Source organism: Phodopus roborovskii, unplaced genomic scaffold (genome assembly GCF_943737965.1).
Source record: "Phodopus roborovskii unplaced genomic scaffold, PHOROB, whole genome shotgun sequence".
In the NCBI taxonomy this organism is placed as follows: domain Eukaryota; kingdom Metazoa; phylum Chordata; class Mammalia; order Rodentia; family Cricetidae; genus Phodopus; species Phodopus roborovskii.
In genome coordinates this window covers 36029439-36101527 of record NW_026126433.1, presented here as the reverse complement: position 1 = coordinate 36101527, position 72089 = coordinate 36029439, and the positions used below count along the sequence as shown (strand labels likewise).

At 41.3% G+C, this 72089-nt stretch overlaps 1 protein-coding gene across 1 annotated transcript; it reads right to left on the bottom strand.

Moving 5' to 3' along the window:
- Positions 1-35687: 35687 nt before the first annotated feature.
- On the bottom strand, positions 35688-60812 carry Dpt (dermatopontin). Its single transcript, XM_051186155.1, has 4 exons — positions 60469-60812; positions 50763-50888; positions 39667-39774; positions 35688-35840 (listed from the first exon to the last, which is right to left on the bottom strand). The coding sequence occupies exons 1-4, from the start codon at positions 60771-60773 to the stop codon at positions 35774-35776; spliced, it is 606 nt and encodes a 201-aa protein (XP_051042112.1). The 5' UTR covers positions 60774-60812; the 3' UTR covers positions 35688-35773.
- Positions 60813-72089: the final 11277 nt, after the last annotated feature.

Below are 72089 nucleotides of genomic sequence, written 5' to 3'. Positions count from 1 at the left end.
GGTAAAATACCAGCTGTCCAAGCATGAGAACCCAAGTTCAAATCTCCAGCACAAGTATAAAAGTTCAGTATAGTGGTTTGTCTCAAACCTCAGCTCTGGGACAGTGGAAACAACAGAAGCTTTGCTGTCCAGCTAGTGGTGTAGTACAATGGTGAACTCCATGTTCAGTGAGAGATACTATCTTAAAAAATAAGCAGGGGAGCAACAGAGGAAAACACCCAATTTTGACCCCTGACCATCACATGTAAATACATGGGTATGTGTACCTGCACACACACACACACACACACACACACACACACACACATACACACACACACACACACACACACACACGAGCTGACAAGACACCCAGTGTCTGCTATTCTGTCATCTACTAGTCCATCTGTTGGTGAGGCTTTGCATGCAGCTTTCTGTTTGTTTGATTTATGAACTTTTAATGTCCAGTATTTCAGATTGATTTTGTTCCATTGCATATTTTGTATTTGTGGGAGAACACAATGTGTGCCATGGCATGTGGGGAGGTGTCAAAGGACAATCAATGTGGAATTCAGTTTTTCCCTCCAGCACGTGAGTCTTGGAGGTTGAAGCCAGGTCATCTGACTTGGCAGTAGGTGCCTTTCCCTACTGAGTCATTCTGCCAGCTCTCTGTAGAGAATCTCATTTTCATATCTTGTATTAATTTTCTTATTTCATTCAGCTGTTTGTTCATAATCTCTTTGAATCTATTCAGGAGTTTATGAGCATACTATGTTTTCTTTGAACAAATTTTAAAAAAATGGTGTGTATGTGTGAATGCAGTGTGTGTGTGTGTGTGTGTGTGTGTGTGTGTGTGTGTGTGTGTGTGTCCATCTGTGTGTATGTATTAGCAGGCCAAGGATGAACAGCAATTGTCTTCTTCTATTATTCACATTCTACCATATTTTTGAGGCAGGATGTCTTGTTGAGGCCAGAATACATCAATTTGTTATATCTGGGGATCTTCATGTCTCCACCCTAGAACTAGGGTCACAGTGGTACTTCCATGCTTGGCTTTTTACATAGGTGGCAGGTAGAAAAGCTCAGGTACTTTACTCAGCAGTGAATAAAATGCCTCCCCATCAGTTTGGCTCTCTGTCTCACTTAATTTTGTCATACAGTAGGGCTTAAGGAGATGAGTGGGATGGACATCACAGCCCCTGTCTTAAAAGGCACAGGATCTTATTTATGGGATTAAAAAATCAGATATTCCTATTTTTGTTTGTTTTTGAGTCAGGGTTTCTCTGTGTAGCTTTGGAGCCATCCCAGAACTCACTCTGTAGATCTGGCTGGCTTCAGACTCACAGAGCTCTGCCTACCTCTGCCTCCCAAGTGCTGGAATTAAGGTGTGTGCCACCACTGCCCAGTTAGAGATTTCTAATTACACTTGAAAATGGAAAGGGAAGTTAAAAGGGAATATACAGGCATGAAAATTATAGAAGTCAATTTTATATTCAGTTGTGTCTTTTATTTTCCCTTAAACTCCCATCTTGAGATGAAATTTTGTATATTTTCCTATTCTTTGCTTTTCTCCAAATGCTGCGATGTCACAGTCCTCTTTTTCCCCCTCTTGAACATTTTGATGCTATGTCTTTGGTTGTTAAAGTCATTTTATTAAACTAAAACGTTTGTTTAGTCACTCTGCAACTTCTGATTCTTAAATAATTTACCTGCCAGGGCATCATAAGTTAGGGTTTATGGTTATGAAATTTGGAGAAATGATTCAAGCGTTTTGAAGTGTCAGATAAATCATTTGTCCCTCCCATCCTCATGACCCCTTGTATGAAATGGAGATGACAAATTTCCTTCCATGCTAAGGATCTGGCAAGGGCACATTTCTGAGTTTATAATAAATAGTGAGTAACTGAAAGTCATTATCACCGTTAAATATTGCTTATAGGACCCGATTCTTTTCATGCACCATTTTTCGGGGAAATAGATTTCTTGCTGGCTAAGAGACAGTCTAGATGTTTTAAAAATTGCCTTATAATTTAAGATTTTCAAGATCTTTAGCCTTTCTGATCTTAAATTTGTAATGTAGTCATGAAATAGTAGTGTTCAAAGTGTAAATTATTGACAAAGGTTAAAATAATCCTTGACTAATCTTTCAAGGCCACAGTCTGGTAGCAGTAGAGAAGCTGTACCTTCTGCAAGCTGCAAAAGTTGGCTAGATGCCTGGCAGTGAGGTGTAAGACTTGGTGATTGATGGCAACTTTCCCAGGGCATTAAGCTCTGCAGCCCTGCATCCTGACTGACTGTTAATTCACTGAGTGTCTGAGTAATTCACCTCAAAGAAACTTTGCAAAGAAAAGCATGAAGCCGCAAGGTCATATTTGCTAGTGTAAGGTTTGGACATATCCTTATGCGTTTGAATAAAACCATTTGAAAATTACACACCGAAAGTACCTTCATCATATATCTGAATAATGGATTATCACTTTCTAAAAAGTTGAAATAACATTCCATGTGGTGCCGTTCTCCAAAAATGTTTACATTTTTTTTTTCTCCATTTGTGTAAGGAGCTGATTTTACACAAAAGGCTGGTAACCTGGTGGCTTCAAAATAGTCTTTGTTATGGATAGCTCCCTTCAAAGTGTCTTATTATTCATTTTCCTCTTTCAAAGAGAGACAGAAGAGAAAACGATGATGATGATTATTATAGACTTCTCTATCAGAAGAAAAGGACATGAAAACTTTGAATGCCCTTCCTTGAATATCTTTCATGTACAATAAATTCTCATTCACAAGAGGGTGGATTTTTAGTGTGATACACCTCCTTATTAGAGGGTGTGGATTGATGGTCACATTTGATGGCTAGAGGAAACAACTTGATTGATTTATAGGCCTCTATAAGCAAACCCAAACAACAAAAAAGTAAAACTAGATGAAAATAAAACACAGATTAAATGCATTCCCCAGCCCCTTCTTGATTCTTTTGATAAAATCTTACAGAAAATAAAACTGTTTTGAAATTAGCTATATTAACCAGATAAGAGTATTTATGGTAGTCTGTGGTATATATACAAAGTTAGGTCAGCTGAGGAAGGATTATTTCACTCGATAATCATAAATATTTATGACTCCACAGATGTATGTGGACAGAAGCCTCAGTGATGAGTTTGCCAAAAAACTTTGAAAAGGGGAAACAAAATTGTCATGAAGCATAATCTAAATCACACAGATAAAATAAGCAGTGTCATCTTTCTAGTTAAGATATAAATGATTTTATTGTAGTGAAAAACAAGCCCAAAGTCTCTGGTGCTTAGACATCATGTTTGGTTTTTGCTCATGACATGTGCATTTCATAGATTTGATGGATACCTGTGTTCCATATTGTTTATGCTTTTGGACCGAAAGCAACCACCATCTGAGACATGGTTCTGTTGTTTCAGTAGATAAAGACTAATAAGGGACTGATATTGTTAGATAACAACTGTTCCTGTCCAGAAATGGCATTTAGAACTTGAAATTATTGGGCAAAAGTACTCACAGGTCACACCTAACTCAAGTTGTTAAAAGGCAATTGAGTTATGTGCCCAGAAGAAATGAGTTAAAAGAAATGATTGGCTGATAGGCTGATGTAACTATTTACTTTAGTCTGATTGAAAAAGTTAACATATCTGAAGACCATGTCAGCTAGAGTACATGTGATGGTCACGTGACTGATGAACAACATAAATATACCCACAGGAGATGGCGTTGTGCTTTGTGAAAACCTCATTCTTTCTGTTTCTCTTCTTATTCCATGGTCACTAAATGTGTAATGTTTCACGATCAGAATTGAATGAGATTTCCCTGCACATGAACATGGTCAGAAGCATGCCATGGTATGGTTCTTCTACTGTAGTTTTATTTTGATAAATGGATACTCTAGTTTTGAAAATTGATTTGGTGTTAGCTTACTTAGCTCACACCAAATCTAGAACTATTTTAACTTAGGTTAAATTTAGAACACTGAAGAGGTAGCATCTCAGCTGAAGTCAACTCTAGAGTCTGGAGGATTCACTAAGGGCAGTACTTTTAGCTATGTTATCAAACGAAGTTAGCTATGTGATATATAGTCCTTTTTAATGCGACCATTTATATAATCTTTAACACTGCATATTTAAGTATATCCAGAAACTGTGTGTAGCCAATATAGTCTATGTTGGGTTGATAAGAAAATTAAAAATTAGATTTAGTAGGAAAATTCAAGTAAAACTACTTAAACAAAATTCCATATTAAATGTCATCTCAATTCTTTAAACCTTCCTCATGGAACTATAGAGAAAATTGTGATGATATGTTGTTTATGATAGAATAAAGCTTGCCTGGAGATCAGAATACAAAGCTAGCCACAGCCATAGAGGCTGGGCAGTGGTGGTACACACCTTTAATCCCAGCAGCCACACTAGTTAGCCACAGAAGCTTGGTGGTGGTGATACAAACCTTTAGTAACCGCGCTATAGAGGTATATAAGACAGGAGCATGGTTTCACAGCTGGCATTCAGTCTTAGGGAAAGCCAGATTGAGGACAGGATCTATCTAGTCTTGGTAGAGGTAAGAGCTTTCTGGGGGCTTGGCTGCTTTGCTTCTCTGATCTTCAGCTTGATCCACAATATCTGTTACTGGATTTTTATTATTCGTGCTATAAAAAATATCCTAGAACAACCAGCCAGTACAGTCAATGTCTCAGTCCTTTTAAGCACAGCTGTTGTGCTTTTGAATTTGAAGGAATGTTATAATATTCTAAGATACAATGTGAATGATATATCATTCTAGCTAGGGCACCAACTCAAGAGAATGAAGGGCAAAAATATGAGCCTATCCCGCACTCCAAGTTCTTTCAACTAATTATTGGCAGTTCAAAGAAGCAGTGAAAGGCAACAAGTAATAGATCTTTTTGATGTAATATATTATTTTATGAACAAAATCACAAAGTTTTCATTTCCATGCTTGATTATTTGTTTGTTTTCTATCAGTTGTGGTAGTTATGATGGCTTGGATGAGAAGGGTCTCCATAGGTTCATATGTTTGAATACTTGGTACCCAAATGATGGGACTACTTGGGAAGGATTAGGCTTGTTGTAGGGGGTATGTCCATAGTAGTATAGAAGGGGAAGCCTTTGAAGTTTCGTTTTGTGTCATTCTCAGTGTGCCTCTTTCTGCCTCCTGCTTGCAGATCAAGATGCAAGCTGTTCCTGTCACCATGAATTTGCTCTACCATCATGGACTGTAATCCTCTGAAACCCAATTAAGCAATTAAATATTGTCTTTTATGTATTTGCCTAGGTCATGGTGTTTTGTCACAGAAATAGAAAAGTACCTAAGACAGTAGTCAAGTGATTTTTGTGAGCCAATAATTTTATATTATTATACAAAGTTTCCAGCCAGAGAGAATGAATTAGTTCAATTTAAGTAAAAAATTATCCTCCATAATTTGCATTGAACCCATCCAATCAATAGAAAGGCCTTAAAAGAAAAATGAAATTTATCACAGAAGACATTTTGCCTGAAGACTAGAGAGTCAACTCCAATTCAAAGGTTTCCAGCACTTTGGCTGTCCCTACAATCAAATCAGAAAAGCCCTAAAACAAATTTCAATATCCCTTTGAAGTCATTCTGCTTCCCTTTGCAGAACTGACATGGAATATAGCAGGAAGCAAAGTGTTGCTATAATAGACATCAAAAAAATTAGAAGTGGCTTTGGAGTTAGGTAAATAAGTAGAGACCAGAATAATTTTAGAAGCATGATAGAAAAATCTGTTATTGAGTTTTCATAGTACTGGAAGGTGCTATTGAGTTACTGGGGGCACAGGGGTGTCGCCATCAGTTGTAGACAGCTGTGAACCCTGTGAGCTACAATAATGACTAGCCTAGCATGGGTAAAATAGTGGCATGAATATTGTGGGAGTAATCAACCACTTTCTAACTAAACTTGAGGCCCACTCTATAGCAAGAAACACATGCCTTGTACTATTTGTAGATCTAGCCAAGAATCCATGATTGGGGATCTCAAAGGCACCAGAAGTGAATCTACTACTATCATTCTGTTAAACATACATGATTTCACACTGCCTTTTAAATTTTAGATTTTAAATCTTTCTCCCCCCAGATTAGTGCAGCTTTCAGACCTTATCTGAGATGTTTCTTTGTGCAGTGGATGGTGGTCAACACAGAAACTCACAATTGGCTCTAGTGTATAGAATAAGTTTCAGTGGAATGCCAGATCACAAATGGAACATCCATGCATACTCTACCAAAGGCTAGGGGACCATTGTTGGAGAGGGGATAGAAAGACTGTAGGAGTCACATGTCATGGAAGACTGGAGCAAAGCAGTGTCTTCTGAACATGACATTGCACTCATGAATTCATGGAACCCATGGTTGTCTGTAGAATCCCCGTACAAGATCAAGCCAGTCAACATTCTAGCATGGAATGGGAAGGGGCTCCTGAGTCTCCAGCCACAACTGAGGAACAGTTGATCGTTTGGGGGGAGAAGAAAAATAAATTTTCCTTAGGAGTGTGGGTTGATCACATTCCAGTGGATGACCTCACACCTATGAGTCAGCACAAACTGAAGTCAATGGGTTAATCTTTTAAAAAGGGGACAAGAATTTGGGTAGCAATGTGGGGGTGGATCTGGATGGTTTAGGGTTAGAACGGTGATGATTATAGCCAAAACATACTGTATGAAATTCTCAAAGGATTAATCAAAACATTTTTAAAAGGCAAAGAAAAATCTAATATTGTCCAGAAGAGTTAGAACTATGAAGGAATCTTAGGTTAAATCTTAAGAGGAAATGGGGAAAATCATATTGGAAAGTGAAGAAAGAACATTTTTTTTTTGATAAAGTGGTAGAAAACATGGTTGAGATGTGTCTTATTAGGTAGAAACACTTAGAAGATTTTCAATCGAAATGTGGAAGGTTCAGTAATTCTGGTTTCTCTTTGCTTGGCATAGTAAACACAAGGGGCAGAGGAGAATAAAAAAGAGTGAAACAACAAGGACCAGCCTTTGATGATTTAAGAGATTTTCAATTTTATCCAGATTGTAAAGAAGCCCAAAAAAGAAGAAATGTACAGTTAAGCAAACTGTGCTCTGGAGAGAAGGCCAAGGGCACATGAGGATAATCTTGGAAGAGATTAGGCATTCAGCTCATGGTACACTTCCTCACGTTGAAAGAAGCCAGAAATAGTAAAGGGCTGCCCTAGAGAAATATATGTGAAAAACTATTGTCGATTTGAGTGACTCCCCTTGGTATACACAGATCATCATTTCTTGCAGGATTATTATACCTTAAAAACATTGGTGTTTTGTCTGAAATTGAACAGAGACTAGACAAAATAATTAAGTGTTTCCAAATTCTTCTATTTATATAGGCAGGAAATGAGATGATAAACTTTGCAGCTGCCCACATGTGCCAGCCTTCAGGAACAGGAGTGACTCATTGAGTAGATAAAGCAGCTCCTAAGGGCATAGGACTGGAGTTGTGGGTCCAGATGATGGACCTGGGAGCCAGAGAGGAGCCTCATGGGCACTGAAACCCAAAGGGACTTTTTTTTTTTTTTGCTTAGCTTTGAATGTGTATGGGACCACCGGCCTCTTAATTCTTTCTATTTTCTCCCTCTGGAATGAAACATTTATGTTTTACCCATGTGTTGTGGAATAATCTTTTTTTACACTGCGAAGACCTGTTGCTCTCATTGGTTTAATGAAGAGTTAAATAGCTAATAGCTAAGCAGGAAGTGTTTAGGTAGGGCTTGCAGACAGGGAAAAAGCTCTGGGATGGAGAAGGGTGGAGTTGCCAGGAGAGCAGAGGAGAAGAAAGAGGAACATGCCATAGTGAGGAAAGGTACCTAGCCACATGGTGAAACATAGATTTAAAAAATATGGTCTAATTTAAGTTGTAAGAGGTAGTTAGTAACAAGCCTAAGCTATTGGCTGAGCATTTATAATTAATAATAAGTCTCAGTGTAGTTGTTTGGGAGCTGGCTGGTAGGATAGACAATTAACACCTATACCTGTGTGTTTTAGAAGCAGCCAATTATTTTCTGGTTCACCAGTCCATCATGGCAGAATTGTCCCTCCGTTCAAGGTTAACCACACCCAGAGTCTCATCTTTTTGTGCTTTAGATGAGCTAGGTGGTTAGTGTGACAACTTCTTAGATGTTATTTAGAGAAAATTTTGGACTTAGACTTGTAACATATTAAAAAGTTGGGGTGTTGTGCTGGCTACTTCGATGTCAACTTGACACAAGTTAGAGACATCTGAAAGGAGGGAACCTCAATAGAAAAAAATACCTCAATACGGTCCATCTGTAGGGCATTTTTAAACTAGTGATTGAGTTGTTTGGGGAGGGCCCAGCCCATTATGGTTCAGACCATTGGTCCTGGGTTCTATAGGAAATCAGACTGAGCAAGCTATGATGGGCAAGCCAGTAAGCAGCACCCCTCCATGTCCACACATCAACTCCTGCCTCCAGAATCCTGCCCTGTTTGAGTTCCTGTTCTGCCTTCTTCCAGTGATGGACTATGATGTGGTAGTATATGCCATATAAAGCCTCTCCTCCCCAGTTTGCTTTTGATCATGGTGTCTCATGACAGCAATAGTAACCCTAACTAAGGTAGGAACAATGAGATAGAAAGAGCATAGTTTTCATAGGGAACAGGTATGAATTAAGGGTAAGAAGATAGAGAATAGTGGGTTGACTAGCGTCTGATAATATGCACATTTTCAGGTTGGGGTTATTGGCCTTAGAAACAATGGAAACTGTCTTTGCAAGGGACATAAAAGAAGAAAAGACATGGAAAAGTTGCTATGTGAAGACTAGAATTAAGGCTGCCACAAAAGTTTCTCCTCTCTTTTCTTCAAAAAAATATGGATCTAGCCAGGTGGTAGTGGGGCACACACCTTTAATTCCAGCACTCAGGAGACAGAGATAGACAGATTTCTGTGAGTTTGAGGTTAGCTTGGTGGACAAAGTGAGTTCCAGATCAGGCAGACGTGTTACATAGAGAAATCCTGTCTGGGAAAAACAAAATATGGTTCTCCTGACACTTTCAGCCTCCAGAACCATGTGTGAATAACTTCTGATGTTTGTAAGTCACTAGCCTTAAGGCAATTTGATAGGGTGGCCTTAAAAAATTAATACATAACCTCATAGTACACGTTTGTACTGGTTTATATTCAATTCTGTATCAATATAAACAACATTGATCATGCACCTGCTCTCTATGAAATGAATGGTCCTAGGTGCTAGGATGATGTGGACAAAACATATTCTAGGGCAACAAAATAGCTATTTGTGGGAGCCCACAGTGACTCTGTTCCATATTGACTTAAGGTCAGAGAGTTCAAACTTACTCTTGCTCCTCAAGGCCAAATAACAGGATGTTTGGCCAAAGGCATGGCTACTTGATGTCTTGCTCTTCAAGATCAAATAACAGGATGTTTGACTAGATATTTTGAGAATTAAGGAGGCAATTGTGGTTGTTTGTTCCCTGTATCGTGGTAAGGAAGTCTTTTGCCCTCCCCTTTTGTTTTGGGTAAAAAAAAGGGCTATGACAAATAAATTCAAGGCATCTACAGTATTCACTGAGAGCCCTCCCAACTCTTATCTTATGTCTTTGGTCTCTTTCTTTGCTCAATCCTCACTCAGGCATGTTCACCAGGGCAGCTGGTCCTGACAGTTGCTATACAGCATAAGCTCTCTGATAAGGATAGATCAAAGAAGATGTGGGTGTAGAGCAGAGCCACACCTTTCTGGGATGCTGAGAGAAGACGCCTTAGGATATTAGGAGTTAACTGGGAAAGGAAGGGGTAAAGAGGAGAGCAGGCACACACCTTAAAACCAGAACAATACAGAGGCTGTTCAAAGTTCTATCTATATGGCTGGAATGCTGTATATGATGGACAGAGGCAATAGAGAGAGAAGACAAAATGGGGCTAGCACTGTGGTTTTAGCTAGGCATGGTCAGAGTGGAACAGAATGATTTTTAGTCAGGCAAGGACAGAATGACAGAGAGAAACAACAGCAATAAGGGTTCAGACACTGAAACTGATGGAGCCCTTCCTACAATAAAGAGAAATATGAGAATTTAATTTTAATATTTTGAGTTTGAGATAGAGAGAAAACATCCCAGAGGAGATATATAAGGATCTGTTGGAGTTAAATTCGTGAAGATTAGGTAAGATTGTATCATTTTATTTAAACAGAGGTAGTATGCTATTTGTAAGTTGAAGTGGAGGCAACAAAAACAATTATTTTAAGAAGCTGCACTCAGAAGAGAAAGGGATGCAGCAGAGAAGTCACTAGAGTGTCATTTAAGGATGTGTTAATTGTAGGAAAGTTTCAGACAACCTTTCCACATTGTAACCATACAGAGAGAGGTGACAATGACCTCTATTGTCATCATAATAACTAATGAGCAGATGATGTCCATGAAAAAGCAGAAGGAGATGGTTTCAGAGCATTTGTGGATTTGGGCAGTTGACACATCTGTCCTGTCTGGCAAGAATGAGGAGAAAAGGAATGGACCGAAATACTAGTAACTGAGGAGATTGAGTGGCAGGAAGAGTTAGAGAAGGAAGCATATTTGTTATTTGACCCTGTGTAACACATTCCCTTAAACTTAGCAGCTCAAAGTGATGAATAGGAATACTTCAGTTTCCATGTTATTCCATGGAACACTCTGTAAGGAGTAGGGTTTTTCCTGCTGCCACTGGTCTGGTCCCGCCATCACGCCAACCCCAAATCCCCAAATAATGCACAGAGACTCTGTATTTGATATTATGCTGTTGGCCAGTTACTTGTTTCTTATTGGCTAGCTCTGTCTTAAGTATTAACCCATTTCTATGTATTTCCATGTGGTTCTTACCGAGAGTGGAGGAATGGCGGTTTTGTTTTCTCCAGACTCTCCATCTTGACTCCTCCTTCCTCCTTCCTCTTTCCTCCTTGTCTCCTAGTCCCGCCTATCTTGCTTTCCTATTGGCCAACAGTGCTTTATTCATTAACCAGTATGAGAAATATATACAGAATGACATCTCTCATCAACACTCCAGCCAGCCACCTCTGCTTCAGGGTGTCTCCCAGGCTAGTCATTTCAGCATTCACCCAAAAGAGTCTCTGTCATTGGATTTTTTTTTTTTATTCTTTGTTTTTTGCTCTTTTGGGGACCTACCACCCAGCTCCCAAATAAATACACTGAGACACTGAGACTTATTCTTTTTTATGAATGCCTGGTCTTATTTTGGCTTATTTCTACTCAGCTTTTCTGAACTTAAATTATCTACCTTTTGTCTTTGGGCTAGTATTACATTTTTCTATTCTATGTATTTCTTTACTTTTTACTCTGTAACTTGTTTTGTGGCTGGGTGACTGGCCACTAATATTTGCCTTTCCTTCTCCTTTCTCATTCTTTCTTCCTCTATTTATTTTCTCTGCATGAAAGCCCTGCCTATTTCTCTCTCCTGCCTAGCAATTGGTCATTCAGCTCTTTATTAGACCAATCAGTGTCTTAGACAGGCAAAGTAACACAGCTTCATGGAGTTAAACAAATGCAACATAAAGAATGCAACACATCTTTGCTTCATTAAAAAAATATTCCACAGCATAAAAGAATGTAATATGTCTTTAATTAAATACACCTCTTATGGAATCTCTAAGTGTGCACACAGGATTCAAGTGACCAAAAGTTACACATGTCTAATCTGCTAAACATGCAAATTGAGGAACAAAGTCCAATCTGCATGTGGATAAAATACTAAGAATTGATTATATTTTCTGTAATTCCATTATAATTCTTAACATAATTCAGGGCTAAAGTGATGTAAGAGAGCTTGATGCCAAGATTGATCACCTGAATCTGATCCCCAGAATACACATGGTGGGAGAAAAGAACTAATTTCTACAGCTGATCCTCTAAACTCCATGTGTGCATACACACCTGCACACACACACACACACACACACACACACACACACACACAGAGAGAGAGAGAGAGAGAGAGAGAGAGAGAGAGAGAGAAATATTAAAATATCCATAGAATATTAGATGATCTAAAATCAAAGCGTGGCCAATCTGAAGGCATTGTTGCTTGGTTCAACACACATCTTGATAAAGCCCAGAAGCCGTGACTATTTGTCAGCTTAGACAGGATCAGTTCAACACTGCAGATCAGTATGTCTATTATCAGAATTTACCCTTTAATTCTCTAATAGGTGTTATTGAATTTTTCTTTTTTACTCTTTGGGGGCCCCCACCCAGCTCCCTAATAAATACATAGAGACTTATTCTCTTAAGAATGCCTGGCCTTAACTTGGCTTATTTTACCCAGCTTTTCTTAACTTAAATTATCCCCATTTACCTTTTCCCTCTGGGTTTTTACATTTCTCTATTTGTTTTATAACTCTTTCATTTTTTTTTTCTCGTGGCTGGCCCCTGGCATTTCCCCCTCCACCTTTTCTTGCTCCTCCCTGTTCTCTCTCCCATTTATTCTTTCTGACTGGCAGCCCCACCTATCCCTCTCCCGCCTATTGGCTGTTCAGCTCTTTATTGGATCAATCAGGTGTTTTAGACAGGCAAAGTAACACAGCTTCACAGAGTTAAACAAATGCAATTTAAAAGATTGCAACATGGGTTGGGGAGATGATTTAGCTACTCTTCTAGAGGTCCTGAGCTAAATTCCTAACAACCACATGGTGTGGTTCACAACCATCTATAATGATATTTGATGCCGTGTTCCGGTGGAACACTGTGTACATAATAAATAAATAAATCTTAAAAAATAATGTAACCCATTTTTGCATCATTAAATAAACATTCCATAGCATAAATGAATGAAATACATTTTAAGCTAATATTCCACATGGATAGGAATTTAGCTGTATCCTCTGAGTTAGAAAGTATAAGGGTCTTGATTTCATGGGGCATTCAGAGTAGCAATGGTAGTGCACACTCCTCTATTTGGGATGCCCAGGTTAATTCAGTGGTCATTGTTTTCCTTTACCTCCTTGGCTTCTTTTCCCAACCAAGAAAACTTTGCCTGTATTCAATTGCTTGCCGGACTTGGGAGACTGCATCTCCTGGTCCCTGCTTCCATCATGATTGGTTTTCATCTTGTATATGTTCTTTTTTCACACTGTACAGTGCACTCTGTAGCTTACTTTCCTAATTCATTTGTAAGTATTTTCCTGTTTATCAATCAAAGGGCAGTCCCATGGCCTTCCCTTTTGGAGTTGTCCAGTCTGTGATGCTGATGCTACTGCTATTCTTATATTCATTGTCTGAACATCTAGAGAACATGATTATAATAGTAGGAATATTAAAAAAAACAAACTAGTATTATCTCAGTAAAACACTGTAGTTAAATTCAAAAACCATGTGAGAATTGGCTGCTAATGTTCATGAGGATGGCACATTTACATTGCGTGTTTACATCTTATTGTTTACAGGAACACATGGTGGATGATCTACTGCTGAGAAGGTCATTTAAAGGTTTTCAACATCAGTTGACAGTGTGTTGGGAGATAATTGAAGATGGGGTCCTCCCTCATAATCAGTAATTTGTAAAGTTAGAAACTAAAGCTGTGGGTCTTGGATTACACCAGTCAAGAGAATGGAATCTGGGTCCTACTTCTAGCCTAGGATGGGCACACAGCATTTTAAACAAAGATCATAAGATTAATATCTAGCAAGAGGATTTCTGTCAAAGGACAAAGACATACTACAGTGCCCTCCCATAAGACATAATCCAAATTGGGTGTCAATAGAAAAACACTCGCCCCCCCTCAAGCTATCTATTCTAGAAATTCTAAGAGACAGTGCCAAGGCTATATGTAGGTTGGCACAATGGTCTCTCCAGTCATTTTCTACTCTAATCCTTAGAGGGTTTTCTCCAAGTGGATTCTGTTCTTTTCTCTCTCTTGCCCTTGGGAGTTCATTAACCATTTCTGTAATGAACTCTGCCTACTCTATGTTATTCTCTATATGTCTTGTTTTGTGTCATCTGACAGAGGCTGCAGAGACCAGGGAACTGAGAGTGAATAGGAGTAAGATCTTGGTGGTAATAGAAATAACAAAAATGAGTGGCTATTACAGAGGACAGGGAACCTATGTCCACTCAGTGATCACTGAAAGTAATCTTGTTTTCTGTTTTATTTATTTATTTATTTATTTATTTTTATGCTGTAAGGGTGCTATACCCTTTCCTTTGCATACTTATTGTTATAAGGACTTTCTGAATCCCAGGGAAGAGTTTTGGAGAAGTGAAATTTTCAGTGTCCAAACTGGGGTTAGGGAACCCAAGTAAATTGAGATGATTGGTCTCTGGCATTAAAAAGAGGTCCTTGCACTTCAAAGGGGTTGATTCCATGCTTGGTGGATAGCTGTGCATTGAGAAACAGCCCTGAATTCTTAGTTAGAAACTTTGCATTACTATCCTTACTCATGAAGATTCTGCAATGGAATCCTAGGGGATCTTTCTCCGTCTGCTCTGTTCTTCCCTTTGCCTCACTACAGACTTCCCCCTCCACCTCACTGGGGCACAGGTGAGCCTGGCTTTTCATCCTGAGAGCAAAAGAAAAAAATGTTTGCTGGTCCCCAGCTTCACAGTACAGAGGCAGACTGGGGGTGTCATCTGAACAACCAAGGAGAAAAATGCCCATTGTCACTGTCAATTTAAATGTGGCAGAAACATATGTGGGTTGTGGATAATCAGCTCATCACCTCCTTCCACACATGAAGATACTTGTGCAAAGAGGTGATGACTTCATGAGCCACAGGACTCTGGTAAATGTACCAGTTGAGACCAACAAGGAAGACAGGACATTTCCTCAAATCCAGCTGTGTCCTTCTATCTAAAGTGTTTGAAGGTAAGAGGCCCTGGTAGATCTCTAAAAATCATCTTTATTTTCATTTTTGACTTTTTGAGGGATTTCTTATTTCTCAAAGGTTTCCTGAGGAGTGCTCATCTATGCTTAAAATTCCCTTTACTTTGTTAATGGTATCTTACAAAGCCTTTCCCTCCACGGGGCCAGAGTCAGAATGGATTGAGGGACTGAGCATGGTGCATGATTTGCCTATACTGCTATTACACATGTCTCACTGGCTTCTTCCATCTTCCTCTTGGTCTACATTTGCTTATTTTTACCTGCAGTAAAAGTCACTTTCCTCCACTTGTCCTTGTCTTGTCACAGGTGCACAATCAGTAGGTGACATTAGAGCATAACATCTCTCCACCCCATTGAGTGAGAGGTTAAATTTCCCCTAATGGGCTTATTTTCCTAGGGCCACTTCTACCTGACAGGCTTTGCCTATCAAAGCAGAAGTAAGAGGCCTAACTGAAGACTTTTGTGAATGCTAATTTTCTTTAGGATCTAGATTTTTTTTTTTTTGTTTATATCTCCACTAGTCCTCTCTCAGAGCAAAACAATTTTATTGTTCATGTGTAATTATATTCATCACCAAAACCAAAAAGGTTCTGCAAATTTCAAATACTACTACATCAGAAATCAAACCTACACAGCATACTCACATGTTCTTAAATTATACTGCAGTTACACTCCAATGCGCTACAACCTGTGGACACAGAAGTATTTGAAGGGATAAGAAGGAGTTTGGGTCAAGTAGAAAGAGAAGGCAATGTAGCTGGCTCATAAGTCATGACATCCTCTATTATATAGGCTGCACAGCTAATTCAGTCTGAACATAGCCTTCTGGAAGAGGAAGAGGCTGCTGCGGGAAGGCCTTGGAAGACTATCAGTATATTGATCAAAACAGAGGCAGGAATATCTTGATCTGCCAGCTGGAACTCTGGGAAAATTTTCAATTTTTTATTTACATTTAGGATTGTTAAAGCCACATTTTACTCAGATGTCTTTGATAGTGACAAGATCTTATAAAGCTAACCATCCTTTATTTGGTGGTGATTGGGATTCCAGCCCTTGGCATTGCCAAATGCTGGAGAAAGCCAGTAAGTTTAATGCCAGTAATGTTCTCTGAATCAGACAAGGATTCTTGCCTCTTCCTTACTTCATGTTTTTTGTTTGTTTGTTTGTTTGTTTAGCAGTGGTTTAAAAACCAAGTTCTACAAAGCAGTGTTCCATGCTCCAAAACTAGACTGTTTGGTGCTAACATGTTCCACCACTAAAATAGAATAATGAAAGTTGCATCCTAATTTGCAGAGAAAGCATGATTGCAAAGTGGTTAGTGATTCCAGATGCTTCTGTAAATGTTTTCAGTTCATCAGCATCCAAGTGAATGATTAGCTCATAAGAATAATAAAAACACAAAATATTAATTAAGATGATTGAAAATATTCCTTTTAGACTGGTAAAACTGCCACTTACTTGGGCAATTTAATCCATTGCTGTCTGCCTCTAGTTTTATCATTCATGAAATGTGCATATAAAAGTACTTAGACTAGAAGGTAGTGGTGCATGCCTTTAATCAGGAGCATAGACAAGTGGATCTATGAGTTCCAGGCCAGCCTGGTCTACAGTTCCAGACAATCCCAGACAGGGCTACACAGAGAAACCCTATCTTAAAAAAACCAAAGCAAAACAAAACCAGAACTTAGCACTGAAAAGTTTTATTAAAGAATATAATCTGTATAAATATTTTAGTAGTATTTTATACATGTTGCACACTCAAAAAAATCCATCATTTTAAAGAATTTGGATACTTCAGAGGCGTAAGACAAGAGAAAGAATAAGAGGGATCCAAACAGTAAAGAGTCAAATTATCTGTTTACAAACAAAAACAATCCTGTGCTTTAGGTTCTGAAGACTATCAAGACACTCTTAGATCTTACGAACACGTTTATGGAAATATCAAGATACAAAAATCAGCACATAAAAGTCAGCCATGGGTGGACAAGATAGCTTAGCATGTAAAAGTGCTTGCCACCAAGCCTAACTGCCTGAGCTTGATCGCTGTCCCCATAGAGAGGAAGGAAAGAATTAGCTCCTGTTAAGTTGTCCTCTGACCTTCATGACCCAACAAATAAATGAATGAGTGAATGAATGAATGAATGAATGGTAATGCTTAAAAGCAGGTAGCTTTTCTATATACCATTAGCAGATGTGCTGAGAAATGGATCATGGGGAAAGTCTCACACATGATAGCCACAAAGTAAAACAAGCAAGGAAACAAAAACCCTCGAAAAGAAATCTAATAAAGGAATGAAGGGTCTCTACCTAGAAAGACTTCCCCTGCTTATGAAGCAGCAGAATTGCCATTGTGAAATGACTATTCCCCACCAAAATTCAAATAGCATACTTCACAGAAATAGAAAAACAATCCTAAAGTTCACATGGGTGTACAAAAGACTCCAAAGAATAAGAGAAATCTTAAGCAAAAAACTTAATCAACTAACTAACCAACTGACCAACCAACAATCAAAATCAGTATTGGAGGTATTATACTATGTGATTTCAAATTGTACTGCTGGTCTGTATTAACAAAAGCACCAGGTATTGATAGAAAACAATGATGTGGTGATTTGAATGTTTGAATGTACTTGGCACTTATAAGCTCACAGAGAGTGGCACTGTTAGCAGGCATTACCTCGTTGAAGTAGGTATGATCTTGTTGGAGTATGTGTGACACTGTGGGGGAGAGCTTTGAGGTCTCCTATGTTCAATATATGCCTAATCCAGGCCACTTTCTGTTGCCTGCCAATTAAGATGCAGCACTCTGAGCTCCTTCTCCAGTACCCTGTCTGCCTGCCCATCACCAGCTTACACCATGACCAGTATGAACTAAACCTCTGAAAATGTAAGCCACTCCAATTAAATGTTTTTCTTTTATTAGAGTTGATGTGGTTATGGAGTCTCTTCATAGCAATAGAAGCCCTAACTAAACAATAGTCATTTAGCAATCTGATTTTCAACAAAAGGGGGAAAAAATCTGCACTGGAAAAAAAAAAAAAACCAAAAACCCAAAACCAAAACCAAAAACAAAAAAAACAAACAAACAAACAAAAAACCCAAAAACAAAACAAACAAAAAATAAAAAACAAAAAGAAAAAAACATAATCTTCCACAAATGGTACTGAGAAACTAGATTTCCACTTGTAGAAAAATAAAAGCAGATCCTGACTCTTATTCACACAAAATTGTACCAAAGACTTAATGCAAAGCCCAAAGCTTTGGGTTAAGAGACAATTGGGGGCAGCAATCCAATGCTGGGCATGCAGGAGGTGGAGCCTTTCTGTGGCTGCCTGGGCAAGTGACTCCTCACCAGGCAGTCTCAGAAATGAAGGTAACTAGGACCATTTATCTGTGTACCCCAATGAGCTGCTGAGCCTGAATGTGATAAAGGATGGTATCAGTGCCATATGCTGACTTGTTGGCATTAACTCCATGTTCTTACTTGGCGTTTTGATTTCTTCCGTGAAGCCCAAGTTCCTTCAGCTTTGATTGCTGAGGTGTTTGTAAGCAAGTGTTTGCTATGCATTGAGTGTGAGTCCTATACTTGGCCAGGAGCCTTGAAGTTTTGCTATACATAAGGAAAAAGTACATGCGATGGTTCTATCTTTAAAGACATCTTAATCTAGCCACACAGAAAGTGTCAGTGCAAAGTAATCAAATTTAGGGAAAATTCAGAACAATATAAATGATTTGGGGGCAGTCAGGGGAAACTATTGTCTGAATTCATATAGCTATAAAAGGACACAGACTGTGAACACACATTGTTGTTAATAGATGTTGAATCAAGGAAAAAACAAAACAAAAACAAAACAAAACAAAACAAAACAAAAAAAACCCCACTCATCCTTGGGCCACTACTGAGTTAAGGATGAAAAGGAATGATGAAATAAAAGAAAACAAATAAAACATTTGAATTTAAGTCAATAAAAAAATCATTTTCTTTGTATAAAATGGCAAAAATATTGACATATGTAAAAGGAAACACTGTAAATTTGACTACAAGATTAACTAAGAAAATTCCATGTGTTTTCAATGGATTGGTTAATAGAAGGACAGAATGGACTGACACTCAATGGACACTCATGCATGCAATTCTGTCACACAAATTAGGAAGAATTGAATAAATTAATGGATTTGTTTCTGCAGGTCAAAGTTTTCAATTGCAATAATTTCCTACAGTTCAAACTCAATTTAAAAAAATTCAAGTAGCTTACTTGCAGCTCTCTTTGAAAAGGAATGGGGGAGCAGTGAGTGGAGAGGGAGTTAGGAGAAAGAGAAGAGGAGAAAAGGAGAGGAGAACATGAGGGAGCAGAAAGATTGAGTCGGGGGAGGAATGTAGGAGAGCAAAAAAAAAAAAAGCCATTATAGGTCTGAAGAGAAATCTGGCACTAGGGAAATGTTCAGAGATCCACAAGGATGACCCAACTAACAATCTGAGCAATAGTGGAGAGGCTACCTTAAATGCCCATCCCTGATAATGAGATTGATCCTAGAGCCTTCATTCTACAGCCTTCATCCAGTAGCTGATGAAAACAGAAGCAGACACCCACGGCTAAACACTGAGCCGAACTCCTGGAATCCAGTTGCAGAGAGGGAGAAGTGATGAGCAAAGGGGTCAAGACCAGGCTGCAGAAACCCACAGAGACAGCTGACCTGAACAAGGGGGAGCTCATGGATCCCAGACTGATAGCTGGGAAAACAGCATAGGACTGACTCAGACCCCCTGGATGTGGGTCATAATTAGAAGATCTGGGCAGCCTATGGGACCTCTGACAGTGGAACCAGGATGTATCCCTGGTGCAGGAAAGGACTTCGGGAGCACATTCCCCATGGAGGGATATTCCCTTAGCCTAGAGACACAGGGGAGGGCCTAGGCCTTACCTCAAATGACTTGACAGATTTTGATGATCCCTTCTGGAAGACCTCACCCAATGGGATATGGGTGGGGTGGGTGTGGGGGCATGGGAGGATGGGAGGGAGAGGGAAGTGGAATTGATATGTGAAATAAGAAAATATATAAATTAAAATAAATAAAAAAGAAAGCACAGTAATTATAAAAAGGAAAGAACCTTTTCTTTTACAAAATACAATATTTTCCTGAAGGAGTGGCTTCATTTGTTCTTAAGGTCTTTGGAAACCACAGTGGAAACCATTATTACCATTGCTGAAATTTCACATATGCTGTGATGAAAAACATGTATATGATCCTGGCTACTTGTCAATCACTGGCTCCCTACACTTTGTACCTGTTTTGCAATGTGCATTTCAGTCTGGTTCTAGCATTCACTGAGACTCAAGGGCTACACATAGTAATAGTCAGCCTTTGTTTTCTGACATGCTCAGATGAACTACAGTGATTCTAGTGATGATTTCATGTCACTTCCAGGCATAAATATCCAAACATAATAGAGTACTGAAACAAATTGGAAGCAAAGAGAGAGACCACGAGAGAAGACCATTGTGACACTCTGAACTCATATTTGAACAACACTTTCCACTTCTTTATACTGCATATAGTAAAGCAGTTTCTTGTTAACTAATTGGAATTTTGACTGTAAGTCTTAGTATGTTTTAGGACAAATGTCCAGTGATAAATTCTTTAGTTAAATACGTCAGAGAGATGAATTGCTTAGTTTATAAGTTTTCTTTCTTTCCTGCTTTCTTTTTTGGTTTTCTTGAACTAATGACATTTATATGACTTATAATCCCAATAAGGGGTAAGCTGTTTGCATTTGAAAATACCAGTAATGTTGTTTTTCATAAGGGATTTTTTTGCATTGGATTATAGTAATTATATACCAAGACTTAGAAATCAGGTCAAGGTGGACAGCAACCAGCGGATACAGGTGAGCTTTGTGGTAACCACAACCCAGCAATGACCTAAGAACGAGGAACAAGATAGCATCTATGGGTTGCATTCTGGGCATCTCAGGAGGTCCCTCTTGCTGTGATACTTTAAAACTATTCTCATGGGCAATATTTTGAGAAACTAAGCTTTAGTCCTTGTATTCCTAAGGACAACACAGGAGGTGTAGAAGCTGGATGGAAATTGAAGCTTTGCCTCCAACAGCTTCAAGGGGCCTTTGAAAAAAAATCTCTTCATGGTGATTCAAATTAATAATCTGATACAATTAGTACTAGAAGAAAGTGGAGAACTCCCTGGATATTTAATGGGCATGGTGCTCAAATCATAACAAAAACACTACACTCTAATTCGATGTAATTGAGAAAAATATTGTGTATGAGTATGGTTGTATAAAGGAAGCTAGAAGAGACTCATGGATATTTTTGAGTTGTGTAAGTAAATTTAATTAGAACATCGTTGGGCAAAATGCAGTTTTAATGAGGACATAATGTTTACAATCAGGAATCCAGGATTTAAAATATGATAACACTAAGGATGAGGTAATGTAAGCTAAGCTAAGACTCCAGCTTTGTTTCATTCCTCACAGCTTTACTAATGTGTTTAAGTCCTCTGATTAAATAATTCAATTGCATCATCTTTATCCTTATTGTTCTGATGTGTGCCTTGATGGAATAAGTCAGTCATGGCTGATTGATGATGCCAGCAGAGACCAGAGAGGGTGGTGTCTTTTTCATATTAGAAGAGGTGTTTTATATTTTCTAGTCAGTGTGTCCAAACAAATGCACCTGAACCAAGGTTGTGTATAGAATTACTGATAGAGGGAATTTGGAGGGATTAATAATTTTAGGGGAAATGACATTGCTTATTTAAAGGTACTAGAGAGCTTAGGCTTTAGTTTCTGAAGACTTGAGTTCAAATCTTGCTCCTGTGTCATAAAGCTTTGTAAACTTGAGCACCAGAACTTCTGGGTATCTAATTTGTTTGTAAAGTAGATTGACAACTGACACCATGCAAGATGTGGAAGACATATATGATTGTTGTGTTTGGTTCATTAGTAACAACTATGTACAGGGCACTTTGCCCAGGGACCAAATTGGCTTTTGGATAAGGCGATGAGTTTCCATTTATTTATTTGACACTCAGACAACTCACAATTTATTTAGGTAGAACAATTTATTTATGTATTTGTATTTCATATATTTATTTATTTTTAAGATAGGGTTTTTCTGTGTGACAACCCTGGCTATCCTGGAACTCCCTCTGTAGATCAGACTGGCTTTTAATTCACAGAGATCCACCTGCTTCTGCCTCCTGAGTGCTGGGCTTAAAGGAGTGCCATACCGCTGCCTGACCAAACTCTCAATTTTAATGCATATTTGGTGAATGAATAAAGTCACACGTGAACAAAACATATGCTTTAATACAACTCGATAAATACATCTATTGCCAGCTATTTAAGTCCCACTTTCTTTCTCCATTTAACCTTCCTTTCATCAGGGCTGTCTACCCCCCGCCCCTCGCGTGTGTGTGTGTGTGTGTGTGTGTGTGTGCGTGCATTTGTGTGTGTGTGTGTGTGTGTGTATGTGATTTGTTTTTGAGTTTTGTGCTTAAGTATTATCTTTTATTGCCCTTGATTTTCTCTTTGCCTGCCTAAATAGACTGTGAGCTGTTTGAGTGTCAAAAATCTCATTTCATTATTTCACTATGGCAGCCAATACTGTAGTGTCCTTCCAAGGTCTGTTTAATAAATATTAGTGATCAGTTGCCATTCAATAGAGGCATTGCATGGAGTCTGAGGTAGAATGCAATGAGTGTGCTATATTGATAAATGCAATGATGGCAATGCTGTGTATCATTAGTTCAGGAAATATACACTGAAAAGTTGTTTTGTGAAGTTAGGTGCATTTATGAACTTTACATTTTTATTATATTTTATGATATCATGAGACCTTTGGATTGTACCAAATAGTACTAGAATATTGTCTTCAGTTAAGAACTTCTTTTTTTTTTTTAAATTCTTCTCTCAGACATTATATCCCAACCTCAACTTTTCCTTCTTCCACTCCTCCCTTTCCCCCAGATTCACTCCTCATCTGTCTCCCTTCAGAAAAGAGCAGAAAATAGCAACTGGACATGGCTTACCAAGTTACAATAGGCTACACACAAACCCTCGTATCAAGGCTGGATGGGGCCATTAGGTGGAAAAGGGTCCTAAAAGCAGGTGAAAAAGTCAGAGGACCCCCCCTCCACTTCCACTGTTAGGAGTGCCACAAGAACACCACCAAGCCATAGAACCATACCATATATGCAGAAGGCCTAGCTCAGACCCATGCAGGCACCATGATTGTCGTTTTTCAGTCTCTGTGACACTCTACGAGGCCTGCTTAGTTGATTCTGTGAGCCATGCTCTCCTAGTACCCTTGACTCCTCTGGCTCCTACAATCCTTCCTCTCTCTCTTCTCAGGGGTTCCCTGAGCTCCAGCTGATGTTTGGCCATGGGTCTCAGCTGTTGGATGACAATTGGGAACTTCTAATAAAAATGATAAGGGCCAATGAGATTGCTCAGCAAGTAAAGGCACTTGATGCCAAGCCTGATGGCCTGACTTTGATGCTTAGAACCTACATAGTGAGAGAAGAGAACCAACTCTGACAAGTTGTCCTCTGGTGTCTATAACACAACGTAGCATGTACTCTCTCTCTCTCTCTCTCTCTCTCTCTCTCTCTCTCTCTGTCTCTCTCTCCATACACACACACACACTCTTTCTTTCTCTCACGCTCTCTCTCACATATACACATTCTCTCACACACTCACACAGGCACACACACTGCTTTCCATTGCAACAGTTTGAAATTTTGTTTTTCAATCCTTCCCAGTATCACATTGTTAGACACTATTACTTCAGCGGGTATTGAGGAGTGCTTAATGGGAACTGTGTAGACTATCAGGGGTACAAAGGTGAGTCTGACATGACATTTCTCCACAGTAAATTGGTTATTACATTTGAGAGACATTAGCAAGAATGGAGATACAAGACTAGACAGAAAGCTGTTGCCATAGTCTGGGGCAAAGAATTGATGGGCTTTCCTTGTTATTTTCCATGATGCTGTAGATTCTCGTTGCTCATTCTTTAAATATTTGTTAGTTAATGAATACCCACAATATTCTGTGTACTTGGTACAAAGGGACAAAGAGAACATTTAATCCTTGTCCAAACAGGAAAATGAAGAGGTGTGACCAGAGTTGTGAAGCTGATATAACCAGGGGTTTGGCAGCACAGGCGAGGGACTGTTATTTGCCTCAGGAAGGAAATGTAGCCCCGAGAATCATGCAGAAAAGGTGTGAGTAGAGAGGCAGCCAGGCATGCAGAACGGTGCGTGGCTCTTTCTGTAGCGTACAGATAGATTTCTGGGGAATGAAAATGAAGGAGCCTGTGACGCAATGAAAAAGCAAAATACTCCAGTGAAGGGAGGAATTCCTTAGCAGGTGAAGATGGTAAAACTACTGACACCACGACACCAGAACATACACAGATGCATAGAGAATGCTCTCAAGAGGGCTCCAGGGCAAGGCAGGGGTCAGCTACAGTGAGGAGGTGAAAAAGACGGAAGATGAATGGCTACTTGCTTTCCTTAGAGCCCTGTGATAAGAGCTACAAGGGCACAGAAGTATAAATGCTTGGGAACATGGGGACAGAAACATTATGGTAAGGCTACAGATTGAAAGAATATAAAGAGTATGAGAAATAGTTGATTAGTACTGTGGTTATGCCCTAGAGTCTAATCAGCTAGGTGTTTCATTCCTCAATATGATTGTGTGTGTGTGTGTGTGTGTGTGTGTATGTGTGCGTGTGTTAATGTGCATGAGTATGTGTGTGTGTCAATGTGCATGAGTATGTATGTGTGAGTGCATGTGTGTGAGTGTGTGTGAGTTTGTCAATGTGTGTGTGTGTGTCAATGTGTGTGACTGTGTGTGTGAGTGTGTATGTGTGTGTGACTGTGTGTGTGAGTGTGTGAGTGTGTATGTGTGTGTGAGTGTGTATGTGTGTGTGAGTGTGTGTGTGTGTGTGTCCAGAGAAGAACTACTCACTCTCAAGTTTTAAGTGAGCTTTGAAGCTGAATTGATTTGATGTTCATATGGCTACACCAGAGGTGGGGAAATACACAGTAACCAAGCAGCCAATGACATGACCTAAAGAAGGCTGCAGGGTGCCACAGTCTGTACTGGAGTGTGAGGCCAGAGCAGGATGAACAAGAATCATCCAGGCCTGAGTCTGAATTCTGGTACAATGTGCAGGGTATATAATCTTGAGAAAGAAACTCCCACTCTTGGTTTTCTTCCTTATAAAATGGGGGTGATAGTAGCCATGTTCAAGGTCTGAGTACCCAGATGAGACTCATCTAAGTGCAAAATTAATTCATTATTTTCATCATTATTATTTGTCACAATTATCTAGTGCCACAGGAAATAAACCTGCTCTGAACTTACTAAGGCCAGTATGGGCAAAGCTGCCCATGAAGTCAGGGTAGCTTCTTCAGTTGACACAGAGAATGGCTCCATGAGAAAGGATCTCAAGGTTGCATTATTGTAAATTTCCTTACCTTTTCATATTTAGGAAGAGAATTGCTCACCGTGACCAATAGAACAGAAGTGTGCTATCTCCCTTCTTTTGATTAGGTGTCCAGGCTCTTCTGATGAAAATTAAAGGTAATAAAAATAACTTACAAGTCTAGAATCTGTTATGATACCAGATACAAGAGATCAATGTAGTTTATGATGTAGGTAACCTGCATGCTCAAGATAAGTTTGAGAACATATTGTGCAATGAGATGAGATGGAGCTTTGATGGTCAGAATAGCACATTTTTGCCAAGACACTGAGTGTCCTGGGGTCTCATCAGCTGAGAGGACAGTGGAGTCTACTGAATGTGCAGATGCTCTAGACAGAAAGCTTCACAGGGCACACCCTGCAAAGATAAACAAGGCCACACATGAGTCTGTGCAGAGGGCCCCAGAGTCAAGCAAAGGCAATCATTGTTTTGCCTGCCACAGTCATTCTGCTTGCTTGGGTTATTCCAAGTTTCTGAGAAATCCTTTTAGAAAGCAAACCATGAGAGCATTGCCACTGAAGATGCTAAATTGTTTGGGTGTTGTCGTGCTAGGCAAGGTCTGTGTGAATGTGAGGAAATGGGGTATCATGCCTATGACTTGCAGACCACCCAGCAGGCCTTCAGCAACGTTCTCCAGATGACCTCACCACACCTGCTCCTTTTGTCAGGGGCCACATTGACAATATTAGAATAAACATGTTCATCATTTCTTCCTTTTGTGTATCTGGCTATAGAATTAGGAAGCTGTTGAGACAGTACCTCTCTTTTTTCTCAGAGGTGAAACTCTCAACTCCAAGTTAGTGTAGCAGAAACAGCTGAGCTTTGGGAATGAGTAGGATTGAATTCAAGTCCACTCCAATAGTTGTATGAGCCAGGGCAGGTTACCTCCTGCTTCAAGGAGTTGAGTCCAATTTTAAAATGGCAGTATGCCTATCTGTCTGCAGAGGCTGGATTAAATGGAGAGGACTATTTCCCTTCTTTTGGTTAGGTTTACAAGTTCTTTAGCTAAAAATTTAAGGTAATAAAAACATCTTGCCTGTCTAGAATCTGTTATAACTACCAAATACAAGTAAAGGGTCACAAATGATGGGCAAAAGCACCTGCTATGCACAAGCTTTATCATACTCATCACTCACTGAACCACCAGAAAGGGACTTAACAAATTATGTTGTCATGCTCAGATCCTAGAACCATTTATTTATTTTTTTCATTCATTCATTCATGCATTCATTCATTCATTCATTCATTCATTCATGGGACAGCATTTAGGTATACAACCTATGCTGGCTTTAAACTTGTAATCCTTTTGTCTCGGCCTCCTGGGTGTGAGATTACAGATGTGTCTTGCATCTGTCACCATGTTTTTGACTAAGTCATTTCCCTCTCTTGCTCCCACCTGAGAGCTGGAGTCAGGAGTCGAGAGGTTCCCTTCATAACATGCAAGAGTACCCTCCCTTCCCTCGCTCACGCAACTCAGGCACTGGCATGGGCATTCAGACCTCCTTCCTTCGCCTGTTGTGTGTGCTGCCATTTATTCACCTGCCTGGAATGATCCACCCACCTCTGAAACAGTGCATGGTCTCCCGTGTTTCATTCCCGTGTGTTTGATGGCCTGCAGCCTTCTGCCATTCATTAACATTTCTGGGTTTTAGTTCTTATCTCCTTGGTTAGAATTAAAAAAAGAAATTCTCAGCAAGAAAAGAAATTGTGTATTCTCCTCCTCCTTTGGCTCGTCCTCTTCCTTTTCCTCCTCCTCCTCCTTTCCTTTTGGCTTCTTTCGGTTTGAGCCAGAAACATGGAAGTGATTGGTGACTTCTTGCTTTTTGCCATATGGGAAGGGCTTAGTTCACAGTTCCATTTGTCTACCTTTTCCACTTTTTGGACCCTTCTGAAGGGCCCTGCAAATTTTCTCAAGGCTTACCCCTTGTGCAGGGAGAATTAAGAAGCTGCCTACCCCCAGTGAGTTCCCATGAAGCATTTCTCCAGCACTGGCTGTGCTGTTTACACTGAGAGACATCAGTTCTTCCTCCTGGAAGCCTGTGAGCAGAACCAATCTGCATGACAGGTGTCATGTGGCAGGGAAGGGACAGGTATGACACAGGGCATGTTTGGCTTCCAAGAACATCTTTCCGTGGGGTACTGGCTAATGAGCTCACCCGTAAGTCTGCCAACAAAAGAGGCCCACAGACACAAAAATTAATGGCTTTGATTAATGTGGCTCTTATACCAGGATGAAATCTCCAGCCGTGAAGCACATCTCAGATGTGACATGCCTGGTAGAGGGATAACATGTGGTTTTGAGCCAGAGATCCCTCAGAGAAGCCAGATGCCTAGCCAAGCACTTACTTTGAAGAGTTTTGCTCTTTAGATGTGTGAAGTCAAGGCAATGTCTCCTTTGAGTTATCAGGATTAACTCCATTCATGTGGAGGGTGTACCTAACAGCTCTGGGCATACAGAATACACGGAGCAATGGTGCCTGTACGTTTTGATGGTTTTGATGGGACCTGTGAGTGGGAATCTTTTCCTTTTCCCTCTGTGTAAGAAGTTCCTCTATGCTAGTCAGGTGTTGGTTGCACCCCTGCAAGCCCAGCCATCACAAAGTGGGAGCAAGGAAATCACAAGCTCAAGGGCAGCTCCAGTGATGAATGAGCTCTGGTCTTGACAAATCACAGAAGTGAAACAAAACTCATTACAACAACATGCCCTGAACAAACAAAAAGATCCTGTTCCCTCCATGGGACCAGTCAGAACCAGCCAGGACCAGTGGACCTGTGGACCAGTGAACCAGCCTCTGCAAGAATCCTCGCCAGGTTCCTCGGTCTCTTCTTCTAGTCTCCTGATACACCTTGTAAATACTTCTGTGACGTTCCCCAACACCACACATGCATACACACACACACACACACACACACACACACACACACACACAGAGAGAGAGAGAGAGAGAGAGAGAGAGAGTTAACTTTGATGTCTTTTCATGTATGTCAACTATTTGTCAGCCTGAGCCCCTTTGTCTCCTGTCTGCAGTCTATTTGGGGATTACTCAGTGAGGTTTGATCTCATCTCCACCAAAGTTTGCTTAGATACTTATTTCAATATGGCTTTTAATTCATAAAAGAAAAATGGCATTCAGTAATCAAGGATGGTGACATATGCTTCCCAAGTCTGACAAACTGACTGTCGTGTTTTCCAACTCACCTATCGTTAATGAATAGCTTTTAAAGTGGGAAAATGAATGATTATCATTGCTTAATGACACTGGAAGAGTAAGAGGTGGGCATTGAACCCCCAGAATCAATGCCTTGCCTTTTAATAAGACCTCATAATTGCCAGACTGCTGCGACACCAATTTTCAACTCTGATAGGTCTCAGTAAACACTGAAAACAATCTTAACTTTAACTGTTACCAGTCACAGTGGTAACTAAGCTCCATCTAGGCTTGCTTTCCAGTGAAAGAGTAAGTCGGTCACACAATGGCAGAGTCAAGAGCTCAACAGGGCTCAGTGGCATCTCACAAGTGCAGTTTAAAGTTAAGCGTTTTAATTGGCTTTCCGTTTTTTGGGGGCTGTTTTGCTTTGTGAAAAGAGGTAGGCTCTGTGAAGGCTACTCTATGCTTGTGAGGTACAGGGGATGTCCCCAGCAAAGGGGAGGTGGCACAGCAGCCAAGGGCCTAGGGAGGGACTTCCGATTTGGAACAGTTAGAAAAGTGGCATAAGAGAGCCAAGTCTATGCTGGAGAATTGGGCTTGGGAGAAGCAGAGAAAAGATTTCTAGTTACTACCTTAAACCTTTGTTTCTCATTGGCCATGTGACGGGCTGAGCATGTGTGCTGCTCTCTCTGTGGATAGTGAAAAACACTGGAAAGAGCAGGTATTTCTACATATTAAATTACAGCCTACTAGGCAGCCAGTTAGGTAAAAGGGTCTGCTTTTTATAACCTCATTCTTTCCATGAAGTAAACATATGGTCACCTTTCAGCTGAAACACAGGCCCAGAGCTGAACTGCTTGGCAGTCAGAAACAACTTTTGTGGTAAACACACTGCTAAGTGTTTTAATGGGGGAAGGAAGAAAGCTATGAAGAAAAACAAGGCAATACAGTAATGTTATATTCCAAGGAATTCATAATTTATACTTTTGATATTTTTATGTATGGTGTATGTGTTGGGAACTAGCAGTCTTCTGACCTTGCCCCGGACGATGGGCAGGACGCTCATGGCCATGTCATCACTAGGTCAGGCTTTACCTGGCTGCTCAAGCTTTACCTGGCTGCACAGGGGACTCAGTTACGCATGTGCAAGTCCCCCTTTTAAAGCAAGCTCGCCAAGCAGGGCCCTCTCTCTGGCCCCCTCTCTCTGGCCCCCTCTCTCTTGCCCTATCTCTCTGGCCCCCTCTCTCTGGCTTTCTGTCTCTTGCCTTCTCTCTCTCTCTGCTCTTTCTGTCTTTCTCTTTCTTCTCTCTCTGTTCTTTCTGTCTTTCTCTTTCCTCTCTCTCTCTCTCTCTCTCTCTCTCTCTCTCTCTCTCTCTCCTGCTTTCGGTTGGTCACCAGCTACCCACCTTTCTCTCCCCTCTTTCAATAAACTCCACGTGGGTGCTGAGTCTTGTGTTTGTGTTTCTTAGGCAATAATTATAGCAAAAGAACAATAGTATGTACATGCATGTATGCACGTTTGCATGTGTGTAGGCTCTTGTGTGTGAAAGCCTTGAGTAGATGTTTTATGTCTTCCTCAGCAGTTCTCCACTGCATTGAGGCAGGGTCTCTTGCTGAATCTGGGTCGTGCCAGTGCCAGCTACTGTAGCCAGCTAGCTTGCTCCAGGAATCCCCTGTTTCTGCCATCCAAGCTCTGGGATTAAAGGCAGGCAGCCGTACCTGCCTAGCATTTACCGGGGTTCTAGGAATCTCAGCTCTTGTCCCCATACTCCTTGGATTTATCCACTGCATCATGCAGGCCTGCATTTTGTAAAGCTTCTTTTCAGCATTTGTCACTGATAGTCATTGACACATATGTGTAACTCACTGAGCTGAGAATGCAGATCTGTGCTCTGGAGAGGGAAGCAAGGAGGGCACTAAAAATCAATAGAGTTTCAGTTGGTTTTCAGCTTTAAAATTATTTAAAACTATTTCATGTGCATTGGTGTTTTGCCTGCATCTATGTCTGTGTGAGGGTGCCAGATCTTGGAGTTATAAGACAATTGCTAGCTCCCATGTGGGTGCTGGGAATTGAACCCAGGTCCTTTGGAAGAGTAGTCAGTGCTCTTAACCACTGAGCAATATCTCCAGCCCCAAGCTTTCAGTTTTTTAAGCTTGCAAGTGTTTTAAGTCTCATGACAATTTTGGCTGTGTGAATACATTCCTTACAATGACTTGAACTCAATCAGAGCTGAAGCCTGGAGGCAGGAGCTGATGCAAAGGCCATGGAGGTGTGCCGCTTTACTCCCTATGGCTTGCTCAGCCTGCTTTCTTATAGAATGTAGGGCCATCAGACCAGAGATTGTCTCTACCCACAATGGCTGGGCCCTCCCCCATCAATCACTAATTAAGAAAATGCCCTACAGGTATGCCTACAGCCTGATCTTGTGGAGACATTGTCTCAATTGAGGTTCCCCAGCTTGGGTCAAGTTGACATACACCTAGCAAGTACACATAGGTTCTGCAAATAGCTCCACTTGCCTCTCCTCGATGACTGTGGATTATTCCAGGAAGATACTTGGGTCCTTAACAGTGCAGTTTCAGTAAACAACTAAGCAGAACTAATTTAATTAAAACTCAGGGAGGCTTTACATGGAAGGTGAATGCAACCGATCATACGGCTCCTATTCTGTGGGCAACCATGACGTGAATAACTGCTTCAGGGTGGGCTTTACTGGACAGTATTTTGTCTGGTGAGTAGAAGAGACTCTGTAGGCATGGTGTTAGAGGGGACCCTGGGAGACAATAAAAATCCATGGACAAGAATTATGCAGAAAATGGACATGTCTAGAATCTTAAGTCTTTTTACTTTCTTTTATATTTGTGCATTCACTGATTCTTTTGTCAGAGTGCATTCTTCTGGAGGCACCAAGGAAATGTTGATACTCAATATTTGTTTCCGTTTTACTAGCAATTATTAATTGCACAAATAATTCTGTGCATGCATAGAGAACACTTTGACCACCTTCAATCCCCTATTAGTATATCCTGCTCCATGCCCCATGGCTCCCTCCCCTTCCTCTATCTCCAAGCCCTTCTACTTTTATTACTTCTATTGTTTTCTTCTTTTTTCTCTAATTGTTATTGTTCCTTTTATGCATCCACATAAATGTATAAATACAACCTGCTGAGCTGAATCCTCTTAGTGCTGCTCATGTAAACATGTTGTTAGGGCTGAATACTTGGTATTGGATAAATCATTAGGGGCTCACACTTGAGGAAGACAGATGATTCCCCCTCTCTCATCAGTCTTAGACATCTTTTCAAAATTTTACTTCAAGGTATTTGAGGTTAGCATACAATACAAGGGTCTCATTATGCCATTTTTATAAGTGCATGTCATGCTTTGTTCTAATTTCTCCATGGCCCATCGTCCTCCTTGCTTCTCTCTGTCAACTTTATGTCTGAGTTAAAGAAGTGGAGTCTAAAGAGAAAAATCTGTGGATGAAGAGGCAGGATGAAGAGAAAACACAGGAAAATTGTGCATATACAAGTGTGTGATGGTCCTTGAGAGTGTGTGTGTGTATGTATGTGTGTGTGTGTGTGTGTGTGTGTGTAATCCATATTTCCCTAGTTATCATGGGCCAGGGGTTCAGGAAAATATAGTAAATCTCAATAACTTGAACCATAACAGTATACCTTACAGTGTTGATGAGAGCTACCAGTCTTGCTTAGAGCATTATGGTTGCATGCTGAGGCTCCAAGACCCCTTAGGTGAGGCCCAATTCTTGGGAAATTCTGCTTAAGCTCTTAGACTGCTTTATATCCATCATCATGTTTCTTCCATTATCTGAAATGCCTCTTCCTCATCTTAAACCTTCATCACCCTCTATTGAAATGCCACTTGGCCCTTGACTTATGAAACTGTAATGTATTTGTTTTTCTGATTCTTAGAAGGTGGCTCTGCTAACAACTATACCACAAAGCTGTTTATCTCATTCTTTTAGTTCATGATTCTCTAAATTTTAAGGTTCACAATGTAGGAACTATTCCTTCTTCAGTGGCTGGTTTATAATAAGCATGGAATAATTTGACAATTTGTTGTTTCAGTAACTTAACAAATGAATGAGTGAATGAGTGAATTAGAGACAAACTTAAGTCCCACTTGCTTTTTCTGCCATTGGAGAAGTTAATACAAGTATTAAGACCTTGTGTTCTGAGACATTATATTTCTATGTATATGCACACCATTCCTTCCTTTTGCTGCATTTTTTGGGTTCTTACATGTCAATCGTGATGTGGTTGCATTTAATTTTTGTAATAAGTCCACGATGCAGGTATTATCATCCCTATGAGTAAAGAAATAGAATCAAGAAATGTGGGTAATTTGGCCAAGGTATGATGCTGGGAAGAGACAGAGCCTGGGGTGATGGCCGTAGTACACAGTGTTTCTACTCCTTCATTGAGGCCAGACATGTACTCAGTTTCCCCAGCTTCAATGTTCAGCTTCACGTACCTGCATTGCCTGTTATTTTCTTAGTACATGTAGGCCCTGCCAAATGGTTGTCACTTTTCTCTCCTTTTACCCACCTTGTTTTCAATGGCAGTATCTTGTGCTGTTCCTGGGAGAGAGCTTTTTTCTTCATTGGCCACAGGAAACCATGGCTTGGGGAATTTGTCTAATATTGTATAGGTCTTTTCTGCCAGATCCTGAGGTAGGACCTCTGTCTTCAACCACAGTGCCAGGCTGCTGACCCAGAAGAAAATGCCTCAGGAATCCCCTTATCAATCATTTGGAAGAGAGTGCAGAGGATTCTGGAATTGTAACAAATATATCTTAGATCAGTGGTTCTCAGCCTGTAGGTCTCTGTCCCCTTGGGGTCTAGTGACCCTTTCACAAATGTTACCATTAGAAAACACAGATGTTTATATTACAATCCATAACAGTAGCAAAATTACAGTTACTAAGTGGCAAGGAAAATCATTTTATGGTTGAGGGTCACCACAACATAAGGAACTGTTGCAAAGAATTGGAGCATTAGGAAGGCTGAGAACCACGCACCTAGATAAATGTTCTCATTTTAAACATTCAGCCTAGAAAAGGCAGGTTTCATGTCTAAGATATGTAGAGAAGGTTAGTAGAAAGAATGGAGCTATGAGACCAAAACCTCCTCATCAGATCTGGGACTTGTTCCTCACTCAGTTCTTTCTGATTGACAGATAATATAAAATGTAAATCATCTGTATCCGAACCAAGCTGATATCTTTCCTGTCTTGGTCCTTGGCTTGTATACAAAGGGTGGTTTTTCTCTTTGTAAAAAGTTCCTTTTGTTCCAGTTGGCACGGTCTCCTCTTAGTGGATCGCCTTCTGTTCTTTCCTTGGCTTGTGTGTTTCCCAATCTCCTGACAGTTCCTCACAGCCTTAGGCCTCTCCACCCCACATCCCACGCTCCCACCAGCTCTCTCGCCACCATGGATGTGGGTACCGAGTAAGTCAATCAGCGCTGTTTGTCCCTCTCCCTGCTGCGCTCCACACGTACCAACTAAGGCCATTTCCTGGTTGTCATCCTGCATCAGCACTGCAATTGCTAAAATATTAATGACACCCTCTGTGAAAAATAACACCAGGAAGCTTCTCATTATAAATTAAAACTGCAGAGAAGCAGCAGCAGTGAAATAGGGGAACTTAGCAAAAACATATTATTAAAAAGTTCTGAAGAGTTAAGACAGGCGGACAGCTTTAGTTCTGTCTTGCCCATCACAGAGCTGGGATCTTGCTGTGGGAAATAAATGCAGCCTCTATTGGCTGAGATTCACTATTTCCCCACCTAGCTGGGGTGTATAACAAAGCGTACCCCCTTGAGCTCCTTTCCTGGGATTACCCAGAGAGTCGTTGAGGGAAGTGTAGCAGAGGTTTAAAAAAAAAAAAAAAAAGAATATGGACAAAGGGAATATGATCTTCTTCTGGCTACAGTTTCATTGATATACTGGAGTATGGACAACTGGAAGACCCTGATAATAAAGCAGCTAGATTTAAAGTCAGAGAAAGATGGTTCCATCCTTAAGTGACATGAACACTTGGCACTTTGTGTCTTAATTATCTGATTCCTCCACTCACATCCCATCATTACCATCATTATATTCTTCAAACCACACACAAACCACAGTGTGAGGCTGTCTTTTGGGAATGAGTTAATGAGTGACCAAAAGGTAGAGGTGGGGGTAGAGAACACAAACTGATCTTTGATACTGGCAGCTCAGTGAATATTGATACTTTTTTATTGTGAGGATATCACTGGACAAAGAAAGACAGCGTCATCCCTGCAGAATTCACTTCCAAGCTACATGGGAAAGGGGTGGACCCGTCAGGACCAGTCCAGATAGGTGCCAGCAGCTCTCCCGTGGCTTGTGGAGATATGTCAGCCTTCCTAAGAATACTGAGCTTGTGTCAAGCTTCTGATGACCCAAGATCCCTTTTCTCCTGGTCACTCTTGTCTCCCCAAGTTCCTACTCTGACTCCCATTCTCTCATCTTTCATTGTTTCTATCTCGAGACTGATTCTCACAGGTTTCTCCTGGCCCTCATATTCATTTTCATTATTAGGTATGTTGACATAATGTCTTTGAATCAAGGAAGTTCTTTCAGCCTAACATCTCAGCTCGGTCCTCAAACTCTACCACCTCCCCTTTCGCCTCCAGGTACCCTCTCTTCTGGAGCACATGGATCTCCACTTGGATGTCTAAGATGTGTGGCTCCCATGGAAGGAGAGAGAGGGCACATTCCCTTAAGATGGAGAGTGCCTCCCCACCCCAGGTGAGGTCTCTGGGTGTCACTTAAACACTTAACTGTAGAGAATCTTTATCTCAACCCTTCCTTTCTCTCTGACCACATGTACTATGCTGAATTTGAAGCTCAGGTTATAGGGAGAATAGCAGCAAAGCTTTGGTAGGTGCTCTGGGCAACAGGCTGCAAGGATGCAAGCGCTGTATATGTGGTATACAAGGAAGCCATCATCAGCAACTGGAGATGGTTGTTATTGAAAGTGTTGAAAGTGAGAAACACTACTTAATTGTGGCTTTGTTTATGTGTGTAATCGTGAGAAAGGCCCAGGCAGCTGATGCTGTACCTCCCATCTTAGGGAACTGTAGATGTTCTAAGTAATATTAGTCTATATGGTATGAAACCCTCAGGACGCCTGGCCCCTTGCCCTTCACCCAAACTTCTGTAGGTGGCAAATCTAAACATTTGCAAACTCGCAGTCATAATCCGTCATCCGGCACATTATGAACTTCCATTGGCGATCCCTGTGGGAGGAGAGCCAGAAGATGAATGTCAGTGAAAACAGAAAGAGCCTCTGTGGGGAAAAGCAGTGAAGGGCTTTGGCAGGATTTCAGAGCTGCAGGGATTCCTCACTTTGTTCTCAGAAGACTGCAATAGTCTCCAAGAACCAGTGGGTCTGTAAGATTAGACATCTCCTTGCTGGCTCTAGGCCATATGGAGGCTTTTATTCATGGCTGGAGGTTAGTTCTCCATGGCTAAACCTCCGAGGAGCCTCCAGGATTTACAAGTTCATGGCTCAGAGTAAAAGCATTTATTAGCAACATCTCCATTTCATTGCGAAGAATCTTCCTTCTAAAAGGCCATCCATATTCCTGCCAACACTTCCTCTCTACCCAGCCAGTACTCTCCATGCACTGGGATCCAGAAGATGTACTGTGTCCCCTTTGAAACCACATGTAAGCTGAGTGGGGACAACTCAAGACACCTTCAAGCAAGAAAGGAAAAGCCTGCTCTTCTCACCTTCTGGAAATGGAATGGCCTATTTAAGGGATGGGATGGATTTGAAAGGACACAGAGCTGCTCAGTTTTGAAAAACACAGTGTGGATACATGTGTTCTTTTTTCAAGCAATTAATAGAAATTCAGGGAATATCTACACTGCATAGCATTCCTGTGGTCTGATACTATTTAACAATGACAGCAACCATTGCCATTGTGAAGCCCCTAGTGCTTCCAATGTGTCCAGCCTTGCACTAGATACGATACGACTAAGTGTTCTCTCAGTAATCTCCACAGTGACTCATTGTTTTGTGAAGAAATAGGTTCAGTGGAATAAGACTTGCTTTAAAGGATTACAAGTGATACGTGATGATATTGGATTTCAAGTGTGCTGGCCTCAAACTTTGGTCTTTCTCTTCTGCTACTCTGTGTCCCTTTGCCAGGTGCCTGTAATGCTACCAGAGGACACATATGCCATGCTTTTTGAATAATTCCAATAAAGCATGGAACTATTTTATCCATATTCAACCAAGCAATCTCTACCAAAGCCTTTTCTCCTTCTCCTCCATGCTTCTTTCTAATTCAGTGTATCCTAAACACTGACTGACAGTATCTGTATCCAGCTTCTTCAAGGGAAGTGTGTGGGGATGGCCATACTATTCTGGGTGGGGGATGTGGACAGTAAGCAAATAGCCCAAGGCCAGCTTCCTAATTCTGAGTCTGTTTTTCCAGTTTGTCTATGCAGAGCCATTGGGGATAACGTTTTCTAGCACACGTCTTTGAGGGCTTGGGGGAAATGAGCTGTGTGTTGATATTTGTTCTTGTAAAATCATCCACAGAGGACATGGCTTGCTTTTGATGATTAACAAGCTGGTGCTGTGTATGTTTTCTAAGTGAATTTAATATGCACAGTTAAGAAGTGCACATCTACGCATGGAGAAGATAAGAAAGATCTTGTGGCCAGGCATTAATGTTGTTCATTTAAGAGGCAGTTTATGGATGCTGAGAAAAATTTAGACTTGGTCCTAAAAGTATCAAGGGGTCCAACCAGGTTCTGTTTTCCCTCCCAGGGAGTACCTTTCAGCTAGGGGCTGAATGGCTCCCATGATATATTTCGCAATGACTGTAAAGTGTTTCGCTTCTCCCATTGAAGATGTGACACTTAGTGGGTAGACCTAGACTCACAAGACAGGTACCTGCAACAAAGAATTATCTCAGCGCAGGATGAGAAACTATTCCAGGAGGAACTTCTATGAGTGAGTTGTGCATGGAAGGGAAGCCCTTGCTCTAAAGCTGTTTGTTTAGTGGGGTTGGGGTGAGCACACTGTCTTCAATAGAAATGAAGAAACAAAACTGTGGATCTTCAAGTCACTGACTAATGGTGACTGCAGCAAAATGCTCATTTTATTTTATCTGGGAGGAGGAATTCATTTTAAAACAGACCAGAGACACTGTAGTTCAGTCTTCAGTGATTCTATACATTTTTCACAACTAATCATTTCCAAGCCAGTAAGAACTGGCCATTTCAACTGCCAAAAGATATTTATTTCATACCAATTTTGGGGTGATATTTATTTTTTATTGTTTTTAACCAGAAAACTCAAAACAAATTTCCTCTTTAACCTGGGGAATCTTTAGGAACAAGGACACTGGTACTATTTTGTTGCTTAATGATATTGAATTTTCATATTCTTTGAGTTCTTGGATCTTTCTCTTTCTTTTAATTATCATTGTTGTGTGGTACACCACTCAATTGTTTCTCCTCAGTGGGGTGAGTTTATCCTAAGTACTATTCCCCCTTTAAACTGTAGCCTTAGAAAACAGGTAACTAAGCTAAAACCCTATCTCAAATAAAAACCAGTTACATATGAAAACTGAGTCTGTGCTTGTGGAGCCCAGAGCATACAATGTGCTTTTCCAGAGATACTCTATATCTTTGAAAATTGTAATCCATATTAAATAAGTTAACAGCAGTTAAGTGAGATGCAACTTCAGTTGAAAGCATATACACAAGAGATAAATTGCACTTAAATTGCTCATAGTCTGTTACCTAATGAGATTTTGTTAGTTTTATTTGGTTTGCAAAGGCCGAGTGTGTAATCTTCCCAGAATTCACTTTTATGTGACATTGTTACCACTTAATTAAAAGCAGTCACATCGACTCTTGGCATCTGAATTTCTCCATAATTTTTCATGTTAATAGAGAACTAACCACAAGGTCCACATGAAGCTTGTGTCTACAGGAATTTTGGACCTTGTTTTCTTATTGTTTTGATGTATTTGGGAGAGGACCACAAAGGAATAATAGGAGAAGCGGGGGTGATGGTGGAGGAGGGGAGAAGTGGATAGGGTGTGGGTAGAGTGGGATGGGGGTGGGGTGGTGGTCCAGGTTAGTGCTGTTTTTTTCCTGAAGTTATGCAAATCTTCTCATTCAAGAAGGACTTTGACTTCATCTGGAATGACTGACTCCCTTTTCATTTCTGGATGTGATTAGTTAGATCACATGGTCTGCACGTTATTGTCTATCACAACTTCTGTGTGCTAGAAACTAATGTCCAATGTAGTCATAGTACTAAGTAATAGTAAGGGTAGTACTAAGTAATAGTAAGGGCCATGGGGACTGATTATGTCAAAAAGATGCTGCCCTTGTGAATAACATTAGCACCTTTGTGAGTAGGCTGCGTGCAGCTGTCTTGTCCATCAACTGTGTGGGGACATGGTGAAAGGTTCCATCTTTGAAGCAAGGAGTGTTCCTCACCACATCTCTGCTACTTCCTTGATCCTGAATTCCACAGCTGTCTCTGGGGCTGTGAGCAATAGATTTCTGATTTCTATCAATTGTCCAGTTTTAGATGTTGTATTCTAGTAGACTGAACATACTGAAAGAATGGATTTTGTGTGTTCTTTCTGTCCAATCCCCTCTTGTTCTTTTCTCGCTCCCTTCCTACGATTCTAAGTGGGGAACACACAGAGACACAGGACTAGAAAGGGTCCAATTTGATAGTGAATACTCTTTTCACCATTCAACCTGTTCTTGTCATGTCAAGTGCTTTCTGAAGTTGAGTGCAGGAATTGCTCAGAACATCAAGGGATAACAATGTCAAGTTCAGGACTCTGCTGTGGAGTAGGCTGGTATCTGCCCTCCTTGGCAAGGTCACACTGCCTTATGAGGCAGGTCTCTGAGGACTCTTCACTTCTCACTACCTAACCAAACCCATAGTTAATCCTTGACTAAGTAGGAAACTAGACTGTGGAAGTCAATGGGTAAAAATACCTACAGTCAGGATCCCAGCAAGGAGTGAATCTGCACAGCTTTAACCTGGAGCTCACTGGAAAGGGGTGACCTCCTCACCTTTCCACTGCAGAGAAAGTGGTCGTGGCTCCTCGGATGTAGTAGTCATAGTTATAGGAAATCATGTCCATTTCTTCCCCATAGTGGCCTGGATATTCAGTTGTCAGCCTGTGTGGAGAGAACAAAGGGTTGGAGTCAACAGAAGGCTCATGTGAAGGAGAGCAGGAAGAGCTTGGGCAATCTGAACTGGAGTTAGATGGTTTCCACCAAGCCCAAAAGAAAGACATCTTTCATTTTTCCCCTTCCTTTCCCTAGCCATTGAACTGTACACTAATCACATTCAGTTACAGCAGCTATAATGGAAACATATGCAGAGACTCCCAGTCTTTGAAGACATAGTGAATTATTTCCATTCTACTCAAGTCAGACTGTCCTGAATTGGACATAAAATCAACCAACTGATTATGACTGGCTTGTCCATAAGGGAATTTTCTAGATTGGGTTAATTGGTAGGAAGAGCCAACCTAAATGTAGATGGTTCCATCCCACAGGCTGGAGTCTTGAACTAAATAAAATAGTGAAAGCTAGATAACATCAGTATTTGTCATTCTTCGCTTCCTGACTGGATACAATCTGGAGCTGCCTCCACCTCCAGATGCTAAGACTTCTCTGCCATGATGGACTGTACTCTGGCACTGTGAGCAAATAAATAAATAAATAAATAAATAAATAAATCTTTTCCTTCCTTAAGCTGCTTTTGTCACATCATTTTGTCATAGCAATGAGAAACATAACTGATATACTGGTTTAAAAAAGAACACAACTAAACAGAAAGTATCAGGGCACATGGTGCTTTGCCTGCACTAGAGTTTGCATGTGCAAACTTTATTCAAATATATGTATGTACTTATTGTGTGCATATATTATGTGATAGTTTAACACACATTTCTTATTGTGACTAATAATAGTGATCATGTTTAAAATATCTGGCTAAAATGTGAGCTTTGCAAAGGTACAACTCTATACATCACCATTATTTTACTAGCAACTCAAATAGTTCTTGCTACTTGGCAAATATTTTCTGAATAAATAAATGGCTTTGGGAGAGTAATTTAATTGATTTCCTGATGTATTAAAAATGAAAGCTGTCTTATACATTTTCACTGCACCTAGTGAAAGTATGTGTGATATAATTATATAAGACAGGTGTGGAATCATTAAATAATATTCTCCTCCTCCACCAGCATCTGCACCTCTATTCCTTTTTCTTATTCTTCCTTTTTTATTCTCAAAGATCTAGTCAATCCTGGGACAAATTTAGACTTCCCTGGTTCTTATAAAGATTTGGCACTGGGATTCCTCAGGGCCATAGGTCCTTTTAGGATAAAAAGTGTCTTTACCAAGATGGGTCTTATGTTGCCTAGGCAGACTGAACTCATTATGTAGCTAGGATAACTTTTAAGTCTGGATATGTCCACTTTTACCTCTCAGGGGCTGAGATTACACATATGTATCACCATTCCTGGATTCCAGCTAGATCCCCAGGGCTGCTCAGGAAACAGCTAATTTGTGAATGTTTGTAATCTAATTTGATTTGGGTTTGCCAGGCCAGTGTGTATTGAAGATAGGAAGATCTTTGTGCAGTCTAAAGACCTTTCTCTTAAGCCTGCAAGGATTTCACAAAGGGCTGATGGAAAGTTCTACAAGGAGTGCATAGGTGCAGCAGGACCAAGATCAGCCCAAGGTAAGTGAGACTCAGAAATCTAAAATCTCTCTTTGGGCTTTTCTTAGTTATGCCTTTGTCTGCATGGCTCACTCTCTTCTATGCATTGTCTTTTTTGAAGATATCACTAGACCATCTTAGATACCAAGCCTGTGCCAGCATAACTGTGTGCATTTCTACTTGATGTGTTCATGAAGGGGAAATTTTACATCTCTTTTATGCTTGTAAAGAGATCCTGAAACAACACTTCTTTTGTCTAATGATAGCCACAAAAATATCTAGCTAAGTGCTTCCTAAAAGGACCTAATCAGGCCTCATTTGGATTCTACTGGCTTGTGGTCTAAGGATTCAGTGACAGCATTAGAACATGTCGCCCAGAGACAGAGGGGGCTGTCAAGAACATGCATAATATAAGCAGGATTTTGAGAGTGTTTTCTTTATTTCATAAAACATATTAGAATTTTAAATGGTAGCATTTGGACACAATGCACAATGCTTAGTTACCAAGCATTTTTCTTTCCGCTATAGCAATATTGCACTAGGCTACACCCCGTTGCCCAAACTGGTTGACGACAGTTTCTATTGACCTCTGTCCTCAGATCACTTGGATGGTTAAAATATTTGGGATAAAGTGGGAAATAAACACTTGCATTTAAGATAAACACTGGTAATTCTTAGGCTCCAAAGGGACAAACATTTTTTAATGCTTTTTCTGATGACGATTCATTATTCACTTTGTAGTGAACAGATGGGTTCTTCTGTTCACCTGGGCAGGTTTTACTCAGACGCCTCTCTATGGTGGCAGTCAGCTGTCTGGTGAATTTCTAGAATTTTCCAGAGAAGACAAAGTGTGTGCCCCTGGTATATTTTCATCTTGGTTCCAGTTAAGTTTAGTTTTGATTTTTTAATTGTGTTTTGTTTTGCTTTCATAGTAAAACCAGGAGGTCATTCTACTTTCTTCCAGAACCTTGGATTAGGGGAACTGTGAAGGAGACTGGAAACTTAAAGTATGGCAGTAGAAAAGGACCCAATCACTGGTAGAATGAGCATGTGTGTATGCTCATTTTCCCTACCACTTTTAGGTAGTATCTACTGGGGTACAGTTTCTCACTTCTTGTCCCAAAGCTTGGAGAACTTGGTATCTTAAGCCTTGTACAACTTCTTGTGTAAGATAGAGAAGAACAAGATGGAAGGAAATTAAATGATGTCTTAATTATGAGCAGCCAAAAATTAGTTTGAACTGAAGGAAGATTGACATGGGACTTTCTCATCAATGATACTTGAACGACTGGAATTATTAACAGGTGCAACTGGACTCAATGAACATTTGCTGACTGCATCGTAGGATGACTGGCATAGAGATCTCTTTGAAGCATCACTGGTACATGGCACCATGCACATCTTTTATGAGCTAGTGTTCACGGGGATAGTAGAGACACTCAACAAGTATAGATGTGGTATGTCAGGATTGACTTACATTTTACATTTAGATCAAAGAAGAGCTGGGAATGTTCTTAAATATCCCAGTCTATTCATGATCAAGCTGCTTGTATAACACCTTTCTAGGCACTCAGTAAAGAATGAGGATACTCCAGGTTAGATGACTTTGTTAGTACCTTACCACGGTTAATACATGCTATGTTAGAACTTGTTTGAACTATTTTTTGCAAAGACAGAATGATAAAACCCAAATTGACTTATGTGAAAAAATAAAAATAAAAAGACACTCTCAAAGAAGCCATGTCCTCTACAGACGTGTAAGTGCCCTTCTTTGTGTAGACAGACTGGATTCTGGGGACTTGGGCTGTGACAAGGAACGTCAAGTGTTCATGTCTATCATCTGTGGCATTTGAGGTTTATGTTTCAAACACTTCAGCTATGCATCAACACACAGGAGAAGCATAGTTCCCAGGATGTCTGTGACTTAAATTAGAGGAGGAAAGTCCCTGAACTTTTTCAAATTGCTGTTTTGGAAGTGAGCCTTCAACTCTTACTTCAAGGCCAGGGCTAGTCGGCAGTCACATTTGTTTTGATTACTGTTGACTGTCATCAGCCATATCATCTCCTGGCTACCCTGGCCTACACATCAGCAAGGACAGCTTCACCTTCAACTTCTCCCTCCCACTAAACAAGCCCCTCCCCCTCACCATTAGTTGTCTGTTGTATCTCTGCCTAGTGCTTGATCTGTGTTATTTTCTTCCTGGGTTGAAGTATGTAGCTGTGTATTAGGCAAATAACATGAGATGTGGAGGTAGCTAGACCACTTTGGCTCAAGCTCACTCCTTCGAAGAAAGTTAAAACTTCTGTACCTCAGTTTCTCCATGAGCATAGAGAAGATATCAATAAATAAAGGAATAGAATCATTCACTGTTAGGAACCTATCCCAAATCTGTGAATTGTAGTTATTTTATATCCATTCACCTTCAGTAACTCACTGGTTAAATGAATGAAGAAATGAGTGCTGTGTATAGAAGTAGACTTATCTGTATTTGAGAGGTTTGCTTTGTTCTAAGTAGATAGTGGCTTGGGTGAACTGATACTTAGATAATCAGCCACATCTCTGAAATTTCTTTTTGAAGTCCAAACACAAGGGAGGCATCTCTGTTACACACCAGCAAACAGACATCAACATTATAAATAGGGGTCAGTAACTGTGAAAGACACTGCAGCTGATGAAAGGGACAATTGATTTTTCTCAGGCTCAGAGGAGCTGTGGTCTGCCAGACTGAGTGTGTACAGTGCATGGAGCTGGTTGTTAGTGAAGTAAAGGAACATCCAAGCTCATCTAAAAGGTAACATCCAGGTTAGTTTTCTTGAGATATGGGGTACCTCCATCTCTGCAATTATAGCTCCTAGCCTGCTCAGGGCAACCAGTATAGCATTTTCCACTTTCATGGAGCCTCTGGGAAAGGTGTCACAGGACACTATCAAACCAGGGTGGGGTGACAGACTCCCAGTTGGAAGGTCTAAGAGCTCACTCCTGACTTGAACACAGCATCACAGAAATGGCCTTGCCAACAAACCTCGTCTTGTGTTACTAACTGAACAACAGTCCGCGAGTTAAGTGTTCTCTTTGACTGGATCATTCACAGTGGAAGTGAGGAGACACATGTTTTCCTTAACTGAATCTGGCTGTTGTGAATTAGAAATGTCCAGGAATTCATCAAAGCTATTCTCTGACTTATGACCTGGACATAAAGACGTGAGGGATAGTGGTGGAGAACTCTGTCTGATAGTCATGGCAAGCCAGGCTGAAACAGGTGACCTTGTGCAGATACATCATCCAACAAACCTACTGAGCAGCCATAGAACCACAGAAGGATTATTTAGAGAAAAGAATAGTTGCTCAATTCAAAACCCTCCATTCCCAGGATGCACAGTCCCCACCCAGCTGGCAGACTGACTGGGACATGACCTGCAGCAGCTGGAGCTGCTTGAGGCCAGGGCATGAGTGCAGAAGGTCTCTGAAGGCCTGTAGCTCCTTTGATGACATGTGTTTGTTGTTTGCAGATCACTGAACTATGAATTTGCATTCTTCTATCTAAACAAATATGTGTTACATTTATATATTCAACTAGTCCAGTGGGAACGGATTAGTAACGGTGTGTCTGCATCTAACAGGAATTTAGTTTCTTGCCAGGTTTGAGCAATGGTGTAATATCTAAGGAAACAGTGCTAAGGCTGAAGTCAGAACAGTATCTTGGTTCCCACCAAACAAATAAATCCCACACTCATCTGGGAATTAGTGATGATTTGGTTTTCTGGTTTTTGTTTTGTTTTGTTTTCTAGTTCAGAATGATGATATTTCTGAGTCTCTAAATGTTTGGAAGCATGGAGATGCCAGACATTCAGACATTCACTTGACAAGCTTCACATGTGTACTGCAGAGAACTTTTCAAAGTAGAAGAGGAGCTGGCTGTAGTGGAACAGCATGCCTGCAATACCAGAACTCGTGGGACATTGAGGCAGAAAACGTTTGCTGAATGTTTGAGGAAGTCTTGACCTACAAAGTAAGTTCCCCCGCAGCCAGGGAGACAGAGCTTGTGCCAAACAAGCACACAGGGACTGGATAGATTTCTCAGTGATTGAGATCACCCACTGTTCTTTTTCTTTTTTAATTTTTTCTTATTTTACCTATCAATCCCAGTTCCCTCTACCTCCCTCCCTCTCACTTTTTCTCCCTCCCTCCCCTGTCCCTGGTCCCCCCTCCCATCCCATCCCCACCCCCACCCTACAGGGAGGGTGATGCCTTCTAGGAGGGATCATCAAAATCTGTCAAGTCATTTGGAGAAGGGACTAGGCCCTCCCTCCTGCCTCTAGGTTAAGGGAGTATCCCTCTGGGGAATGTGCTCTCAAAATCCTTTTGTTCACCAGGGATACATCCTGGTTCCACTGTCAGAGGTTCCTTAGACTGCCCAGGCCTTCTAACTGAGACCCATATTCAGGGTGTCTGAGTCAGTCTAATGCTGGTTTCCCAGCTATCAGGCTGGGGATTCATGAGCTACCCCTTGTTCAGGTCAGAAAAGAGATACCATAATGGAGGGAGCCACTATAGGTTTGAAGAGAAAACTGACTCTAGAGAAATGTCCAGAGACCTACAAGACTGACCCCAACTAACAATCTGAGCAACAGTGAAAAGGCAACCTTAAATGCCCTTCCCTGATAATGAGATTGATGACTAATGTATCCACCATCATAGAGCCCTCATCTAGTAGCTGATGGAAACAGAAGCAAACACCCACAACTAAACACTGAGCTGAACTCTTGGAATCCAGGTGCAGAGAGGGAGGAATGATAAGAAAAGGCCAGGCTACAGGCACCCACTGTTCTTCAAGAGGACCAAAGTTCAATTCCAAGAGCCTACTACTAGGATGACTTACAATCTGCTATAATTCCACATCTAAGGATGTGCCTACTTACATGTATGTGTGTATGGGGATACACACACACACACACACACACACACACACACACACACACACACACACTTAAAATGAAATATTTAAAACAACCACGAAGACAAAGTAGGATGAAAGGACCATCCCTCTGTGTGTCTAGTTCTAACACTTAATTCAAGTCAGAGTGATGTAAGAGAAGGTTGCAATGTGGGCCTCACCAGCACTTCACTGTGGGTGGTAGAACATAGTTGTCAGTTCACTGTGTGTGGCTGTTAAAAGGATCAAGCAGAATAATGAATGCAAAGAAAGGGATTTTTATAAATCAACTATTAAAAGTCATTGTGTCAATGTCAGTTTCACTGTGATTACTGTTCTTAAGGGCTTGCAGTGTGCAGTTAGTCTTTTGACAGCTTTTATATTAAGGGCCAAGCAGTATGCTGAGATCCTGAAGAAGTGAGAATTTATGACCTTGGTGCTTCATTCAATTTAGAAGGGTAAAATATAACACCATGAGTCAGGCAATTTAAAGAGCCCACTGAAGTGTCTAGACACCCTTGGAGCAGTGAGTCATACCCTGTGTTCTATAGTGTTTAGTGCACGCTCATTCTGCCACTTCTCCGAGGTCTCCTTGGAAAAAGTACCACTTCCCTAGGCCACTGCATGAATTCTCTGTTCTGACACTGTGCTGTCTGAGGCAGATCCAATCACGTTGAAGCTGTCACTTGTGGAGTCTGCTTCATAACTGACTTGTGATGCTCTTCCCCCTACCCTGTGGTTCTGACCAATGGTGATATATCTGGACCTGAGGGAGAATGAGGAGATGGGGGTTAGGAATGCAGGCTGCAAGATCACTGAAGACCAAGGCTTGGGGTAAATGTTATGGAACCTGAATGTTTCTGTCAATTCAAGAACAGATAATCATCTCATTTTGACAGTTGTTGATTAACCAAGGCTCTCTGTTCCTATACTACCTTTGCATAGTCATTAAATTCTTAGGGTTCTGAGTGATGTGCTTATCTAAGGAGAGTTGGAGGAGTCATTTCTAAAGAGAGAAAGGGCATGTAATATTTGTGGGGAAACAAGCCAGATGACAGCTGTAGCCTGGGGTATCATTAGATCAATAGTAGAATTTGGTACCCAAAGATTTATCTTTATCAGGCTTTGGCACCCAAGTAAACAGGATAGGCTTCAAGCATCAATGCCAAAGTGCTGACACACAATACAGAAATCCTGAGGAGACAGGGATTAGAGGAGATTTCTATGCTTTCTCCTTTGTTCCAGCCTTCTTTCCATCCATTCTCAACCTCTGTTGTCAGCCAAATTTTCTAAAGGCAGTGAGCCCCAGGCATTTATCTGCCTGATGGCTGAAAGCCTTGGGCCCTAAGCCCAAGCCCCGTTGTTCTGTTTGTCCAGGACCCCAGGCAGCAGCCATGACTGTCTGGCTGCAGACACTGCAGGCTCTCTTATTTGTCCTGGCAGAGACCCTAGGCTCTCACTGTGAGGGAAAATGTGGCTGTCCCAGATCACTCTTCATCTTCCTGGGTAAGAATGACTCAATGCATCCCTTTCCTCTGCATACCCAACTCCTTTCACAAGTTCTGTTTCCTGCAGGGCACACTGGACCTTCCTGGGTGTCTCTACATAGGGTCTGCCCTTGAAAGGCCCCTTAGATGGTCTCTCCTGCAGCTGGGAAAGTGGAGGGTACTCTGCTTCAAAACAGGCCATTTTTGTGTCAATATAGTCAGTGGCAATGACAAGTTCCTGTCATTTCATTTAACCCTCTCACTATAAGACTAGAAAGGCTAAAGCCTTCATTAATTGAACAAAGGTTAATGCCTGCTGTATGTTTGATGTCATTCAAAAGCATTGGGACCAGGGAAAAGAAATCAGTAGTAAAGAAGTTACTGCAGGAACATGAGGATCTGCATTTGCTCTCCAGCACCCACGGCAAAATCTGAGCATAGTGGCCCACACTAGGGATCCCAACTCTGGGGATTCCAAGTTAGGAGGATACTGGAGGCCCATTGGTCAGCCAGTCTAGACTAAACACACCAAGATCCATGTCCCAAGGAGAGACTCTCTCTGAAAACAAGGTGATATCTCCTTAGGAGCTGCATCTCAAGGAGCTATTTTGCATCTACACATGTGCATCTGAATACATGTTTATCCATAAACAGTAAAACACACGCAGAAAAATACATAAAAATTCTTTCAAAGGGCTTTGCATGCATTATTACAAAGATCTCCAAGGGCACAGAGCTTATAAGGCAGAAGTGAGAGGGTAGGGATGGAGAATAAAGAAAAATCTAGTTGAAAACAACAATCTATTTTCTGAAAAACATTACCTTCTTCTGCATGTCCTCCAGAATCACTTAACTGCACACCACTTGACAGATATTAAGAAACCACTTATGACCGGGAATTCGGCACCACCCTGGAATACTTGCCTAGAATGCTGGATCCCCAGCACTGCAAGAAAACAAGAAACTTGTGCCTCTCTCTCTCTCTCTCTCTCTCTCTCTCTCTCTCTCTCTCACACACACACACACACACACACACACACACACGAGGGGGAGTGACTAAGATTCAAGCACTGTGCTAGATAGACATTGGATGCAAAGATTAATGATTTTTCTTGTGCCAGATACTCAAAGTCTAGGCAGAGAGAGGCAACCATATTTAAACAGAATGTAACTGTGCTTTCCCAGAGACATCTGTAAAATGGTCGGGGCTACCTACTTCTGAGTCTCCAGCTGCCTGAGAATGCCTAACCTCTGGCATTCTCCATGCAGCCACTCCTCTGGGACACTCACTGACACCATGTATGATGTATTCCTTTGGAGACTGCGAACATAAGGATCTTGTTAATGTGGTAAATACGTCACTAGGTTGATGAGTGTTTTTGCTTGCTCATTTAGACACATTATTCACTTTCAACTGGCTTTGAATGCCTTGCTGCAAAGGATGCTCTCTGAATGTCAGAGGAGCCGTTTTCATGATAGATAAGAAGAGAGGATTGGTTCATTCCTATTCTCCTTCTCTGCTTTAGAACCTGAATCCTCTTTTCAAACTGGTATCTGAATTACCTACCCTTTGACAAAAGCCTCTGGAATGATCATAGTGTGAGGATTCACCACAACCTCAAAGACTTTCAGTGCTTTGAATTTCAAACAGTATTTCAGGGGTTCTGAGAAACATGACCACGGATGGATGCCTTTGGGGAGTTTGAAGACTCCTGGTGTGCTTAATACACTTTTGCATAAACAGGGAAGTATGTTTTCCTTCCAGATAGAAAGATAACAAATTCTAGTTTTCATCAGTTTTTTTTTTCTTATGGAAACACAATAAATAAATATTGCCATCATTTTTCAGTGGTGCATTGAGGTTTTCAGAGATGTGAAAGTGATTTTCCAAGGACAGGGTAGTTACAGGGGGAGTAGAGGAAAGAGACTGCAGTGAAAAGTAGCAAGGAGGCTGAAACTAAAGAGTCCCCTTGCCTTTACCAGCATTCCTTGGGGCCAATATAGCATGCAGATCATTAGTCTTCAATTCAGGATCTGCCTCGGCTGACTCAGAAGCCCTTGGCATGCCCGCTCACCTGCTGTGGTGGGGTAAAAAGTGTTTTACTGAAGCAGTGTGGTGGATCTAGAGGTTTCTGTTCTATCATACAGCTTCAGACATCGGCCTGCTAAGCTGTGAATTTACTGCCATTACTGCAAGACAAGTGCTCAGCTTTGGGAGTTGTGGGTCTCTAGAGACATCATGCACCTCTGGGGCATCTGTGGAGTAGCACTGTGATTGCAGAGAACAAACAGAAACTCAAGGCTGTCCTCCCCGGCATCCGACTGTAGAAAGACAGACCACTTGAGTGAGGCAAGCCTCAAATGTGGAAGGTTTAAATGCCTGGATTGTTTGCGGACCAGAGCATTTGTGCTGCGTTGTGTTGTTAACACCGGTTGTGAGTTCTCAGGGTAAACAAATGTATGTGTACTCTCATAGACAGTTGGAAGCAAAGTCAGGAGGACCTGGCTTCAGCCCAGGGAGAGACAAGGAAATAAGACATCATGGGCTGTGGCTGCCAGGTGACTCAGCAAACAACAGCATCATTTTGTTGTTGATGCTATTGCTGTTTTGCTTTCTGTGTCTGTATCAGACTGTGGCCCATTAGGGACTTGGTTACTTCTAGAGGTGCTGAAGGGATATGAGGTGAAGTCAGCACAGCAGAAGAAAAGGCATGGATGTGAGTCTGTAGCCTTCAGCTGCTGGGTGATGCTAGTCAGTCACTGACTTCTTGCATTGTTCTGTTTCTTTCTTATGGCAGAAGAGAGGTATGAGAACACTGGGTTAGATAACCTGTAGGACCTTTTCCCTTATGATAATCTTCTTCAGCTGTTCATTCTCTTGTATATTCTAGCTACTGCTTATCAAGTTGGTTTATGATAGTGGGCTTATTTGAAGGACCAGATAGATAGTCATAGGCTCCCACAGCCCCCAGGAGCTATGTGTGAGGAATGAGGTTTAGTTCCCAGACTCACCAGCAGGAATATGGACATCTCTTGCTGTATCGACAGCAGTAAAATTGCCATTCCCGATCCAGCACTGACTCAAAGTAGCGGCTCTGGAATCCGGCCACTAGTCCATTGTTGGAGCAAGTCTGGTACCTGAAGAGAACAGAGCATTGGCTACTGATGGATGCAGACCCTTTCCTCAGACCCTCCCGACACAGTTACACACTCCCTCACTGACCCATGTCCCTACAAGTTATTCTATTTGATGTAAAGGATAGATATTGTAAAGTAGAACATCTCACATGACTCAGCAACTTTCAGTGGAAGGTGGTTTGGGAGACCCTGTTCCTGATGACTCTCCATAAATGTATAGTCAGATGAAAGGATAGTTATAAATTTTACAATTGAGAATGCTACAAGTCATTTTAGTTGCATTTAAACAAGAATTATGATGAATTGTTGAACTTCAAATAAACATTCCACTGTCTCCCTACACAGCACACAAGTATAGACAGATGCAGTGACTGTCCAGGGGAACCTAATGGGGAGTCTAGGATCATAGCTAGCATTCTCTCTGCATATCCAGGAATCTCTCTACCACCTTCTAAGTGGGTCTCTTAACTTCACCCCCAGAGCCTACAGATGGGCCAGGGGCATGGAAAAAATCCCCACAGAAACCCCACAGGCCAACTGAGTTCAAACTGCCTCAAAGGGCCCCTTTCCTGATTCCTCTAGCATGGTTATTCCTCCACTCTGGTCCTTAGTTGGAGGGAAGTTTCACTTTCATCTGCCTGTGCTGGTAGTCTTGGAGCCATCCCTCTCATTTTTAAGGCATCCCCCTAAGTGAAGTGCAGTGCACCTCTTCCTCCCCTTGTTCTGTCTCCATTACCTCTTCCCACCCTTTCCCCTAACCACACACCAGAAGGTTTGGCACTTTCTTCTGGGATGGGGACTATGCTTTATTACTGGCTGCAGAGCTTCCTCACCTTATGCAGAACATGATCTTTGCTAAGTTTCCCCATGCTGATTTCTGTTGTTATAATTGATTGTCAGAGGAAGAGTAGGGCTGTGTTTAGTTCATGGTTCTGAGGGTGGGAAAGTCCAAGAGCATGGCGTTGGCATCTGGTGAGGACTTGTTTATAGCATCATAACATGGTGAAGGGCATCCCAGATCAAGACAGAGCAATGTGCCAGTTTGTGTCTCTGATTCCCTACTTACAGAATAACTATTCCATCATGGGGATACTTATCTTTTTCCTATCACGTTTCAAAAGATATACTTTCAAATGCCAGCCACACATGAGTTTAGGGATTAAGCTTACAATATATAAGCTTTAGAGAATATATTCAAACCATAGTACAAGCCCCTCCAAATCAGGTCTTCAGCTACTTAAGTATCCTTCAATTTCCTAGGCACCTAGACCACACATCTATCCCCTCATGTGTGAAATAGGAAGCAATGGCCAATGGTATGTAGTCTGAAGGCTGGCAGATTAACCATATTTACCAAATAAAACTAAGTTTCTAGAAAATATGAAAAGGGGATAATGAGTTCCTTGTGCTGACTACTGAGAGAGACCTTGTTGAACTGTAACACTGGGCATCTAAGTGTCATTTTCTTTTTCATTGCTGGAAATTAACTCATACACCTGTCCTTTTCATTCATTTATTGTTTATGTGTGCTTTTTGTGCACATGTATATTTAAATATATGCTTTTACCCATTCATCCATTCAACAACTTATTCTTTATTACTATTCTGTTTCAACTACTGTACACTGTGATGAGAAAGGAATTGATAGGTGGGCAGCATGTTTGTTTAACCCCGTTTCCCAAGAGTGGCAAGAAGTTTAGAGTTGACAACTCAGCTCTATGAGATCAATATTGAAATCCAATATGTAAATTGAGACCAACAGCTTTTGATTATCAAGCCTTTCTTACCTTGAGAGTATTGTCACTTTGGCCTTCTACATTTGACATGAACTACTACTGTCAGAGTGTGATGGAAAAGTAGCATTGTGTGTATTCCAGTTGGGTCTAAACCATCTCAATTCTACATCAACATGGGCATGGGGAAACCAGTACAAGCTTTAAAAGTCATGAGCAAACCCTAAGGTCTTCAAAGGGAGAGAAGACAGAGCACATTGACGCTCTATGTGATTTCCTGTCATTATTAAGCAACCACCTTCTTCTAAAGCATCTGGGGTGTGGTTTTATCTACCGTTGTGTTTTGTGTACTCAGATCCCTACAAGGAAAAGAGCTCACACAGCAGTAGGTTCCCTTAAGTAAAACGAATATAGGGAGATAAGTTGACTTATAGAGGCCCAGTTCTGAAGGCAATCCAAGTTTCACAAATTCCCCTTTGGCTCTCTTCTGACAGCCAGCCCCGTGGCCCTGTGGCCATTTTCACATACCACCTCAGATCATGCTTTCTTGTGAAGAGTAGTTGCACCCTACATGCTCCAGTTCCCACAACATTTGGAGAAAGGTAAACAAATTGAGGTGATCCTCCTCCCCAACTTCATCTGGATTGTCTTCATAGTTTGGTAGTGGGAACCTGTTGGGAGTTTGGTGTGGAATTTGTTCCTTCCAGAACTGGACCTTGGTCGGGGTTTGTATTCACAATGTGAAGATGGGCATGACCGAGCATCTGTGGTCATAGGCTATGCTTCTGGACTGCTTCTCCACTGTTAGCTGAGTCATATAGATCAGCTGTCAAGCCATCTAATGACCTAGATTTTTTTTTCTGTAAAATGAGCATAATAGCATATACTTGTAGTCATTTGAAAACCAGATAAGACAGGGCATAGAAAAGTCTGAGGATGCTGGTGTTTGGATGCTTTATAAATCTCTTATGTTGTTATGTTTTGATGTCATCTACACAGCGAGTAGGAGTCTACTTTGTGAAAGCTGCTCCCTTGTTGAGTGTCCATAAAGTATCATGTTGTGCCCCTAGGATGAAGCTCACTGAGATTGGATGCCTTGGCCACTCTGTACTCTATCATCTCTTATCATCCAAGTAGACAATATAATCCTTATGGGAAAATGTCATGTAATCTTTATTTTGTATTCCTCATAATGCCTGAGGCTTGTCCAGTAAATGTCTGATAGTAAAATGAATGAGCAAATCATTGACCGGTTGTCTCCTGATATCAGAGGCAGACTTAACCCTAAAGGGTTGTCATTAGAGTATTTGAAAGGCTCTGGAACTCCCTCTGAGTAGTTCCTATGGAAAATGGAGCAATGGTTCATTTTCCTGTTTCTATCTTCTGCTTCAGGAGCAGCCTTGTTGAGGGATGAAGGTGCAAAATGGTGTCATTTTACACAATTCTTGCATGCACCATTTACACTCTCAGTCACCTTTTCAATAGTTTCTTACAAAACAAAGCCCATGTGACTATTAGGCATAGCTGCAGACTTGCAGGTTCAGGTACAAGGCAGGTGAGAAGAGGTAGTGGCAACTGACAAGGCTGAGGGAGGGAGATGGAAGGTTCTGTATTGTTCAGCACATTCCAACTCTACCAAGAAAAAGAAACAATTAGTGGTACAATGACAAGACAAGACTCTGGTGCACTTCGCAGCACAGGCTTGTTGCTTTTGAATGATCTGCAAAATAGATCATCAGCTCCAAGGCTCTAAGTGTGGCATTGACCCCCGAGTCCTCAGCAGATGTCAAGGAAAAGTTCCCCTGGCACATGAGGGTCTGATGCCCTGCTACAGAGACTCTCCTCCATTCCTTTTCATTATCTCTTTGAGAATCAAATTCAGCTTCAAAAACAAGAGCAGTATCAGTTCTGATCTGCCTAAGACTGGGAATTTTCAGGAAGGGAAGCCGTGAGCCTATGGCTCTTTCTATGACACAGATGTGCTCGGAGGAAAATAGCTCTGCTGGAAATGATTTATCTCAAGGCCATTACCTTAGTAGCAAAGACAAAAAAAAAAATTCCCTTGTATCTGCAATGGTAAAACAGAAATAACAGGACATGGAGGACCTCATCCAGAGGAATCTGCAGCTGGGAAGTCTCTTCCCCACCTGGACCTGAGCATGCTCTGTGGAAGCTCATTTATAGCATTATAGTGAGGACTCCATGAAGTGGTGTCTGAATGAGCATGGCCAAGCTAGTCACTCAGTAGAAAAGGATGTATAACTTGGGCTTTTTTTTTTTTTATATACCAAAACTTCCATGCCTACTGCCTTCAAGGAAATACATAAACACACATGGATTTTAAGGACCATTAGCCTGTCTCCAGTCCTATGGTTGAGATGCTCTAAGAGCAGTTTTGCTCATACTCTATACCAGTGGCCAACTTTCTGCCTTGTAGGGACCATGTGACTCAGCCTTCTCCAACTTTTCCAAATTTCTTTCCATTCCTCAAAGTGGATAATTATAACATAGAACCAAGCTTTAGATTTTAATTCTGTTTTTCCTGGAATAATTCTTTGGTTACCATTAGCCATTTAAAACACAGTGCACAGAACTTTAGCGCGTCCATTAAATCTTTCAGAAAGTATTCATTAACGTCTGCTCTGTACTCAGTCTGGTCTCCTTCTTAGAGTACTGGTATTGACAGGCAGATGCTCTGATGGTGGAGACTGTAAATAAGAAGCAGGGTGGGACCAATGGCAGAAGAGCGGAGAAATGGGAAACTGGGCAGGGGTGGCAATGTCATGATGTGGTAAAGTAATGACAAGGTAATGGGTAGGGATAAAACTCAGGGGGGTGGAGAGATGGCTCAGTGGTTAAGAGCACTGGCTGCTCTTTCAGAGAACCAGACTATTTCATGAGATGTCCTTATATTCTGAAAGTTTCTATGCAAGGACAGCAAACAGAATTAGTGGTGGGGAATTATCAGTTATTAGAATACTTTTTAACCTGTTGGTCTAATGCCCCCTCAATATCTATTAAGATGCTTAAAGTTGTATGTGTAATAGAGTCTAACTGAATTATACCCTCAAAAAGGCCACATGTCCTGCCACTCCAGGTTTGTGACTTACCAACTATGGGTGATTCGTCTCAAGAAATCTATTTCCACTGAGTGTTCCCAACCCTGGAGACCAAATAAGATTGGACTGTGACTAACTTGAGAGCACAGATTTGTGGTATTAATCTTCATATTCTCACAGACTAGCAAAGTTTATAATAACAACCACTGAATGGGCAAATGAATGCACAAATGGTAGCGACTATAAGCACCAACACCACATCAATTAGAGCATGGGTCATCCAACTTTTACTTAATGTGATGATTATGGTGACTTTTCAGTTGCTTGACTCTGAGCTTTCCTTTCTAACCTATGGAGCAACATTCTCCTTAAACCTCCTTCCAGTTTTGGGGTTCGTGGATACTGCTATATTGTTTGCAAGTAGCCAACCTGGGTTCTTTCTTTTCAACTTTTCACACTGAAATAAGTTTAGATTTAAAGATGGCATGAGATTCACATCTGTCCTTCACCCAGCTTCCCCAGTATTATCTCTCATAACTTGATTATGTTTCTAAACACTAAGAAATGAAATTAGCAATCATAAACTTAGAAATGTCCTTTTATTGACCTAAGATTCAAGCCACAATATTATTTAACATTTAGTTCTTATGTCTTTGAAACAAAGAGTTTACTATGAACTCTTTTAGTTTACTGCAACAAAATTATGGAAGAATATAAATTTAATATTGAGTTCATTTTGTGGTAACAATGTGTGTCAACCATGCTGTGTACTTATTTTAGAGATTCTTTGGGAAACTTCAAAGACTACCTTGCATGTTGGTCAATACAGTGAGCCAAAATGAAATGCTGGACACTGTCTTATAAATTTGGAAATACCAGAAATCAAAGACATAAACAAAATGGTTTTCCTTTAGGGGGAAATTTTTTTCGTTGAGGGTAGTGAAGATACTGTCTGGGATTCGGGCTGCCTCGAGCACCAACTAGACTGATTAGGAATTTTGGTATGTGTTTACTGGGGCCCTACTCTGTGCTAGCATTATTGTAGGCACTGGGAACACAGAAGTGAATAAGACAAAGTTCCTAAGTTCACAAAGCTTGTATTTAATGAGGGAAACAATTAATAAGGAAATATGGATCTAGCAGCAAGTATATTCAGAAAACAGAGCATACTGAGGTTATACAGGACGAAGGCCATTAGTTTAAAGGAAGTGAGTGCTGTGCATTTGAAATAGTAAAGACCATGAGCTGGGACGATCGCTCTGCCCTGCACAGCACAAGGTGGAAAGCAAAGTTCCTGGCTAATGTCTAGATTTAGACTTAGCCTGATGCTGACATAGCTCTGTGGAATAGCCGCCCTTTCTTCTCCTTTCAGTTGTGTGCATTGCCATTGATTATAATTCAAAAATTCAGCTCTAATGAGATAGATTCTTTAAAGACATCTTTACAGGAGCCGGTGTTGGTGGTGCATGCCTTTAGTCCCAGTACTAGGGAGGCACAGACAGGCACATCCCTGTGAGTTCGAGGCCAGACTGGTCTGTAGAGTGAGTTCCATGACAGGCTCCAAAGCTACACAGAGACACCTTGTCTCAAAGTCTTTACAGACTCTCTGAAGCATTGGGAGTAGACATGGTACAATATGTAGAACATTGTTCCTCCATATACTGACTTCACATAAACCTGATTTATCCAAAATAAGTTTCGTCAAATTCCATATCCACTAAATCATCATTGACTGCCCTTAGATAGGATGTTGAAGTGCTAGATGTTTGTTTTAGATGCAGATTTATTTTAGAGTTCCCGTCTTCTTCTCCTAGAAGCATCATGCCTTTTATTTTTCCTCTCTTCTCTCATCCTCCTGTCTTGTCCCCCACAGAAGGAACTGAATACCTAAGAGACAGTATAGCTGGGAGGTGTGAGGAATCCTGGATCAGAAAACCTTCCGCCATAAGCCTATAATTCATCTTGCTCCACACAAGACTTGTGCAACCCACAGTATATGCTTACCAAAGTCCCTGAGAACAGACCTGACACCTCCCCTTGCCCCCAAGGCAAACATAGTCATGGGGAAAGAGACAAAGCCTCCTGGAAATTTCAGGGGTGGAAAACAGGCCCCCTGCTTTGGAATGCCTATTCAAAGCAGTGGCTTTCAGCATAGACGCTCAGCTGAGAACAACACTAGTAAAGATGGCTTTAGGTAGTTTTCTTCAGAAGAGCCTGTGTTTTGTCAAGTTTGTGTTTGTCCCTCCTGCCTCTTAAAATAAACGTGAAAGCTAATTTACCCACTCAAGACAGTCAAATTGCAGAAAACTCACCAACAGCTCCTCCCCAGAACAGAACAGAACAGAACAGCCTGCAGCCAGCAGGGGGTGGGGGCAGGGCCACATGTAATTGCTCCCCAGCCTGTGAACAATTTCTTTCCTTCCAAATTTTACACTGAAACTGGAGTCTGAACACAAAATCATAATCATCTAGGAGAAAGCCTGGGGAGTCATTGGTACCCATTCTGGGGCAGCTGTATCCTGGGCTGATGGGCAGGCCCTGTAATTGGTCCAGATGGGGAGAAAGAGACAGGGGAGTGTGGAAGGAGGAGAGCAAAAACCTTCCGATTCCAAACATCAAAGTGCTGAGGAAGAGGAGGGGAGACACCTTGCCTGTCAATGTCAAGCAAACAAAAATCAGCTTTTCTTTTACTTTTGTTTCCTTTTAAAATAGTTTGGGAGTTCATGGCAAAACAGCTGCCAATGGCTGAGTTTCAGAGTTTCAAAGACACCATTTGGCTTCTCCTTAGCTGGATAAACACAGGAATCAAGGGACTGCAAGCAAGAGCTATGCACACTCTGAAGCTTGGAACATGTTGAGATTACAAAGTCTGGGGGTTCACCCTCCAAAGGAGGCAGCAGGGAGAGACCCCTGACACTGGGGCTAAATCACACTGCATTTTGTCATTAGCACCAGAACAAAAAACCCAGCTCTGACTCAGCCCAGGGCTCTCCCATTAGGAGTTGAGCAATATTCATGGAGTGCTGTTCTTCTGTGTCTCTAACAAGGGGGTTAAAAAGAGGACCATGTAATGACGGTCCCCTGGGGTGGGTGGATTGGGCAGATAGTTGCAACTAGGTCATTTCCACCCTTGAAGCCAGAGCTGGGCTGCTAAGAGACAGTATGGTTTGTCCTCAAGACAAGCTTGGTCTCTGAGTCATCTATGTGTCTGGAGGGGTTTCGGTTCATTGAATCTGTTTGGTGGAGACAGAGAGATGCATGGGGATGGCCTAGGGAACTGCTCAGGCTGCCTTTGCAGTTCCTCAGTCTGCACCTGCTGGTGCTGTCTCTTCAGGCCAGCAGGCCCTCTCCTGAGGAGTGGTAAACCAACTGACACCTTCCCCACCAGGACTGGGCTTCTGCTGGGGTCTTGGAGATTCTACCTTCTCTCAGGATGACAAACTAGCTTGAGTGTGGTTCTGGGCCCCAGGCTCTGCTGATAAGAGTCTGCCTGAGGTGGAGACAGCAGGCTTTGGGGGGCCCACTGCTGTTGGTCAGCTTATGTTCTTTAAAGTTAAGACTTCCTTGATCCAAAGCTTACCTTTCTAGCTGAGAAAAAAAACCACCTTATCTATCTCTAAGCCAGAGTTTAGCTACCTACAGCATAACTTATAGGCTGGTTTTAAGCATTAAATGAGGTAACTGTATTAATTGCTTGGTATGACGTGAGCTCAAGGAAGCTCTCAATAGACGAGGCTGTTCTTACTGATGCCCTCTTCTGTCCAGCTGCCTCACTAGCCTGTGCCATTTTCTCCAGGATGGCTGGTAGTGTCACCAACTATGGTTGCATGTTGAGCCCTTTTAGCCCTCCATACCACCAGTGCCTTGCAGGAGCTCCTAGTGAGCAGACAGCATAGATGGCAGCCTTCCAGCTGGTTTACCTCCTCCCTCAGTCTGACTCTTCTAGGGTCAATCATCTCCACCCTCTCCCAAAGCCCTGAGTTAGGGCTGGATTCAGACAGCTGGGAATGACTGGTTTAGCCATCACTGGCTATTGAGACCAGCTTCTGATCAAATACCAGGCTAGAAAAGTCACACAGAGACGCACAAGCTGGAACCAATTCTACTCCACTGATTAGGGGAAAGGGCAGAGGGCAGAACACCCCTGAAAACCTATATCCTGGTAAACTATATCCTGGCAATAGAAGCTACTTTAAATTGCAAGAGAGGGGAAGTGAAAGGGAGGAGAGGGAGAAAGATACACAGAGAAATCTTAGAACTAAGAATCGACAACTCTTGTTTCCTCAGAACAGCGGAGAGCTATTTGACTTCATTCTCCTTGCTTCTGTTTCTCAGTCCTTTCTACCCAATCACTTGCTCTGGATCCACATTTCTCAGACTACTGGTGCAGAGTCCAATTGTTTGTTTTCTTCAGACTCTTCTGGAGCCATATTTTTTGGAAAACATTGCAATGTAACAGTGATGTTCACTTAACTGTTAGTTCCTTAAGGATTTTTTTTTTCAATTTGATAAACATTCTGTGCCACACATCCAGCCCACAGGCCAAACTAAGCCTAGGGATGGCTTTGAAGGAGAATGACCACAAGCAAGTCTATCTTTCATGGACATATTCTGTCCTGGTTTTTCATCTTACAATGTCATCTAGCAGCCCTGCCCACGAGAGCTTGCAACAATGAGTTTAGGATATGCCCAGGCTAAGAGCAATGCTAGCACTTGAGGACCAAACTTCCCCCTGGAGTACAAGCACAGACAGATGTTTGCATCCCAAGTTTCCTGGGTGCCCCTTACCATTCCATGCCAGCCCTGTTGATCTCCTCCCACCAGCACTCCGTGGGCTCCCCGAGGCTTTGGGGCGTGGGCATGCAGGCATAGTTCCATTGTCTGTCAGAGCCTTCCTTCTTGCTAAAGATGCTCCTCACGGCTACCACCACTTGCCCGTGGGGACATTGGTAGCTGAAGCCTTGCCGGTTCAGATTCACCCAGCCATCATCACTGTAGTCGTGGTACTGCTGGTACGGGTATCCGTAGTCCCCGTACTGGCCCCAGGCTGTGGTTACCAGTGGCAGAAGCACCCACAGAAGAGTGAGGTCCATACTGCCTGGCTTTTGGCAAAAAAATGTCACCCTAAGTTTTCTGGGCTGACTTTTATACAGCTGCCGCTAACATGTGGTTCCCAGATGTGGGAGAAGTGAATCCAACTGCAGTGTGTCATTGCTCAAGCAAAAGTTTTTCCACGCTAAGAAATTGGCCTTGCTTGCGTCCAGCTTGTTTTAAGGTGGAATTCTAGCAATATACAAGGAACATGTAAATCAAGGAAACCTCCCTGGGGAATCACTTCACAGAGAGAACCCAGGCCAGCTGCTCCACTCTTCTGATCAGAAACACCTTAGAAAGACCTCTCTGCCAGGTGTATCCCTCATCTTCCTGCATCCCACCCCTCCTACCCACTCTCCTTCTCACTAGCAAACCCTGTATCAGATCTCCAGCTTTGCCTTCTAGACTCACTCATATACCGAGGTAACGATTTCAAAATATAAACATCGTTGAGTTAAAGGGACACAGCCATTTAGATCCTGCAAACCTGGGTGCCTGGTTTCCCTCTTTGAATTTGGGGTAGAAGCAGTAGCATCAATTCTCAGGTCTGCAGTTAGATGTCCTAACTTGCAGGTAGAAGTGCTATTGGTCCATGCAGAGGGCAGCTGTGGATCCTCTCTGTTCTTAAGCATCTGCCCTAGCTGCTCAAGTTAATCCCATCAGCTTTGAATATGTGTGCTCTGCTCTTAAGTATACAAGGGGTTAAAGGCAAGTGAATCTTAGTTTTTGTCTATTGGTCCATTTTGCTTTACATCGACTTTCGTTTTCATTGATGTACCGTGTATAAATCAAAGGTCAGCTTTTCAACTGTGTAGCACACAGCCCTGTAGTCAGCACTGAAATCAAGCTATCTAACAGATGGGACAACAGTGCATCTCCCTATATCCCTCTGCATCCACCTTTTCCAGTGCCCAATTCTGATACCCAACAGTCTGTTTTCTTTCCCTACAGTTTTGCCTGTCCCAGACTTTCAAATAAATGGAGTCATTCTTCAGTTACCCTTGCTTTTGAGAGTCATCTGAGCTGTGCCAGTAGTTCACCCCTTTTTATTGCTGAGAAGGATTCTACAGGATGGATGTCCTCTACAAATATACCATCCCAAGCTTGTGTGGGGCATTTCAAGTATGCAAAAAATTATGTATAATTATGTATAAGTACTTACAAATAAAGTTTCTATAAAGGCACAGAGATTTTTATATGAACAATTTCTTCTTCATTTCACTTTTGTAAATACTTATGACCGGGATTTTCCAGATAGTTAGGTCAGAATATGTTTAATTTTAAAAGAAGCTGCCTGGTATACTATTATACCACCCTACTACCAGAATCACCCTTTCTTTTTAAATTTTGGTCATTAAAATAGATATATAGTGACAGTTTGATATGGGTATTTTTATCTCATGGCTAATGATTTTGAGACTTTTTTGTTTATTGGTATAGCATATATTTTCCTAGTATTTTGAATCATTTGAGCCTCTCTTCTTAAATTTGTATTTGCATTTACTTTTATTGACAATAGATAGAATACAATACATATTGATTGTGGTCCCCCCCCCCAAGATCCACCCTACTTCCCCATCCAACACAAATCTACACTGTTTATTTCTCTTTTCTCATTAGTATACAAAAAAATCTAAAAAATAAAAAAGATAATAAAATTAGATAAAAAACAAACTAGAATAGATCAAAACAGACAAACAAACAGAAGAAAAAGATAAAAATAAAAAGCTCAAGAAACACATGGAGATGCAGAGCCACACACATTGGCACACAGAGAAATCTCATTTGGCCTTAGGTGCCTAGCATTTCCTACTACTTATCATTGCTTTCCATGTAGTTCCTTCAAATCTTCAAATTGTTAACTAATGGAATCTGAAAACCCATGAATCTTTTTAAAATCTAGTTCTGTCCTAGACATGATGGATTGATTGTAGCCCTTGCAGGGGACCCAGGTGTTTACACTGAAAAACAAATTTTCCAAATGGTTTGTGTTTGCACTATTTTTAAGTTTATTTTTGAGAATTTCATACATGAGTACTGATTTACATCATTTCTACCCTCCCTTCCTCCTCCAACTCCCCTCAAGTTCTCGACATCCTCTTTCACTATTATTACAGCTTGTCGAGTCCAGTCAGTGCCCCTCCTGTGCTTAGAACTGACCACTTAGGTTTGATAGCCTATAGGTGTTCATCCCCAGGGAAGACTGATTCCCCTCTCAGCAGCCATCAATTGCCTGTAGGTCTTCATCTAGGGGAGGGGAACTTAAGAGATGTCTTTCGTTCACTTTGGCATGACACCTGGTGTTACCATTGGGCAACTCTTGTTTAGGGGACAGCATTGTTGAGATTTCATCATCAGATACAGAAGTCACTATCTCACAGCAGATGTCCTGGTGTGCTGGTTCTTGTAATTTTTTCACTCCCTTTCCCATGATGGCGGGATTGTATTGTAGATGCATTGGTTGGGTTTGGGCACTCCATAGTCAGATGTTCTCTGCACCTTGTCCAGTTCTGGATTTTTGTAATGGCCTGTCTGCTTTGTTAGGGATGTTAGGGATGTATGCTTAACAAGTATGTTTCAAAAGAGATGTGTAGTCAAGAATATATCATATCATAAATCTAGTAAATGAAACATTTACTAAATGACATTCATGCTGGACTGAAGATAAAGTAGCTTTAAAGGAGAAAGGAAGGCATGCATGAGAATAACCACACACACACACACACACACACACACACACACACACACACACACACACACACAGAGGAGTAAGCTCTCAGTATACTGAATATTAAATTGCTCTCATTCATGGCCACTGAATAAAGGGAAGGAGTGGGTATGTTAGTTAGCCTTGGTTTTACTCTCAGCTCCATTTTCTTTATACTTCTCCATGGAACTGATTGGTCAGTGCTGGCAACTAGAGTCACCCCAGCTTAGATTGACCTCTCTGGCTTCTAATGCACGTCCACAACTGTCCTGAGTCCTGTCAGCCCTTAAATGACCTGAGATGTTTTTGAAAACTGCCAAGTCATTCTTAGAGCAGTTGGGTCAGAAGCTCATGGATGCTGTCCTTTAAGGCCCCCCGCATAATTTTTCTCTGCAGCCAAGGTTGAGGAGCCTTTGTAAGAAGTTTTTCTGCTCCTATTAGTCATCTTGATGCTTGTGCCCTGCATTCTGCTCTTAAAAAGCTCAGAGACAGTACAAATCATTGTGGGCACTCTTCCTCTTTGTCCAACATTTGTTTTTCAACAGCTTCCAGGACTTATTTGTGACTCCCTCCCCAATCTTGTTCTTTGTGAAACTTCCTGAAATATGTGAATATCAGCATATTTACCCTCCTAACCCTGTGGGTATAGATTCCCATGTGGTATCTCTGGAAATTCTAGAAATTTTGGAGGTATATAAAGGAATTGCATGATGCCACACAGAGGATGGTTTCCAAGAATAAACAGGCATTCAGAACTTAAGCTTAGTGCATTGGGGATTTGCCATGTCTTTTCAGGTAAGTTATCATGTATTTTTTTTCATAACTTCATGATCTATATCATGGGATCATTACTAGGTCTGTTTTTTCACAGATGAGGAAATTATAAACTGAGAATTTCTTGACCTCAATTCTTAGAACTAGAAATATATGGCTTGGGTCTTCTGAGCTCTATTCTTCAATCCTTCCTATCATTTTTAACAAAAACTGCAGTAATTTTTAAAAACCTACACTTGGAATTTGCAAATAAAATATTTATAGAGTAATTTTATGTCCAGCTGCATAATTAATTTAACTATGGATTTCTGTGCTATTTGCAAAATGTGTCCACAGGCCTCTGGGACTAAATATTAGTCTTATTGTGGTTAGAGGACCAGCAGCATGGTTATTGCCAAGGACCTTGTTAAGGATGCAGACTCTCTGGCCTCACTCAATCCCACTGCCTCAGACACTCTACAAGTGGAACACAGCAATATGTATTTTAAGAAGTCCCCTAGAAGGTCTGATGCATGCTGAAGTGAGAATCCTCATACTATATCTAAATTCCAGGATCCAAACTGTCTGGGAGAATATAGCAATGCAGAAACCTACCTGACCCGGCTTAGTCATCCTGACTCCAGAGCCCAGGCTTAGCACTGTTGGATCGTATCTTCTCCTGGAAACAGAAGGAAACCAAAACATTTCCTCTTAGAACGTTGAAGTTTATTGGACTGAAGGATATTCAAACACAGAGTGACTTTATGCTTTTCCCACTTCTGCCTAATGACAGGTCATTAATCATTCTTTACAGACCATAGTTTTATCAGCTCAGAGCCAGGTGCCAGCGGGAACTGCAGACAAGTCTTGCTTCATTGAATTCTTCCACATATTTGATCTCCACAGTTTCCCCCTGTTTAGCCATTCTCTTATGTCTTGTCTCTACCCTAAGATTTATTACCCTTTGTTTACAAAGTATAAAGGCATACTTTCCATTGTCTTGTGGAAATTTCCCACAGACATACAAAGTTAGTAAAACTTGCATGCCTCATCTCTTGTTAACCTGACTTAAGTTAATTTCATTTATAAACATAACTAAAGGTTCTGGGTATGAGCTACAGTGAGGCAAGAGAGTTGAGGTCTCTTTCCCTCACATTCCCAATGACTTGGGATGCTTTGAAAAGAAGTAGATAGGGACATTCAAAACACTACACAAGTCTTTTCTGTGGCCCCTCTCCCTTCTATTTTTATTTCTTATTTATCAGCAGTTTTATGGAGATCTAATCCATATACCACCACTTAAGTTCTATCATTCAGTGGTTGTTAGTATGTAGTCAAAGAGCTTTGTAACCATCTCAACAATCACTTGGAGGCCATTTTAATCATTCATCAAGAAAACTTGGACCCATTTCCACTATTTATCCTCAGCTCTTTAGCCCATAGCAACAGATAATTTCCTCCTATTTCTATAATTTTTTCTACTCTGGAAATTTCACTAGAATCATTCAAAATGTGATTTTTTCATGACTGAATTGTTTTAATCTGTTATGTTTTAAAGGTTCTTTCAAGTTATGGGATGTATTTGTACTTCCTTATTGTAGCGTGTGGACATATGAGTTGTTTTGTTTTGTTTTACCCATTCATAAGACTGACTGACATCAGGGTTGTTTCCATTTCTTGACTCTTATGCTGAGCTAGTGGTAACTCCTTGTTTAGCCTAATGAGGAACTACCAGAAAGTCTTCCAAAGCAGCTGCATCATTTTACATTCCCAACAGCAACAGATGATGGTTCCAATTTCTCCATATCCTAGCCAGCACTTGTCATTGCCTGAGTTATAAAAGCTGTGGAGACGCACAGACACTTTAGTATACACTTTTTGGAACCTGAATTCTCTCTAATCTGACAGTTGCTTTTTTGCATGATCCATTGCTTTTCTGTTGTAGGATTCACCATTTGAGCATCTGGATTTAGTCCCAACGGCTCCCAGTGAGGTGCAGAATGTGTACATTGGAGGCAATATGAGAACAGGAAGAGTTGATCCTGGGAAAAAGAGTGATGAGGAGATGGAGAAGAAGGTAGGTTGACTATGTACTTGCTACCTGCTTTCCATGTAGTAGGCCAATTAGTCTTCCAACAGTTAGAAGATGATCATTCTGTGGCTAAGAAAAACAAAAGTTTAAAAACAAAAATCAATGGTGCCAGGTGTCGGTGGCTCACACCTTTAATACCAGCACTCAGCAGGCAGAGGCAGGTGGATCTCTGTGAATTCAAGGCCAGACTGGTCAACAGAGTGAGTTCCAGTACAACCTCCAAAGCAATACAGAGAAACCCTACCTAGAAAAACAGAAACTAAACCAAAACAAAACAAAACAAAACAAAATCAATGATAATGCCTCCATTTTTGCAGGTAGAACATTGCACAGAGAGAATTGAATTAATTAGTTTGGTTCTCTTAGTGAAGAGATTAAATTACCCCAGGTGCCTAACAGTCACAGTAGGACCAAAGGACACAGTGCACATAGTCCTGAAAAGAACAGGGCCAAGAACTGGCAGAATTGGAGCCCTGTGAGAAAGTGTAATGACCTTGCATCAGGTTTTCTCTACTGCAGCACTACAGATGCTTTAGATGAATCTCTGCTGTGGAGCTGGTCCAGCATGTTGTGGGACGCTGAGCATCATGCCTGCTCTACCGTTAAGATTTCCATAGCATTTCTATTGCCTCCATCACAACAATCAACAGTACTTCCAAGCATTGCGAAAAGTCTCTCAGGTACAAAATCACCTCTGGTTGAGAATCACTGTGTTAGACAAAATCTGTAACCTTCATGTTATCATTTGTAAAATAGGGGATAAGTATAGTGTTTGCCTGTCACCTTAAGGCTGTTTGAGAGGGGACCATTACAGAAAACCACAATCAATCAAAATGTAAAGTTGTGTAGCCTGGTCCCAGTAGGTGCATCTACCAAACATGCCTATACCCAAGGCTCAGAGAGTGCATTGCTGAAAAGGCAGGAAGATTGTAAGAGACAGAGAACCAGGGAATTTGCTGTGTCTCTTAGGATTGTGTCTCTTAGGATGTCAGATATGACACCAGTAAAATCTCACCAATGTGATTGTCCAAATGCGAGATGAACAAGGACAACAACAATAGACATGCCAAGTGGACAGAGGAGAGCCCATGAGGCCTTGACCCTATATGAAGACCTACTGGCAACCAAGGGATGCCAAGAGTGGGAGAAATAATCTTCCCCAGGGAAGAACACACTGATTGGTTATCCAGTACCAAATGGTCAGCCCTGAAAACATACATTCAAGTAACATTATGCAGACTGAGCAGATTATATGTAAGAATATGTACATATACATATATACATATACATGTATATGTAACAACAATTTGAAAAGAGGCAATGAATTTGAAGAGAACAAGGAGAGTTTGGAGGGAGGAAAGGAAGGGCTAAATAATGTAATCATAGTATAATCTCAAAAATAAAAGAAAAAGATTGCTCTGAGAACCTTATTAAATAATAGTCTTGCAAAGACTTTGTAAACTGTATAGCTTGATACAAATGAAAGCTGGCATTATGACCTCAGAGAAATACTAGACAACATCAAGCAAATCAGAGCAACGAGCAATCCTAGGGCTCTGCAGTGCAGCAGGGCATTCTTACATAGAGAAGTAACTTCATGGTGAGTGTGACCATAGAGATGTCTGAGTGCGAGCTTCTAGAGACAGCCATCTGGAAAACAAGGGCTGATAACTAAAGGGAGACTATGACAGAGGATTCAGAAGGCCCTGGAGCAACAGGGACAGCTGGGACCCATTTTCTTGGAGGAGAGGTAGCAATACTATCCAAGAATGTCGAGATAACTAGTGATACTAAGTCAAGTTAGCTGAGATGCCCAGTGCAGGAAGCTCCTGTGATTTACTGAGGAATAAGATGTCTTGGATCTGTAGGGATGAATAGAGGCCGAAGGTGTGGAGACCATTGCTTTAGTAAGCACAGTGTTTTCAGTGGAGCAATAGAGATCAGAATTCCTAGTACATCCTGAAGCTCGTGATGACAAGAGAACATGTTGACAGAATGTCCCCCAGAGAGATCTAGATTCAAATGTGGGGAAAGCAGAGAGGGACACTCTTCATCCAATAAACACTCATGTGATATCATTCCATGACAAATTTCCTAATTCAAAGTCATCTTTAAAATAGCTTAAGCTTAAACATGTGTGAAATAATAATAATACTTTTCATATATATGTGTGTTCATGTGTGTGTATACATATACATACATACATACATACATACATATCACACATTACAGTCCAGCAGGTACCAGAAAACCAAGAAATATTTTCTGGGGTTTAAAATGATCCTAGTACATGTATGTACATGTGCTCATAGACAAAACAATCTACCTTTGATTATTTCCATTTGGTCAATTATAAGCCTAGGCTTTAAGAGGTTCAGTGGTGTCCACAGTTCAAGAATAATGGGTGAAGAGATCTGCACATCCAGATCCATGACCCTAGTCCAAAGTAAGATCTCAAAACACTCTCCCACATTGTTTTGACTATCAATCCCAACAATTCAGACAAGTGTCTCAGAGGACTTGACGTTTTATTATCCTTTAGGAAGCAAGGGTGGTCCGTCCTCGAGTGGAAGAGGCAGTTTATATGTTTACCAACGTCTCCCCTCTGATCATTCCATAGACATAGGGAAGAAGCATCCACTCCAAGGAAGGCACTGTTTTTATCATGCCACTGGTTTTGTCTCTTGTCACTGTTTCTTTTTGTAATGTGCTCTGATAACAACTGGCTTTCCCTTTAAGTAAGACTCACACTCACCTTCATGACCCTTTAACTAAGATTTGTGGATGTTCTCCCATTGTGCTAACTATTCTCATCCACATCTTTTCAGTATTGTACTTATATCAATGGTTCTAAAATAATATACCTAGTACCGAGAATCTTCCTTTCTTTGGCAGCTCAACATTGATCACACTCTCATTCAGAAGAACTGAAGTCCCCTGCATGGGCTGTATTGGCTGTTGACCACCATCTTTTCTTGTACTTCCATATTTCTAGATAATTATTTTTGTAAGACAATAAATTTAATCACTGTAGATATTGTTGTTTACTTGAAGGGAAAAGTACCCATTGAGAACAAACAGACTTCAATAAACAAGAGTAATTGTGGGAAAAAAAAAGAAGTCCAGTTGGGTAGTGGTGGCACATGCCTTTAACCAAGCATTCAGGGAGGCAGAGGTGGCAGATCTCTGTGAGTTTGAGCCAGCTTGGTCTACAGAGTGAGTTCTAGGACAGCCAGGACTACACAGAGAAACCATATCTCGAAAAACAAAACAAAGAATTAAAGTCACAGATCACTTCCCATGCCTAGAAGAGTACCCTAAAGACATTACTAGGTCCTGGTCAGCCCTGGTGAAATGGAATCCTCCAGCTGGGGCTGAGAAATTGGCCTTTTTAAGGAGTGGCTGCTAGGTATGCTAAAGTCTAGGATCACAGGCTATGGTGTGTGTTTACTTCCTGAGAGTGTTTCTGATCTCCCCCAGGGCAAGGCAGAAGGGGGAACATCTCCTCTGCCAGTGTCCCTGCTGTTGGTCAAAGTACAGAAGTTCCCATGGCTTTCAGGAGCGAGCAGGCCACCTGTCTTGTGCTCACACACCACCCACGCAGACAGTGACAGCACAGAACTGAGAACTGCGACAGAGGCAGTGGCTCAGCCTGCCGCCTGTCTCTGCAAACAGCCTGGAGCTCAGCACACTGCACATTAATGAGTCCTATTTTCTACCCCAGCTTCTTTAAATGCTACAGTATTAACACCTACTGAAATAATTTAACTCTACGTCAGGAGGCTGCCTTCACCTAAGTTGAAGCAAGAAAGACATTTTTCTTGCTGTGCCATAGAAATTTCAGCATTCCCCCATCTGTGAGTGCCTGTATGTATATATGCACCCACATATATATGCCTATACTTTACTTGAGAATTGAAGGACATAATCCATGTAAAGTGCTTAGCGTCAAGCCAGCCATCAAAATAGAAAGGAAAGATCCATCTTTTCTTAGCTTTCTGAGTTTATTCTCTTTCCTGGACTGTGCTCTGAGAGGCTTTTATGGGTCGCCTTTTGTGCTCTGTTGTCATCTGGCTCCTGGGTGGGCTTGCTCCATCAGAAGCTTAGTCCAATAGAAGCCTGGAAGAGTCGCACTGTAATTCTCCTGTCTCTCTTTGTACTGAACCCTGGTTGGCAGTGACTAGGAATCTCTGCCTACAGCTCTGGATGTGGTTGACCGTCCTACCCTCCAGGATGAGTGCTTCTTCTTTCTCCCCCTGCCACACAAGGGCTAGAGGAATGGTTATGGTTATAGCTGACTTTGCTGTAATTACCTGAAAACTCAGGTCTTGTAGCATCTGTTCAAACCCAAGACCTGTGAGTTCATGACCAGGCAGGTAGGTACAGCACTGGGACAGGTTATAGCACTATCCACAAGTTGTAGGCAGAGGTGTAGTGGGGGAGACTGGTCCTGTGCAACCTCAAAGCTCACCCCAGTGACACATCTCCAATAAGGCCATACCTCCTAATCCTTCCCCAGCTGTTTATCAGCTTTGGACCAAGCATTCAAATGTCTGAGCCTATGGGGCCATTCTCATTCAAACCAGCACAATCCTAATGTTTTTGGTCAAGCTTTCCCACCAGGCCATGCTTCCTTGTGCCTGGAGAGCTTCCAGAACAAAACACACTGTGCCTACCTGCCTGCTTCTGTTAGTATATCTGTCTGTTGTACACACGTTTTTATTTGTTTTATTGAATGTCATCCCCATATTCTTCAAGAAACATGTCACCCGGACTTTACAATTGAGACCATTGATAATTAAAAGAAAATCTGTTCAATGTTACTCAGCTAGTGGACAGGGTCTGTTCTCAAATGTTTTAGAACACAAAGCTTGGGCTCTCAAGATGATTCACCTCTTAGGATTGCATGTTCTAGAAACTCATGTTGTATCTTCCCAGCCTCCATCACAGAGCCCTGCATGACTGGAAAATGAGAGCTATGATGAACCCTTCTGTCCTTTGCCTAGATTTCTTTTCCTTCTCTCTGTCCCCCAAACATTCTTCAGCATTAGGTTTGTACTCAGGGATCTTCCTAACTTGCCTCGCTCAAACAACCCAGCACCTCCCACTCTGTACAAATCCCCACCTCTCCCTCTTGTACAAACCTCCTTCAGAGCCTTTATCATGGTTGCAATTCTCTATATATTTATTAAATCATGTGATAATACCTATCACCTTAAACTAGACTACAAGTTCCGTGGAGGCCAATACTGTCTTTCAGGCAAGAGTACACTGTTTACATTCAGTAAATATCAGTTGTCCACAGGCCTGTGAGGTCATATGAGCACTCCATACCTTTAGAAGCAAGAAATGAATTCTACCCAATGTGAAATTCAGAAGAGGAACTAACTCTGAAAGTATAAATTTACCAATCATTAGCAAATGACTCCAAACTATCTGAGCGGATACTGCCCACTGAGCTAGACAGTATACCATTTGAAAGGGTGTATGATTATTGTGTGCAAATTGTATTCCCAGAACTTAGGTCATAGATAGACACACTGATGGTAGATGCTGAATCAATGTCTTCTTGCATGGATGAGTCGATAGACCAACGTAAGTGAAGGAAAGACACTCTCTTCTCTTTCCTCAATCCATATCTGCCTCACCTCCAAAATACTTTTAGGAGTCATTGAAGCAAGGCTTGATATAATGTGGCCTTCTGGCTAATGCCATTACAGAAAAATTATTAACAATGAAGCACACCATGTGGCAATATAAAAA

Excerpts from the sequence above, each read along its gene's own strand:
- Dpt (XM_051186155.1), bottom strand. The coding sequence starts at position 60,773 with ATGGACCTCACTCTTCTGTGGGTGCTTCTGCCACTGGTAACCACAGCC. Across the intron at positions 50,889-60,468 it reads AACAGGGCTGGCATGGAATG|GTACCAGACTTGCTCCAACA; the intron begins GTAAGGGGCACC and ends TGTTCTCTTCAG. Across the intron at positions 35,841-39,666 it reads ACTTTCTCTGCAGTGGAAAG|GGATCGCCAATGGAAGTTCA; the intron begins GTGAGGAGGTCA and ends CTCCTCCCACAG.